We start from the raw sequence: 72,089 nt of genomic DNA, 5'->3' as shown, positions 1-72,089 counted from the left end.
CTAACTGTCCCAAAATTATAAATTTGTGTTAAAATAATATAAACTGTTAGAATACTCCAAAAGCTATCTAACAGCTCAAAGATTCTACAACAACTAATCAGATAAATGAATACCACTAAATTAGGCCAAAAAATACACAGTTAGAATACGCCAATTGGTATCTAACTGCTCCAAAATTTTATAATATCAAAACAAATGAAGAATCTGTTACTGCTCCAAAAAAAATACAACAAAGCAAAGTATAAAGCATTAGCCAGAAACAAAAAGTGAACACTGAAAACAAACAAACAAATAAATTGTAGCATAACAGAAAAAGGTTTTTTTTTAATCCAACATGGATTTTTTTTTTCTCCCACAGACCCAATGATTTTAGCAACAAATACAGAAACTGAGCAAATTGCACAGTACTCTGATTTGTACTCTACTAAATATGAGGGTTGAAAAAAAATAAAAGTATATTGCTTATACAATGTAATAAGTCATTACAAAATCCTAATACTAACATGCTATTTTCTTTTATCACAGAAATGAAGAAGAAAAACATGGACTCCCATTACTAGACCAAACAGTAAGTATACAATAATAAGGACAACCATAGCAGCATATCACATCCATAGTATCTAATACCTTTGTTCCTTATACATTTGTTTTTCACCCAAAGTTATAAGCAAATATGAATGTGATATGCTGCGGTGGTTGTTGCCAGGGCATAGAGTCTTGGGTGCATGGCCAAATGGCCATGCACCCAAGATCTATGCTCTGGCAACAACCACCGCAGCATATCACATCCATAGAGTCAAACATTTCAACTATGATCTATGGGAAACTTTTAATATCCGCGAACAATATGAGTGTTCTTAGAACACTTTGAACTTGCCAGCGAACAATACGGACACCGTTTTCAGGACACCCCCTACGAACATTTCAGAACAACGCGATAGTTCTTAGAACACTTTCAACTTAACAACGAACAATACGGACAGCATCCTAAGGACACCCCCTACGAACATTCCAGGACACCAGGAGTGTTCTCAAAAACATCTTCAGAACACCCCCATTTTGTTTATTTGCGAACATTTCAGGGCACCGCGGGTGTTCTTAGAACACATTCAACTTGACAGAGAACAATACGGACAGCGTCCTCAGGACACCCCCTACGAACACTCACCGGACACAGCGAGTGTTCTTAGAAGCGTCTTCAGAATACCACCATCTTGTTTATTTGCGAACATTTCAGGACACCGCAAGTGTTCTTAGGACACATTCAACTTGACAGAGAACAATACGGACAGCGTCCTCAGGACACCCCCTACGAACATTCCAGGACACCGGGAGTGTTCTTAGAAGCGTCTTCAGAACACACCCATTTTGTTTATTTGCGAACATTTCAGGATACCGCGAGTGTTCTTAGGACACATTCAACTTGACAGAGAACAATACGGACAGCGTCCTCAGGACACTCCCTACGAACATTCCAGGACACCGGGAGTGTTCTTAGAAGCGTCTTCAGAACACCACCATCTTGTTTATTTGCGAACATTTCAGGACACCGCGAGTGTTCTTAGGACACATTCAACTTGACAGAGAACAATACGGACAGCGTCCTCAGGACACTCCCTACGAACATTCCAGGACACCGGGAGTGTTCTTAGAAGAGTCTTCAGAACACCCACCTTTTTTTTATTTGCGAACATTTCAGGACACCGCAGGTGTTCTTAGAACACATTCAACTTGACAGAGAACAATACGGACAGCGTCCTCAGGACACCCCCTATGAACATTTCAGGACACCAGGAGTGTTCTCAAAAACGTCTTCAGAACACCCCCATTTTGTTTATTTGCGAACATTTCAGGACACCGCGGGTGTTCTTAGAACACATTCAACTTGACAGAGAACAATACGGACAGCGTTCTCAGGACACCCCCTACGAACACTCCCCGGACACCGCGAGTGTTCTTAGAACAGTTTCACTTTGCTTGCGGACAAAACGGACACATATTGAGTCCTTAGAAGACCCCCAGTCAGTTTATTTAGAACATTTCAGAACACCCGTGATGTCCGCAAACAAATCGAACACAAAAAGAACGTCTAACACATAAAAAACACAACTTTCATCCTATCTCATACACTCCCACCCTCCCCAAACACTCCTACACACCAACACACTCTACAAAATACACATTTTGAACAAAGTTTCACTGCGCTGTCCGCGGACGTGCGCGAATCCAAGATGGCGGGCGCTACCGAAAAATCTGATGCGCTTCACGCTCCACGCCGTCCAATCAGCGAACACGTTGCATGTCCGCGAACATCACGCAAGACGATTGGCCAATCAGGACACTGTCCGCGGAGCGAACAGGGAAGTGTGTCCGCGAACCGAACACAGATATCACTAATTTTTGTTTACCTACTTTTTGGTCATTTAAAAAAAAAACTACTGGACGGATTTTCACCAAATTTGCAAAAGCACGCTTTCGGGACCAAGCCGCTGCTCCTGGTCCAAATTTGGTGGAAATCTGTCCAGTGGTTTGGGCTGTAGGCACGAGCAAAAATTTTTTACCATTCAGTCTATGGGGAAAAAAACAGTTTTGGGACCCCCCCTATAACTTTGCCCTCCTGGACGAATCCTCACCAAACTTTGCAAAAAAATTGAGAGTGACCCAAATAATTTTTTTTCAAAGTTTGGTGAGGATCCGTCCAGGGAGAGCGAAGTTATAAGCCACCCAAAAAGTGCTCTTCCTATGGAAACAGCAACTTAACCATAACTACATGTCCACTACCGTGGCCATGTTATATATATATATAATATATATATATATATATATTTAGCAAAAGGGAAAGTAAATCTTTCTCTCCCAAAGAGGATAGCACTCCAAGAGCAGTAAAAACGCCAGTAAAGTACGTCTTTCAATATCGATACCAAAAACAAATATAACGTGAAATCCTTAAAATGTCCAGTTTATTTAGGCATCAGCCAACATATAAAAACACGGTACAACGTGTTTCGCAGCTTCCTTGCTGCTTGATCACATACAAAATAGTACATTTGCAGTTTGTGCATATGTACAGACTTTGACCAGTCTCTACGGATCTTTGCATTGGTTGTCCTTTTTTGCTTTCTTTCACCCCAAGGCACAATGCATTGGTTTACATCTTGTAAAACACAGTGGCCATTTTGTAAGTGGCATTTCTCACAATTATTCAATATTTTTTTCTTATTTTAAGCACACAATGTCACCATATTAACGCCACTCAGAATAAAAGGACCTCCTTGATATTGCTTTGCACTGGATAACATTAAACACATTACAATTTAACCCTTGTGGGGATAAATTAGTTCCAGTCAGACAATCTTAAAACCGAAATTGGCTGCGATTGCATTTAGCGTTAGTCTTACCATATCATATGGTTTGGATTGCAATCATTCAATAAAAAATTGCCAAATACTGCGACTGTATTGGATGAATGGCATAATTTATTGCGGACTAGTCCATGCCCGCAATGGAGTGCGCTAAGTTCCTGGTTTTCACTATAACCAGACATACAGATACGACCAAGGAAATATATTTATAAACATTCTATAAAGTTTAAAATGCATCATTCTTTTTGTAAACAATTGACAAAGTGCAAAATGCATATTTGAAGCCTTCCAATAAAGTGCATATTTAAAACCTTTCAATAAAGTGCATAGTGCATCTCATTTAGTAAAACATCCTAAAGCGCATCTCGTTTCGTAAACAAATTCTAAAGTGCATAGTGCTAGAATGCTGCTTCCTTCTATAAAGAAATGGCCATATCCGCGTCTCATTATGTCCACATATTCATCCCTGAACTAATGCACTCAATACTCAGACATTTAATAACAGCCATCATCATCCTTTCTGTCAAAGAACATAATCTTCACCATTAGATCAACCACAAGACAATATCATGTAAGGGACAACCATGGAATAGAGACTGAGCATGGAATCATCACCTAAGTGGATATGAACATAACAATGTGCATACACAAATAACTAAACTTTAAAATCTTCATATGATAACATTGCACAACCTTGCAAAGGAGCGTGTCCCACCAATTAATTATAAAAGGTATTGTCTATAAAGGTATATAAGATAAACAATGTTCATAAAATACATGTGAATCAGTACCAAGTACAGCAGGTGACCAGAGAACAAAAGAAAACGAAAGGCAATCATCATTCTTTAAACCCAATTCCTTACATCCCAAAGTATGTGTACAGTTCCTCATTGGGGTTATGTCCTTTTAGTTTCTTGGATTCAAAATCTAAAATGAATTTTGTCTCCTTTTGGCGCAGTTCCAATTCTCTGTTGCTCGCACAAGGATTGGCTTTAACATGATGTAGTCCACAACATCTCAAACTATGCAGTTTGCCCTGGTGTACATCCTTAAAACGAACTGCCATCGGGTAGGAGGGATCAAAGTTTTTAATGTCTCTCATGTTCTGTAAGATTCTTAGTTTGAGTTTACCAATGGTTCTACCAATGTACCAGAGGTTACAGGAATGTAAGAGTCCATAAACAACAAACTTCGTATTGCACGTAATGTGAAGTTCAACCAAATGTCCTGTTATTGAATGTACATAGTTCTATTTATGGCGAATTTACATGCTTTACAATTAGTGCATTTAAAAAAGCCACTGATGTTTGTGTAGATATATATACATATATATATATCTCAACAAAGAAGAAACACTTCTGTCTCCACGCAGGGGATTATTTTGACACGCAGTCAGTGAAAAGAAAGGAAACACAGTACAATGCGTTTTGTGGCTCACCCGATACTTGTTCACATACACTCAACTTCATACATAGTGATACTTTATAGAACTTTTACACAGTCTCTATGGTTCTTTCTCTCTGTTGTCCTTTTGCTATGTTTGTTATCCAATATCTACCACATGCACAGTTTATTATCAAATGCGGCAGCCAGTAGTTTCCAATATAAAAGATAGTACGTATTCAAATGAAGTGAACGGTACATCTCCAGATGTTACCTTTCAGATGGGTTCAAATATGATGACCAAAGAATATTTTTGTTGCGTACAGATTAAAAAGCATATAATGCTTTGGATAATGCGTTAACATCAAAATGCATAATGCCTTGTTAGATGTTTTTACCTATCTAGGTAAAAACCAGCCTCACAGATAAACCACTATTGCAACAATTTCTCTCATGTTTGAATCGTTTGTAAAAATAATTCTACAAAAAACTACATTATAATATGCATTATAAATCTCTGTGGCAGTTTTACAATAAGGTTAAGGCAACTTAATTATGCTAAAATGCATGGTGCTCGATATCTAGCTAGTTTTCTATGCCAAATAGTTGCAATACAAAATACTTAAATATTCATGCAACGGCATTACCGAATTGTGGTGTCATGCAATACATAACACTTATTTGGTAACCCTATTTCACTAAAGTCCATATATATATGTTAGTGGCTGTGTAGTTATGGTTAAGTTGCTGTTTCCATAGGAAGAGCACTTTTTGGGTGGCCAATAACTTCGCTCCCCCTGGACGATTCCTCAGCAAACTTTGCAAAAATGCATATGGGCCACTCTGAATTGTTTTGCAAAGTTTGGTGATGTTTGGTCCAGGGGGGCAAAAGTTATAGGGGGGGTCCCAAAATTTCTTTTTTCCCACAGACTGAATGGGGGAAAAACTTTGCGCATGCCTACAGCCCAAATCGCTGGACGGATTGTCATATAATTTGCGGCAGGGACAGGGCCGTGGTCCCAAAAGCATGCTTTTGTAAATTTGGTGCCAATCCGTCCAGTAGTTTCCTTTAAAACAAACAAAAAATAAGAAGATATGTATGTCCGCTCCGCGGTCACAGTTCCCGGTTCGCTCCGCGGACAAAATACCGATTGGCCAGGGGGATGGCGTCATGACCGTGATGTGCGTTAGAATATGTGGATGTGCCCGACATCTTGGATCCAAAGACAGCCCAGTCGCCACCAGAGGCGAAATGCTGTTTTGGAAGCTGTTTTGCTCTCCTACAGTGCGTGGGGAGGATCACAGAGTAAGAGATGGCTTAAATACTGTATTTGTTTGGGCGGCAGGTGGTAATCTGGTATTCGCCATGCGAAATGGTGTTTGGGAAAGTTTTCTGAACACCTACAGTGCTTGGAGAGGTTCAGAGCGTAAGAGATGACTGAAATCCTGTATTTGTTTGGGCGGCAACTGTTAATGATGTATTCTCCATTGCCGCCTTGTTCAGGATATTTGTACATGCAGAAAATGAGGGGTGCGATAAGGGTAGTATTTTGGTCCGTGCTGTGTAGAGGCACCTTGAAAATGTTCGAAGGACACGCGTTGTGTTACTGACCATTCAAATTGAGTACATGACGTTATTAGATGACATTTTCCTATGGGTCTGTTATTGATTAGTATGCCATCATGGCTATGACATGCTGCGGTGGTTGTGGCCGGGGCCTACAGTCTTGGATACATGGCCGCAGGCTACAAATACAACTACAAATACAACCATGGATACACCTGTAGTATTGACTAACGATTACATGGTTGTGGGGAGTGTGTACAGCACCCAAGAACAAAGTTATAAACTCTGGAGGTGTAAGCCAGTGCACACCCACACATTGCAATATCTCTGGACATACATCTAGGAGTGCAGTCTGTGGCTAGAGCAAGTGAAGCTAACTAGACCTATCAATACACCCGTACTACTGCACATCACTGAGGTGCTTGTGGGCAGGATGTACAGTTTTGATTGCATGGCTGCAGGCTGTAGCCCATACAACATACTCCTAAAACCTTAGGCCCTGCCCACATCCACCGCATCATATTAGAGCAATGCATACACCTGTAGTATATGTTAGCATGTCAGATGGTTCTGGGGAGGGTGTACTGTCTTGGGTGCATGGCCTGTAGTATTGACTAACGATTACATTGTTCTAGGGAGTGTGTACAGCACCCACGAACAAAGTTATAAGCACTGGAGGTGTAAGCAAGTGCACACCCACACATTGCAATAGGCCCTGCCCACATCCACCGCATCATATTAGTGCAATGCATACACCTGTAGTATATGTTAGCATGTCAGATGGTTCTGGGGAGGGTGTATTGCCTTGGGTGCATGGCTTGCAGTATTGACTAAGGTGGTCAGTCAAAATCTCGAAAAAATAATCTTGAATAACAATAAGGTCGGAAAAAAAGACCGAAAAAAAAGTCAATTTTTTTTTAATTATATATTTATTTTGGGGTCCGGGATTAAAAAAAATGGTAAAAAAAAGGGGGGTTGGGGGGAACCCCTCCATTTCGAATAAAAAACGTCATAAAAAAAATAAACCTTTTTTTCGGCCTTTTTTTTCGAGATTTATTTTTTCGAGATTTGTAAATTCGGTATTATGACCATAAACCATTGACTAACGATTACATGGTTGTGGGGAGTGTGTACAGCACCCAAGAACAAAGTTATAAGCGCTGGAGGTGTAAGCCAGTGCACACCCACACATTGCAATATCTATGGACATACAGCTAGGAGTGCAGTATCTGGCCAGAACAAGTGAAGCAAACTACACCTTTCAATACACCGTACTACTGCCCATCACTGAGGTGGTTGTGGGCAGGATGTACAATTTTGGTTGCATGGCTGCAGGCTGTAGCCCATACAACATACTCCTAAAACCTTAGGCCCTGCCCACATCCACCGCATCATATTAGAGCAATGCATACACCTGTATTATATGTTAGCATGTCAGATGGTTCTGGGGAGGGTGTACTGTCTTGGTTGCATGGCCAAAGGCCATGCACCCAGAAACGACCTTCTAAACAGTGGAGTAATAAGCCAAAGTACACGTATACATACAAATGTATGCGGACATATATCCAAATCTGTAGGTCCAGCCAGCAAGCACTACAGCATATTAGACAGGCACATTAGTGGCTATGTTGTTATGGTGGAGTTGCTGCTTCCATAGGAAGAACACTTTTTGACTGCCTTATACCTGTGATATACTTGGATGAATCGTCACCAAAGTTTGCAAAAAAAAATGTATCGCTCACTGTGACTTTATTTGGAAAGTTTGATGATGTTTGGTGCATGGGGTGCAAGTTATAAGGGGCAGGTGTTCTCAAAATGTCTCTTTTCCCCTTAGATTGAATGGGGGAAAAAGTACATGCACATGAACATGTGGCTCATTCCCGATAGGTTGTACAGCAGCGTAAAGTGAGTGAGCTATTTTCGGTGCCCCCCCTATGTTTTATTCATGTTTTAGTGTACGCGGATATCGATAGTTACACATCGAAACCAACACTGCATTGGACTTGACACACTCATGTAACAGTATTTCGGAAGTTGACTTTTGAGGGGGCCGGAAAGGGATGTGGGAGTACAAAAAGAAAAAGTGGAGCTTTTTTGTCACCAAAGTTATACGTTTAAATGGACGTTCCTGCTTACTGTTCCACGAGCAATTACTGCGTGTGGGTTCTAATGTTTACGTTTTATTCATGTTTTAGTGTACGCGGATATCGCCAGTAATACATTGAAAACAAGACTGCATTGGACTTCACACACTCATGTAACAGTATTTCAGAAGGTGACCTTTGAGGGGGCCGGAATGGGATGTGGAAGCGCAAAAAAGTGGAGCTTTTTTCTCACCAAAGTGATACGTTTAAAGGGAAGTTCCTGCTTACTGTTCCACGACCAATTACTGCATGTGGGTTAAAATGTTAAGCCCTGAGGACCAAAGGGCTGTGGACTATACTGTTTGCTGTGGCGAGTGTCTCTATCCAGGAGGAGTGAATTGGAGAGGAGTTCTGAGTACAGAGTACAGAGGTGCGTGTGCCTGTACATTTAACAACTGACCCAGGAGTCAGGTCACCTGACCTAGGTCACCTGGTAAAAAAGTCTGCCTCTAGTGCCCCTGCGGCGCTAAGCCCTGAAGACCAAAGGGCTGTGGACTATATTGTTTGCTAGTTGGCGAGTGGCGCGGGTGTGGGGTGCTGGCACACTGTAAATCCGGCTGATGGATCCAGTTATACTAGCCTCGAGGATTAGAGCCCAAGTCAAACGCTTGGCCACACATGAAGATCACCCCGTCAAACGTGCCCGCCAACAACAGGTGAGCCAATATTATTCATGCGGCACCATATTAGAAATATGTGCGGATGCGACAGCTGCGCTGGTTGTAGAAGTGTTTGAAGAGGTGTTTGAAGATTCCCAGGGCAAGTCACCAGTAGCTACTGATCATCTACATTCATCCCCTACCTCGTTTTATTATCTGCGCCCCCGCCCTTTAATCTAACTCAGCCCGCGGAGACCTTGATTCGAACTGTCAATAATACGAATGGCAACAAGACGATGGGTAACGTACCGGGTGCTGCGTCTGCTCATTCGGAGGCTGGTGTGGACGCAGCGGCGGTGCCGGGGACACTGCCTGGAGGCTGTGAGGTGAGCATGGATTGTGCGGATCTAGGGCTGGGGGGTGCCGCGGTGGACCGGCTGTCTGCTGCGGAGGTGCTGTGCACGGCCGTGACCGATGATGCAGGTGGGTGTGGCTGCACTGTGACCGAGCAGGTCGAGGCGGCCATGATTGATGACGGCACAGTCTTGGAGGCTCGGCAGCGCCAGCTGGACTCGGCAGAGGCACATCTAGCTAGCAGATTGATTGTCCACGCTGACGCAGTATATCCTCCAGTCGCAGTCTCCCCTGATCTACATAATGTTGGAGCGGGGAAAGCGGTGAATGCAAGTAAAGTAAGTGTGAATTCTGAGTTACATAATTATCCAAACTCGCACTTGCACTCACATGGAACGACACAAGCCGGTCAAGGCGAGGTTATTGTCTCAGCAACATCACAAACAGTCCGCCTTAGATCTGATGGCTCCTTATTTTCGATCACCAGTGCCCAATGTATTACTACAAAGTGAATGTGGTCAGGGTGCTGAAAGTGACTATGTACCACATACTGATAGAAGAAACTCTTTGGAGGTGGTTTCCTCAGTCTTACAAAATCTGATCGATCTAAATAAATCACGTGCATGCAAACTGACGGACGCGTCCACCCCAGATTTAAACTTGCCACAAAAATTCCCCCATAAAAGACAACGGGCCTCATTACGAATCAGGCGTTAAGGCGTGAACGGCGCCGTAAACGGCGCCGACCCTTAACGCCTGATTCCGAGGTCTCTTTGCGCCATGGTGAGTTTAACGCCTGCTTTTTGCAGGCGTTAAAATCCATGGCGCTAAGGGACCATGGTGCTAATTACGCCACCGTAATTTACGGTGGCATAATTAGCGCCTTCCCCACTCTCATTATGCCCTATGGGTCAAAAATGGGAATGGGGAAGGGTAAAATGGGAAATGGGGATTTACCGCCCCACTCACCTTGGAATGGGGCGGTAAATCCACCATCCACCATGGTGTAAACATAGTTTACACCATGGTGGTAAGGGTACGACCCAGGCGGTAACTTACCGCCTGGGTCGTAATGAGGCCCCATGCATAAACATGATGGATGTGAACAGAGATATATGGGGGTCTGGTAAGTATAAAAAATCGAAGCCTCGAATAATTGCATCCTCTGAAGAGTCAGTGCAGTCAACAGAGGGAAAGGTGGCCTGTCATCATAATGAAGGTCGTGAGTCTGAGAGGCAACATCAAATACATCAACCACACTTAAGTCAAAATTCAAATAGTGATAACCCTTCAGATGATCCTATTTTGAGAGATTCATCGTTTGTTGAGCGTCCCTTCCCAAAAATTAGGAGAGAACGGGCTCGGTTCTCACGATCTGCACGTGACGCACGGCAGATTTCTGGTGGAGGAAGCTCAGCCCCGTGTCTACATGTAGCATCTAATGACTTCCTAATGGCCCTGACATCCTCGATGGCAATCTCCCTTACACCCTTCACTAAATTGTACGAAACACTAAACGAAAATATGAAGGATGTCACGACTCTACTGGCACTCATGAATTCAAAACTCGTCCATTTAGAGGCAATGCACGGAGTCCAGAGGACGAAACAACAGGAGATAAACCAAAACTTATTGGCAGGAATCGAATCAGCTAATGAGGCCAAATGGAATGATATGATCGATAAAAGATTGTTTGCGGAGGTTGCAAAAGAAGCGGTGTCTCTCTTCTGCAAATCAAATTTAGACCAAAAAGGAGAGGAGCTGGGCAGAGCCAGTAATATGGCTCACATGGTTACGAATGAGCAGGCAACCCTCTGGCCGCTACCACCTACTACTGCAAAGACTGTAGAGTACATCGGTCATCAAACGCTGTCACCTCAAAGTGAAGATCAGGCTCCTCAAAGCAACATGAAACCGACAAGTCAACTAATGGAAACCAATGGCCTGACGAAGGTGATGCATAATGGTGCCTCTACTCAGGTGGCACCAGAGGTAGAAAATACGATGAGCATCGGAGAAGAACATGATAAAGGCGAAGGCCAGCCTAATTTACTGGAAACCTTGTTTCATTCTGCGTTCATGCAAACCAAAAATGCATCAAACCCCGCCTTGCATAATTATCAAAAGGCATCTGGCTCATTGCTTGCACAACAGGCAGTGGTTGAAGTTCCATGTCCGAAAATAGTGTCTGTTGATGCTACAAAGCCTGCAGGCCTATTCCCCATTTTTGGAGGTCTAGAGGTTGAAAACCAACATAAATTCACTGGTGAAGTAAGAAAAAAAATCCCCCACAAGTCAAAAAGCAAAATAACATGCCTGCTCGCAAAAAGTCTCAACAAAAGGGAGCCCGCAACATCAATATGTTTCAACTGGTCGACAAAGCAATCACCTCCAGTCTAAAATTAGCAGGTACAATCAAGGTGAACAAACAAGTTGAGGTTGAATCATCAGGAAATATCGTGCTAGCACCCGAGGCACTACTTGATGAAGCCGAGTTGGATGTTCAGGAGTTAATGGAATTATCAGTTTACGGGGATCCTGTTCAAGAGGTAGAAGTCCCTGCGAAAATAGTAGTAGGCTTTTCAAATTCTTACCACCAGTTGCCGGAAAAGCAACAAGTTTTGCTCAATAACACAACATCGGAGTCCCGAGACAGGTTATGTGTGATAGTTCCACTCGAAGAAGAAGAGGCCTTAAAGGGAGACCAAGGGCTAAGGATTCCGGAGTTTGTTACTTTACAAGAAAAACGAGAATGGCTGATGACAAGCTTGCCAACAAAGGTCCAAGATGGTGGTGGTTTAGGTCAGCCTCTCTTGAAAGGTGCAAACTTCGAAAGAGGAAAAGAAGAGCCAGCCGCGGCTCTGGCGGTCGACGACTTATCCACGTAACGGAAAATCGAGTACCAACAGTCAGAGGCGAAGGTGAATAATCATAAAGTCAGGAACGGGCATGAAACAGTCCGACCTGTAGGGTCAAGCCCACTAATTAAACTGATGTTGGAGAGGATGGAATGTGGTGACAAATTAATTCTGAATCAAACAAATGTGCTAAGACTGCTTCATCATGTACCTCGGTTACGATCCCTATGTTCCAAAGAGCTGAATATTGTCGAATTCCCGGATGAGCTATGCACAGACAAGGTGATCCTGCATATAAATTCCAATATAATTGCAAATGTAATTTTGGAATTAGATGAAGAACTGTTGTCACTGGGTTTCGACACTTATAAAATAATCGAACCAGTAATGTGCAAAAAAGTAGAGTTGAAGGACGGATCAGCCCAAGCAGAGGCTATACAAAAAGGTAATTCAAGAGCCAACGAAAGCTTAAACAGAACTGAACCCAGAGATCAAACCCAGCAGGCACAACTTGACCAGAACGGGCTAGCCCCTAAAGTGTAACCGCAGTAGATAAAGTGGAGACTGCGAGAACAAGTCCAACGGCCAAAATTAAAATCACCATAAATAATGGCGGTTCAACCAACAGGATTACACCATTAACAGCAAACAAACCACTGGATAAAGAAATTACGCAAGACTGGAAGTGGTTGGCCTCGGCTTTAAAACGGAATATCCAGAGCTAATGCCCATAGGCCAGCGTTGTGCAGCTATGTTCCTTTGCCTCATGGAACACGCGCAGCTTTATACATCTGTTAAAAAACGATTTTGAGTGTGCATTGAATCCAGCCATCAAGGTAGAAAAGGGACGTCCGATAGCAGGGCTATTAACAATGAGTAAACGATCTTCAGGTTAACGGTTGCTAAATGCAACTAACGTTAGGCCCTACATTCAAGTCTGTGAGATAGGCAAAACCAACACGACACGACAAGTGTGGGAGGTGATACATATAATCAATTTATACTGGAATCATGAACGGACTGGAACTTACTCGTTCATCGACCAGGTTATATCCATAATCAACAATCTTTTGGAGGCTAGCAAAGGGGGCAGCTTGTTAGTCTGTGGTGATCTAAACGTTGACTTCTCCAAGCCACAGAATCCCATCAAGGGTCATCTCGCCAAAACCTGGTTAGAAGAATTGAACGCTAGAGGTTTATCAATGCTAAATGGCTGCACACAAGGAGACATCCCGGATAAGCCTACGTGGCGGCGCGAAACTCAATCCTCTACTATTGATTATATTTTTGCCTCGGATATCATGCAGGCGCGGATAAAATCATTTAAAATTTGCGCAATGAGCAACAGTGACCACGAAATGTTGGAGCTAAAATTTCAAGACTTAAAAGAGGTTCAAAGCCAAAAATGGAGAACAAAAGTTCTGGTGGAATCAAACCGCCTTCGGGTGAGGCTGGATGAAGGTGATGTGGCCAATATATGTGCGCAATTCAGATCTATTCCGGAGAAGATCGAATATGCGTCTATTTTGAAAAACTGGTCATTCCAGAAGAAACATTGCTTTGACTTGATGGTGATGAAGCACAAAAGACTGATGAGGGCTGAAATACGGAAAAACAAGCAAGGGCCAGCACATGAAATAATAGCAAAAAACGGGTAACTAAACAATCCTATAAAAACTGGATAAAAAGCCATACATTTTTACTACTTCAGAAAGATGCTGAGGCAATGTTGAAGATTCGAATCAATAAGAACAGTGGAGAGTTCTGGCTAACTATTAATCAGATGGAAACATCGCAAGTGGCCTTGCAAGCGTGCCTGATATCTGAAGCTGAGTGGGTCCAACACTTTTCTGTCTTATACCACAAAAGTAATTTTGCTCCTAACATTCCACCACATAACTCAGTATCATGGGATTTACACTTTACAAGTGATGATATCCGAGAGGTAATCATGAGAGCCAAAAACTCTATGCCGCCAGGCCCTGATGGCCTGTCGAATTTCATGGTCAAACAGTGCCCTGACCTCTGGACCGAGTTTTGTTTTGATCTATTTGTAAGAATTAATATACAAAAACAAGTGCCAACTTCATAGAAAACCGGGATAATAGTCCCCATGTTTAAAAAAGGAAATAGATTGTCACCGAACAACTATCGACCAGTGGCTCTGCTGGATGTCTTGGGCAAGATCTATGCCTTGTTGCTGAAAACCAAATTGATCAACTGGGCTAAAACAGCAAAGAGAGTGGGCGAATGACAAGCGGGATTCGTAAAATTGGTCGGGTGTTCACTGAACCTGCTTGTCCTAAACCTACTGAAAATGGAAGCCCTGCGAACAAACACGAAAGTGTACCTAGCTTTTGTTGATTTCTCAAGCGCCTTCGACATGATTGATCGTGAAGTACTTTGGCAAAAAATGGAAGAGTGGGGTTGTCCAGTAGGACTATTAGCGGCGATTAAAGAGCTTCATACAGATACCTCTATTGCAATTCAGCTAGGCCAATCAGGCTCCTTGTCGGCACAGATTAAGACACACAAGGGGGTTAAACAGGGCTGTCCGCTGGCAGCGGCAATTTTTAGTCTCTTTATCTCTGACATTGACGAGGCCATCCACTCTGTGAGAGCGTTTCCACCTAAGCTCAATTTATCGCGGATAAGTTGGCTGTTGTACGCCGACGATTTAGTAATCTTGGACTTAACCCCGATTGGCTTACAACGGAAACTAGATGCAGTACAAAGTTATGTAAGCTCAAACAACCTTAAGATTAACACAGCTAAATTTACCAATTGGAATCTGGACCGCTTGTATAAGGTACGAACTTGCCTTAATCTCGCTGCATGCTCGGGTTATCTGGAACCAACTAGATTTGTATCGGAAATCCAGAGCAGAGGAAGGAATTTTGCAATTCAAGATCCTACACCATGCATCAGCAAGAGGGTGTGGCATCTTATCGCAGTGGGTGAAACGTTGTGAAGATCTTTTGATAACATACAACATCAGTTTGGAAACTCTCCACTCAAATCCAACGGCAGCAAAAGTGAAGCTCTGGCGTGCCGATTGGATATCCACATGTAGTGAGCGATATTCTGCTAGTGCTATGAAAGACACTCCAGTCGAAGCAAGAGTCTTTAACATGCCTCAAAAGTACCTGAATCGCTTTCCAAACTCGAAAGCAAGAAGACTTTTTATGTTATTCCGGTTAAATGCCATCAAAACTAAGGAGAGGACTAGCCATTGGCCATGCAATATAGGTGGAAATGCCAACTGTCGCCTCTGTGATAAAGACCCGGAATCACTTAAGCATCTTGTGCTTTTTTGTTCTGCATTAAAGGACATAAGATCAACTCATATGAGCCAGTGGATCAATGACCATCAGTCCATATGCGCGGAAGAATGGTGGCAGATAATGTGGAATGGTCTGGATATGAAACTAATAATGCCCCTGACTTCTTTTTTGGCAGTAATTGAAGAGAGACTAAACGCCTTGGATCGGTCGTCAGCTAAAGAGGTTGCGTAAATCTATGGTCGACTTAGTGACTTTAAGTTTTAACTGTTATAATATGACATTGGACAAGAGAAGGGAGGAGGAACATTTGGGGATCATTATTTCATTGTTAAATGTTTGTTTTGTTTGTTTGTTGTAATATTTGAATCTAAACCAATAAAATTACACAAAAAAATGCTTTTGGAATAAAATTGCCGTCAGACTGGCGTCCTCACTTTTGTAAACTACGGCACCCATCTGCAGTGTTTGCTGGAACCATCCCTTCGGGATGTGTATGGGAGTCGCGGTTCTCATAATTGGATTGCAATATGTAGCTTCGAAGAAAAAATGTATTTGGCTTCTGAGTGAAGGCCACATGAGTTGCTTTTTTGGTTGACCGCTCAATACGCCCGCGCATCTGAGTGAATGTATAAGGGGCAATTATTTTTTGACCTTGAGTGAAAAGGGAAACTTACTGGCTGTTCACGGAATGAAAGGGTCGAAAAAAATAGCAATTGATAACGTTATGTTTTAAAAAGTTTGTAAGGGACATGGAATATCAGTATACGAAGAAGCTTCCATGTGAACACATTGGTGTACCTTGCTCAAACAGAATGGAGGCAGTAAATATTGTGTAAGTTGAATTTTGCCCACTCTGCAGAGAACCGCGCTTTATTGTTCTCTTACCGCACATCTAATTGTGCCAATATAATTGTCATATTATCTTTCAGCGCTATTACATTATTGCAGTAATATTTGAGAGTGCCCAGGTTGTACATTTGCAGTGTATGACTGCACTCATTCTTTTTTAGCATTACTATTTCTTATTTGAAACCTTAACTATCTCCACATAGCTTTTTGTAAACCCTTGCACGTTTTTTTAGTCTTCTTTGAAATCACGTGACATAATTTTTCTTTTCAGTCTCCCTTCCTTTTTCATTTAATAACTGAATTATCCTCTTCCTGTGTAGTTGGCATTTTTTTTCTCTTACGGCGAATGTAAAATCTCGGCGTTTGTAGCTTGGCACTATAGGTACAAATGGACATTAGTAACATTTTATTAAAATGTCATATTTGAACACGTACCTTTGTGCAGTACTTTGCACATTTTATGTGTCTTTTTTGAAATTTTTTGGTACAGGTTGGTTATTGACACATATTTTCTGTAACCTTTCCCGCCTAGTTATATCTTGCCGTATTGTGCATGTCATGGGTTTCACTTTCCGAGTGACGGCTTCTTCGGACGGCAAATGCAGCTGCTGGTGAGCGGTTGCCTATCCATAACAATTATGTGGAATGAGACTTTAAGTCCGTTTTGTCCGTACGTTGAACTCGCTATGCGGAGCAATGTGACTTCATTTACGCTGCTGTAGGCTGGAGATCTTGACGACTTTTGGGAAAAATTTTGTCTGCCAAAAAAACAACAGGTTCGTGATCTTCGACATTTGCAATGCCACCCTTAGAAGTATTGTTATGATTGTACTAAAAATGCCCTTACTCCGATGGTCTCTGCCACTTTGTTGTTAAATAAACCTACTTTGCAAATCGTAAAATGTTCACGTTTCTTTTACATTGAACTGCATCATTTCCAAATGTTAGTTATTAGGTTGTACGTCGCTGTATGTTTGTTTACAAGTGCAGCGTCATGTCACATACTTGTGCTTTTTGCAGCCTACCAAGGAAGGGGAAGAGGGGCTATGTATGGAATAACTGCCAGATTACAACAACTAATCGTCTTTTTCAGAGGCACATGTTACTGCTTTGCTAATTTAGAGTATTACTGGCAAAGATTATGGCGTCTATGTACTTTACTGAGAAATATGCAGTATTTGCAGTGTAGCAAATATTTTCTTTTTTCTTACACTGTGAAAGGTTGTTTACGGGTGGGTTTATTTTTTGGCACGGCAGGCAATAAGGGAATTTGCAAACGGCAATGAGCAAAAGGGCAATAAACAGTTATATGGGTTGGTAGATGTACGACGATACATTTTGTCCGTTTGTTATGTCCAAGGTAGCGCCACTGTTTCTTATGCTTTCTCATAATACCAGCGCTGCTGTTTCTTAGGGAGGAAGGATGCTTTTAGCTGATGTCTTTTTCAGATAAGTACGACTTTTGCTAACAATTTATAATGTGTAGTCCATTGGTAATCCTTGCATACCAATATATGTTGGCGTTGTGTACGGCAAATGCTGAGGGTAGACGTTCCGACATACATTTTACATTTATTTTATCTCACTGCCCACGAGGCATAGATGGTACAGTTAAGTGTGTACTAATTCTGGGACATGTCACGGTGCTGTACGCCAGCATACTTTCATGTGGCATTCTTCGCAAGGTGTATACTGTTTGCCAAACGACTCTTGGTAAGGGAGGTCATGGTTACGTTGCCCTACTGAAAATCTGTGACATGCAGTACAAAATGTCTTTCTTAGCAAGACCTCACACTTAAATTGTCCTACTAAAAACCTGTACAATTCACTAAAAAACAAATGTGTTAAGGGGACGTTATGGTTAAGTTGCGCTACTAAAAACCTGTGAAATTCACGAAAAGTTTTTTACAAACGTGACATAATACAAAAGTCTCATTATGGTTCAAAGTAAAACCGAAAAACCCTTGAAATTCGCCAGTTATGGTATGCTAAGCAATCATAACTCCCCGCAGCACTGTGCACTGCTAACAGTAACACCCAGGACATCAAAGATGACATCACAAATGTCATTGATGACATCGCTGATGACATCACATGTGTAGGCCCTTCGTGTTTCTTCAGTGCCATATGTAGGCAAGGTGGCTTTATTTACTGAAAGTCACAAACTTAGCTTTCAAAAGGTATTACATTAATAGATATTGATATTCTCACATGTTCTTACACTACTATTCTTAGAAATTATTTGCATCTTATAATGTACATATATGGGGAAAGAATCAGGCCTGCAACACAACAATCATTTCTGTGCGTCAATACTATCATGTACATTCTATACAGTTGCTAATGATACTGCCTCTTGTTTGGTTACTTTTCTCTCCAGATATAAGCCCCATATTTGTATGCATTGTAGTCTATTCACGGTTTGTGTGTATTACTAGAAATATATACTAACCAATGCATTATTAGCAACTTAGTACATGTTTCACAGACCAGAAAAGTTTCATACAGAAGCATTCACCATTTTATTATACAACTTTGGAAAGTACAAATATAGCACCTCTGTGGTGTATGCTGCAGCCAATACCTACATTTCTGTATGAGCAGATTCCTGTACTAGAAAGAACACTGCAATGGAATTTTCTGTACATGCCTACATCGCGTGATGAAGTATGAAGTTTATTACACATGTCCCGATAATCCCTGGTACTTCTTTGCCAAAATTACCTACACAACCCTTGTATGAAAAGTAAATGCAGATGTGATGTCATCAGTGATGTCATCAATGACATTTTGTCAAGAGGGGGCTAAATTAGAGGGGGGTCTCAACATTTTTAGACAGCTTATAACTTTTTTGCTGTTTGAAGATTGTGGACAAATGTTTTCAGAAATATTTAGACTCAACCTTGAATGTTTGTGTAAAGTCTGTTTGGATTTTTTCAAATGGGTGCTAAGTTATATGACTATTGTATGTACATATATTTTGACACTTTTGAAAAAATAAAACATGGGTGGATTTCCAACAAACCCGTGTAAGGAGCATTGGCAAGGACCTTAAAGCATGGTTTTGCAAATGTGCCTGTGTTTTATTATTTGACAAGTGTCATAATGTAGGTACAATAAATTGTGATATATCTTTGGTGACTGAGGTATAACCTGTGGCCATTGGCAGTGGCCTGATTGTGACTCATGGCATAAGGTCATGACCCAGACAATCTGGCTACTGGCATAACACAAAATGCTAATGGAAATGTTGGAAAATGTTATTGAGTCTATGTACTTTACTGAGAAATGTAAAGTAGATGGAGTCTATAAGATGTTTTTTTTTGTTTTATTTTTTAACTGTGAAAGGTGGTTCCTAAAGGAACCTTTCTTTTGTTATTTTTCTGAGGCATTGTTTTTTTTTGCAGAAGAGTTTAGAACGTAAGTTGGGGTGGGAAATGAGGGAAGAGGCACCAAGCACTAATATGAAGGGGGCGAGTGGACTGGTAGTGTTTCTCATGCTCCTTGATTACAGATTCAAAAGCACTTCCAAATTGCTTCCCCTTCGGAATAGTTTGTTGCAGTATATACAGAGGATTGTTGTCTTCTAAGATATCAGTGATGTCATCAATGACATTTGTGATCTCATCTTTGATGTCCTGGTTGTTAGTGTTAGCAGTGCACGGTGACACGAGTTATGGATGCTTATCTTACCATAACTGCCGAATTTCAGGGGTTTTTCGGTTTTACTTTGAACCATAATGTCCCTTTAACAATGTTTTTTTACTGAATTTCTTAGGTTTTTCGCAGTGCAACTTAACCATAACGTCCCTTTAACAAAGTTTTTTCACTGAATTTCATAGGTTTTTAGTAGCGCAACTTAACCATAACGTCCCTTTAATAAAGTTTTTTTACTGAATTTCATAGTTTTTTAGTAGCACAACTTAACAATAATAACTTTGACTTTATGTACATATAATATGGAACATACCGAACCCTTTCTACTGAATTTGACGGTCCGCAGACATGTTTGGACAACAATACCACCACCTAAAAACTCTGGGGGGCTATGTGTAATAGTTATATCATAACATAGGAACATTTAACAAATTCACAAAACAGCATACATACAAAGTATATGTAGTAATACTTAAAAAATGTAACCCATATATGTAACACTCTAACCATTCACTTAAACACAATATGTTTTAAAATGGAATATACCAAAAGAAGATAAAGTGGCTTCCACCATAATTACTTCACAGACGCTCCACAACCAACAGCAAGACCAGACGTATAGACTACTGATTACATATCTCACCAGACATAGTAAGTGCACTTCTTTTTACTCATATATTTATAAACTTTCTATTTTAGAAAAAAATTACATATTACTTTTTTGTTTTCTCACAGAAATGTGTAGTACTCTCGACTGGCTACAGGAGCATTTCCCACGAGAGAAAATGTTAGAAGATAGTCCACCTAATGGTACACACTTTACTATATAAACCAATTAATAAATATTATTTTGTATACATTTAACATATACATTTTTTTTATTACAGACCATACAAAAATTCCAAGCATCTCCCAACAACAATCAGAGGATATCACTCTACAACAGATTAATCAAAAAATGGACGACCTTATGCAAAATTTTATGGATTTGAAAAACTTTGTGGAAAATCATGTGAAACCACCAACAGCACACCATTGTCCAACCTGCACTTGTCCCCCCTCACCCTATCCCACTCAGTTAACCCCAATCCCTGTCTATGGACCAAAGTGTTTCGATGAGCTTTCCTTCCCTTCTTCACCTGATCCCAGTTATCTAGAAATCCCTAATTCTCCTGTTTTTGTTTCCGTTTCTGCCCCACCTTCCCAGTCATAATTGTATATATATCTATGAAATTAAGTTACTTTTCTTATATTCTGTTGTAATTACTTTCATTTCTTTGTGATGAAACCAATTTAGGTGTCCACGGACAGCTCGGTTGTTCGGAAATGTTTGTAAAGAAATGAAAATATAACTGTCCTGAGGACACTACATCTGCCCGTAATGTTCTCATGCAAGTTGAAAATGTTCTAAGAACATTGTAGTGTCCTGAAATGTTCGTAAATAAATGAAAATGGAGGTGTCCTTAAGAACACTATGCCTGTTCGTAGTGTTCGCTAGCAAGCAGAAACTGTTCTAAGAACACTCGTGGTGTCCTGAATTGTTCGTAAATAAAGGAAAATGGAGGTGTGCTTGAAACGCTATGTCTGTCCGTATTGCTAAGAACAAACGGCTGTCCGTAACTGTTCGTTTTACATGTGATGCACTTTTAATTAGTTCAGGAACCGAACACTGTCCGTAGAACATCAACACGCATGCGCAAAACAATGTCCGTACATTGGGTGTCCTGCCGACGGCCGCTACCTTAGCGAACATGCTCACAAAGCAATCATGTGACCGCGCCCACGCTCATCTCGTGCTCTAAATGCGGACACTGTTCGTGTCACCGAACTGTTTAAAAGTATATTTCCAAGTAATCCACAATATTTCTCATTAAAAAATCACCATACCACAAATCCTGCATACTAATCCTAACTTTCCACATAGTTTTTGTGACTTTTTGAAACTTTTTTGATGTTCGATCTGTCTTGCGGATGGCACGCATGTCCGCAACCCGCGCACAAGCACCCCTATATAAGACCACGCCCTAGAGCGCATTCTCATTGCGTTTCTGACTATTCCACAGAGCACACTGCATTTTGTTGCATACTTTGCAGATTTTGAGATTTCCATCTCCAAGCCTATGACATCCATGGCTCGACTATTACCACATGGTGCTGCATCTGCCTCAGCACCACCCCCACCCCCTACACCACCACCATTTCCCCAAGGGCCTCAAGAGGGGAACAGGAGTAAGGATACAGAGGAGGAAGAAGAGGATGATGAGAATGAGGTAGAGGAAATCCCTACTAGCCGCCCGCGGCGTGATTCTTGGGTGTGGCGGTTGTTTACCGTTCATGGGAATGGTCCTAAGGCTCGTGCGAACCGTGTCACCTGAAACAAGTGCAAAATGGTACTCAGTCGTGGGAGGCATGGTTCGTATAGCTTTGGGACTACAACCATGAAGCGACACCTGAACTAATTCCACACTGGGGCCATTCGCTAGGTTGTACCTTGCGAAGAGTGTAGTAGGTTGATTGCCTCTACTTCATCCTCCGTTTCTGATCCTGTCACCACAAGGAACCCCTCTGTGGGACAGCGTCTTCCTCAAGCTGCCTCACAGGCAATACAGAATTCTGATGACCCTTACCTTTCGAGGGTCACAGTTGTATGTATGTACTGTGACACAGTGCTCTGTAGCGGGGAGCAACTTCGGAGTGCTTTTGAGACTATCGTCTCAGAGCACGAGAAGACCTGCTCACTACCCAAATAAAACCCACTCTACATCTTCCTCTCTCAGCTCGCCCTTTCGTATCCCTGTGGTTGGTGTCCCCCCCTTTACCCTCCTTTCCCCTCCTCTCCTAGTGTGTCGTGTGTAAAAAACCAAAAAAACACAAAATAACAAAAATCCAAAAAAAAATAAGGCTCTTTTCAGAGCCGCCTTTCACAGTTAAAAAATAGAAGTAACGATAAAGAATGCAGGGCCCTTTCTATTTCTTGAAATTCCGCGGACAGTTCGCAAAAATAAACAAAATTGGGGTGCTGCCCTATTGTAACCATTGCCTTTTTCTCTGGGAGGAAGTGCTGGCTCTGAAAAGAGCCTTTGGGAGGTGTTTGTATGTCAAAAATTATAAATACTTAACACCTACTTCAAAATAGACGCTGCATTTCTAAAAAAGGTTGCAATGCATTTTGTACATTTCTCAGAAAAATCTGATTGCCAGCATAAGTAAGATGGACTCCATCTCTGTGAAAAATGTATGTACTACGAAACATAATATTTTCATTGTGAAAAGGGAACATACCAAAATCTCTTAGGAAAGCACAAACAGCCTTATTGACATTACGCCTTGCTTTCTCCATTTGTGGACCACATGAGAAAGAACGAAGCCACATTTGTCTCTACGCAATCCGTGAAAAAATTACTTTGGAGTTTGGAAACATATCCATGATCTTCTGAAGTCCTTCTTTCATTGCAAATTGCAAAGAAATCCCAGACACATGCACTAAACTGTTCCCTCCACAATGAATTACAATTATGTCTGGATGTTCCTCTATCTTCAAAGTTGCACAGAGAAGTAGCAAGTCCAGCCACTTCATTCCACGCACTGCATGCCAGTGCACTTCCACATGTGGGAATCCAAGATCTATAGATACTCCACAGCTTTCTGCATGCACCTTCAACCAATGTATCCACGAGTCTCCCAAAATCCACACAATCTGTTTTTTGAAACACTCAGCCATAGCTATCTGTTCTTCTCTGAGCAAAAAGAATATCTGAGAAAACCTCTCCTAGCACCACACACTCACTAAACTTTACTGACCAATCCCTTGCTACATTCAATCTCATTTGCATGCCTCCCCACCCCAAATTCCCCGGATGTAATATGCGGTGTCCTGGAACTACCGCCATGTCCGCGAACGTATTGTAACATGGACAGCCCTTCTACCATTTCCACTTCAGTCTCTGTGCCATTCCCTCATTGGATGTAGCTAAGAAATCAAATGACCATCCACCAATCAAATCCATGACCTCTACATGTAACTGCATCATCATATATCAGCACTGCAAATGTACGGTGAATCTCTCGGACTCCAAGTCTCATACCATTGGCAAGCACGATCTACGAGAAATAGTAGACAAATCTCCAAGATTTCTACTTGCAGCTTCGTCCATATCCATATGCATGAACACAAACTACAGGTATGCATATTTTCTATACAGTAAATGAACACCTTTTCCAACCGACTTTTACCTTGTATAATCTGTAAAATGAATCTACAATCATTTTTTCATTATCCTAAAATGAACTGTGACTTACAAACATTTATACCGTTTAATTTCTTCGTACACACACACACATGCGCAAATAATGCAAAACTAATCCTTTTCAAATAAAATATATAGACTACATATAATCAAACAAAATTACATGCACACTCTATGATCAAATCTCAAAGAATAAAATTTGTACAAACACATATTTGGTTTTACTTTTTTTAGGTTATATAATTACTTACATTTATATAGGACAAGCAGGCTATGACATGGACTCACTATTACGTGGAAAAGCAGGCTATGACATGGACTCACTATTACGTGGAAAAGCTTAGTTGCAGAAATAGTGGTATACAGTGGTACATTATGAATTTAACAAGCCATAGTGAAGATATTTTCTTTCCTACAGTTAGTCATAAAATAGTTTTAATGGTTTTAAGGAAGGCGCTGAGCATTTCAATTTAAAAAATCTATGTCTAAACTAAAAAGAGTGCTATATACAAAATAAATTACTAATTTCTTTCTTTTACAATTGCAGTGAAGACCATTCTCCTGAAAAGAAGCAGCCAAATTGGAACTACAAAGAACAACTAAGAAGCAAACTGCTCATTTTAGAAAAAAAGTAAGTAGAATGATACCATAATATACACAAATTACCCAACTCAGCCGCTAGAATTTAGATGTTGTAGAAAAAAAACCTGTTTCAATTGTATAGCTTTAGATATACGATTTATACTTCTCCACACCACTATCTTACTTTTTTCTGTCATCTGAACCCCAGTTTAGTAACACATTAATTCAAGAATAGCCATCCCTACTAGTTGTACTTCCCAATGCACAATCACGCACCATTACATACATCTTTATCACCTTACTCAAACACTCATGCACACACCACACATGCATTGCAGAACACCACAACCCATACCTTCTGTATTTTTGTCAACAGACCCTAAAGAATGCCTACCAAAAAGCAACTCCGTAGAAAGGGACGCAGAAGTAGAGCAAATGAAAAGAAAAATCTCCAACATAAACATCCAGCTATAGCAGAATTTGTAAAAAAAAGTTGAAACACAACAGCTAATACAGTCATTTAGTGAAACAGAAGTTCTAGTACAAAAACTTTCCCTCATCTATCAAAAAGTAAAACAACCCAAAAAACAATTAACAGAAAATCAAATATCACTACAAATAAAACTTCTTCTATAAATCTTGATATAGTACAAAGTAAGCATGCCAAGAAAAGTATTTTAGCCAAAATGTTCTGTCACAAAGTCCTTCAAAATCTTATGAAAACAGGAGAGAAACCAGGTTCAAGACTTCAAACCTATCGTAGGAAAGTAATCTTAGAAGCGTTGATAGACAGTGCACTTCTTTTCAAAACAAAGTTATTTATTTTAGTGTTAAACAGAATGAAACCACTAACAAAACTAATAACTAAATTACAAAAAAGACTTCTCAATAAACAAAATGTCAACAGAAATAACTTCTTAAATATCTGTGGAGGTGAATGGAGTCACACTACAACCACAGAACCATACTTTAATGAAGAAACCTACAAACAAAAGCAAACAAATACAATTGCCATACATAGCCGTGGTCGAGGTTATGAAAAAGTTAATAATACCATAATGGAACAAGAAGAACTCCTTACAAAAATATGCCCTGAAAACGTAGATTTACCCCTCCATTCAACTGAATCAGAACATCTAGTGTACAAATGGCCATGCACGTCAATGTGTAACATTCCCAAAAAAATGTTCAAGTCTTTACGCAAATTCCTCAATCAATGTGTGAAAAGCAAAGACAAAATCAAAATTAAACTACTGCAAAATATGAATGCTTGTCTAATACGCAAGTACACAGGACTACAAGGACATTCCTTGGCCTGCATTACAGGACCTACTTGCAAAACACCCTTCCATGATATCAAAAGGATATCAACACATCATGCAAGTATAAGAAATCTAGTTTATAAACTGTACTATGCTAAAAGTCCTGCTTTAGTACTAGCCAATTTAAATAACATTCTTCTACATGGTACAGCAAAAGATCTCCTAGAAGAAATCGACTATATCCAGACAAAATATTTTGGAAGTGAAACCCACTTACAAGATGAATTAGCTTTCAACCAACTTCATAACAATTATGCACATGGCAACCTTTCACTACAGGCATACAAAAAATAAATACTAAAATTTGAAAGTACTGCAGCTGAAGAACCAAACCACATGTGTGTATGTTGCCGCAGAACTTTATATAAAAGTAGCACAAAACCTATAGACCTATCATACAAAATAGAAGACAATGAAGATTCTAAATGGTTTGAATTAGCTCTCTACCTTATAGCAGAAAACAAATATGAAATAACTGACCCCATAATACTTTGCAGCTACTGCACTACAAAACTTGACAACAAACAAACTCCTTCACGTGCTATCACAAATAACTTGGAATTGTATCCACTACCAAAACCCCTTCAACAACTTAATTTATATGAGAGCATCATAATTCAAACAGTGCACCCATTTCAAGCAATAATACGCCTTCAACCAGAAACTGCAAAATTACCTCCCTCTGAATTAGTGAAAGGTATTCGTGGAAAAGTAGTGTATTTACCATTAGATCTAAAAGAAAATGTGCACACTCTCGGAGTGCAACATCCAATGCAGCAATCTTTAATTATCTTGGTAAATGGAGTACCTACAAAAGACAAAATAATTTGGCAACAACTGGTAGATTTACATAAATTTAGAGAACCCCTACAATATCTTAAAGAGAACAATGAATATTACAAAGAAGTTAATATTGAAGAAAACTTGAAATAATTGAACTGACACAAGAAGCTGGTAAATTTGAGCTCCTAGATCCTGCTACAATATCAAACACTTTAGACCATTATACAATTCATCCATTGCACTCTAATGACACCATAGAAGATGCACTGGAAACGTACCAAATGCGTCAAACAAAAGGATCACCAATCAGCATATGGGAAAAAAGTATAGAAGCACGTGCTTTTCCTCTACTCTTTCCTACTGGCAAAGGAGGAAGATACGATGATAGACCTATTCAAATATCAGCATCAGAATATCGCTCATTACGAATTTATTCTGAAGATCCCAGATTTCAACAAAATGTGGAATACATATTCCACCTACTCTTTGAAAGTGAACTAGCAACTTTATGTTACGGACTTGCACACATATTAAAATCAGGATCACACTTTCAAAATATGACAGCTACACAATTATTACAAAAAGTTCAACAAAAAGATGAGGTTTTACAAGCAAATCTTACAAATCTATTAGCAAATATGCGTGGTACTAAAGAGTACTGGTTTCAACGTCATGGAGATGTACGCTGTATGATCAGAAACCTTGGCCCACCCACTTGGTTTGTTACATTAAGTTGTGCAGAATATGCATGGGAAGATTTATATGCTTTCCTACGCATATCAAACGAAAACAAAACAAACATAGATATACTAAGACCTGGAGAACTTTGTTCACAGGATCCTGTTAATGTTTCACAATATTTTCACCATTGCTTCAGTGCTATGCTACATTTTATTTGTAACAAAACTGTTCCTCCCCTTGGAACACTTCTTTTGGAGAAAAGAATACCAAGCCAGAGGAGCACCACATATCCACATGCTTTTATGGATTAAAGATGCTCCTAAATTTGGTCAAGACAGTGATGCCACTGTTTTACAGTTTATTGAAAAATATGTCACTTGTGAAATTCCATCAGAATCCACAAATAGTGATCTTCATGCAAAAATGTTACAATTCCAAAGACACAAATGTGGCAAATATTGTCGTCGCAAATACAAAAGCAAAGAGAAATACTACACCAAATGCCGATTTGGTTTCCCTAGACCAGTCACAAATACAGGTCAAATGAACAACCTCATGTCTTCAGTTAGACATAGTGTTAAAGGTAAGTCACCTAAAAATACATATTGCATAAAAAGAAAAGAAGAAGAAAAATATATCAATGATTACAATGCAATCATTGCCTACTTATGGAATGCAAACATAGAAGTGCAGTAAATTGCAGACAATTCTACTGCAGTTGCACGATATGTCACAGCATACTTAACCAAATCAGAAAAGACAGAGCTCCAAGACCTGTGGAATGACCTGTCATCAGATAAAACAGTGTCTCAGAAATTATACAGCTTGGGCATAAAAATGCTGTCCCATAGAGAATGTGGATCCTATGAAGCAGATGATCGATTAACTAGTACTGCATTGTATGGTAAATCTGCAAATATAGTATGGCTAAGTCTTGGTCCAGCTAAATCTAGAAAAAGAGTTCTAAAATCATACGAAGATATAGAAACAATAGCCAAACATGATCCCAACAGCCAAGACATTTTAAAAAAACAATTTATTGGACACATACTACCCAAACAGGAGTACCACTTTGGAAACCATGAGTCTATACCACATAGCCCAAAACTACACATACAAAAATAATATAAAACCTGATGAACAAAAGCGTAAATACAAAGTGACAAACTGTGAAGGCAGCTTAGTAAAACTTACCAAACCAAATTTAATTAATCATATCAAATTGTCATTAAATACTCCTCAACATAAAGAAGTATATTACATGTCCCTGCTACAACTCTTGGAGAAAAGAAGAAGAAATACTAGATAACTATGACTCATATGAAGACGCTTTCAAAGCAAATGAAAGCAGTATAACTGATGTAAACTTTGCACAGTACAAAACAATGTTGCACAATGAACAGCAACACGAAGAAGAACTCCAGGCCCAATTAGATAAGGACACTCCTGACAGTAGTCAACCATCTGTCACAGGAAGCCAAGAACCACTGGGAGACCCACTAATAACAAATGAGGCAGAATTAGCTATGATAGAAGTACAAAACACCATGTGTCAGTATGAAGATAAAGAAGACTTAACTATACTAGAATCAAAGCTAAACAATGAGCAACGTAGCATTTTTCAAGAAGTAACAAAAGAAATTGCACATGGTGTACAACATGAAAACAAAGAATGCACCTGTCAAAATTACAAACCTATACTATTGTATGTCGGTGGTGAAGCTTGTTCTGGCAAAACATTCCTAATCAAAATCATCAGTAAGTTCCTTCAACAATTCACAAACAACAAACTGTCAGCTATTGTCACTGCCCCCACAGGTTTAGCTGCCTACAACATAGGTGGTGTCACTTTACACCGATTACTACTCCTGCCAGTAGAACACCAAAACAAATTAGATTATTACAAACTTTCTGCAGAATCTGCAATGGAACTACGCAGAGTATTAAAACAAAAGAAAATGCTACTAATAGATGAAGTGAGCATGGTGTTCAACCTAATGTTGGCTTTGATTCACCTCAGATTACAGGAAGTACTCAAAACAAACTATGAAGAGCTTTTTGCAGGAAAACACATTATTGTTTTCGGAGATCTTCTTCAATTGACACCTGTAAAAGGTGAGCCTATTTTTAAAACATTAGGACACAAACTCTGACGTAAAACTGTTGGCAGCATTGGAAATGTCAACCTTTGGCAACATTTCCAATACAGTGAATTAACAAAACATGCGCCAATCTGCAGATCTCACTTATGCCAACATCTTAAAAAGTATCAGAGTTGGTATATTTTCTAGAGAAGCAGAAGCAATATTGAAAACCCGGCACATTCATGCACTTTATGGTGATAATACATGTGCTACAGATGTTATGGAACAATTAGCCCACAACAATGTCAATTGTATGGCCTTAATGCCAACTCTTGCAAGCTGTTCCAAATTCAATGAAATCATGTTAAGTAAAGAAATGCAACCAATAATGGAAATTAGCGCCACAGACAAACTAGATGTACATGGAATGACACTACCCATGTGTGACCAAGCCACAGCAAGACTAAATAGTTTAGAAAAATCAATCTCAAACACAGCAGGCTTGGAAAACATATTAAAATTATCCTTAAACTGCAGAGTAATGCTGAAACGTAACCTTGACGTAGACCAAGGACTAGTTAATGGAGCACTGGGTACAGTTGTTGGCTTTCAAACATACCCATGTGACAACAAAATTCAGTTTGTCAATATTCTCTTTGACAAACTTTCAGAAGTTAAAAGAATAGGACGCTCAACAGCTCGATTCCTTCTCTTCAAAGACATGTATGTACGCAGAGAACAATTTTCTCTAACTCTTGCATACGCAGTCACCATTCATAAATCACAAGGTCTTACCTTAGACAAAGCAATGATAGACATCGGTAACACAGTTTTTAAAGAAGGCATGAGCTACGTAGCACTATCACGCTTACGTACACTTGACGGTCTATTTCTAATCAACTTTGATGCAAGTAAAATAAACGCTGATATTCCTTGCCTTTTAGAATACTATAGACTTCGTTCACTATACACCCCCCATCTACAAACATATCCTGTTCCACAAAAAGGAAAATGTTTTAAAAGAAAACTAAATCAAACAGAAATGCAACAGGATGTCACTGCAAATCCTCCAAAAAGAGTAAAAGAAACTAAAACTTCATCAAGTACCTCAATCAAAAAAGAATCAATTAGGGAAAGTAAACCAGGTACTTCTTCAAAGAAGGAAGACAAACTCCAAAAAAAGCAGTCAGATACAGAACTACATGGTCCATTTAAACTCTCAAATATAGTTGGTGTAAGTTGCTACGCAAATGTAGCAATGAATATTCTATTTCAATTACCACCAATTGTTGAGAACATTTACTTACACAGTGCAGACCCATTGGGCCTCTTTCCGAGTTGGGTGGTAAGGGAAAAATGATGCCGGTAAAGGAATACCGGCATCGTTTCCCGTTACGGCCCATTCTGACCCACCAAACCGTTATTTACGGCGTCGTAAATTACGATGCCGTAAATAGCGGTTTAGTGGCGTGCGCCCGACATGCCATGCCGTAATTAGCGGCATGGCGTAAACCGGAGCTGATCCCAAGTAAAGCGGACATGGAAAAAACGGCCTCCTCAAGACCGCAAAGTACCTTACCGCCATGGAGTAAATACCGACATCGCTGAGAAGGTGTTAAGGACCCTGAGCAGTGTTTCCAAGAGGAACAGGTGCACTCAATCAGCACAGGTGGAGGCAATGGAGTCTGGCACAGCACAAAAGGAGCACACCCACACACCACACCCCCTCCCACACCAAGATGATACCAATTGTAGCAGCATTCCTGGAGCTGGAGGCCCTGCTTGCAAGGCAGCAACTACAACAACAGCAACTACAACAACCACAACCCCCACCACAGAGGATACACAGAAGGAGAAGGAGGGTGAGACAGGCCCAGCATGCCCTACAGGTGCAGCCACAATTACCACGCCGGCAGCCCCCAATCCCCCGCATCAGAGCCACCCCCTTCAACCTCACACCAGAGCAGATCCACACCCTGTACCGGCTTGACTGGGACACCATTACCAGCATAGTGGACATGATACATGATGATACAGTGAGCCGCATAGAAATCCGCACTGCCATCCCCCCTCTACTGAAGGTAGTGTCTGTGCTCCACTTCCTCGCCACAGGCAGCTACCAGCATACAGTGGGGCACATGCATGGCATTTCACAGCCCATATTTTCACGGATACTCAAACAAGTGCTGGATGCCCTCCTCACCCACACAAGGGAATACATATCCCTACCCCGTACTCCCCAGGAGATATATGACACCAAAGCTGCCTTCCATACACTGGCAGGCATGCCAAATTGCATAGGTGCCATCGACTGCACCCACGTGGAATTAGTGGTCCCGCATGCCATGGAGGTGCTGTATCGCAACCGCAAGCAATACCACTCCATCAACGTCCAGATGGTGTATAATGCCAGTAAAGCCATCACACATTGCAATGCCCGATACCCCGGATCAACTCATGACTCCTTGGTCCTGCGGAACTCAACACTACCACGCTACATGGAGCGACATGCCGGACGACGTGCCTGGCTGCTTGGTGAGTAACCTGAATGGGCCATGGCAGTGCTTTGGGGCTGTGAGTAGGTCGCCTGCATACCCCACCTGGGTGGGAAAGGGGGGGATGCATACCCCACCTGGGTGGGATGCATACCCCACCTGGGTGGGAAAGGGGGGGTGCATACCCCACCTGGGTGGGAAAGGGGGGGATGCATACCCCACCTGGGTGGGAAAGGAGGGGGGATGCGCACTCATCCCACTAATCATCTGCGGCCATGTAAGACTAGTACAATTCTCCACCATGAATGCACACACAATTACCTCCTTTCCACTTCCATGCAGGTGATGCTGGCTACCCTCTAAAGCCGTGGCTCATGACCCCGGTCCGCAACCCACAGAACAGGCACGAGGAGGACTACAATAGATCCCATACCCGTACATGGGTGGTGATAGAGCAGACCTTCGGCCTGTTGAAGGCACGATTCTTTTGCCTCAGCCGGTCTGGTGGGGCACTCATCTACAGCCACGAGAAGGTGTCCAAGATCACCATGGCATGTGTAATGCTACACAACATGTGCATCCCTCGGAACGTGCCACTGCCCCCTGACGTGGAACTGCTACCACCAGATAATGATGAGGGGGAGGAGGAAGGAATGGCAGGACAGCAGCACGGTGCTGATGCACAGGAGGGACGTTCAGTGCGTCAATCATTGATTGGACAATATTTCTGACTCACAAGTCAGCTGAGGGTGTGAAGGTGAGAGGACATTGGGCACTGGGTGTGGGGATACATGTACACCATGCAATGTGCAACATCAAAAGACACAAGCAAAATGAGCAATGTCCACTCTGTTTTTTGGGAATGAACAACCAGTGTATTCATCATTTATGTAGGAACGTGTACAACAAAACCACCACCCTCAACCCCCTCCCCCCCCAACTCCCACACACACCCTCACCCCCCTCCCACCTCCCCCCAACTCCCACACACACCCTCACCCCCCTCCGCCTCCCCCCACAACACCCCCACAATAGTCCCATCAGTGCAACATAGGCCACTTGTGTGTGGCAGTATGGTCATTGTGTGCTTCCAGAGCCAGGGGTATCCATGTTCTGCCGGCGGAGTGTGCGCATTGACCGGCGGACAGGGCTGGTCTGCGTGGAGGAACACTGTGAGGGTGGGCACTCCCACTGGGGCTGTGGTCTGGGGGGTGCTGCCTCCAGGGCATCAGCGATCCGCCCCAGCACCTCACAGAGCCGGTTTGTGTTGGCAGTGATGACTTCGCCCAGGGCCTGCAGGTCATTGTGCCACTCCGACCTGGATTCACGGTTGTCCCGGATGAAGTCCTCAATCAGGCCCGTGAGGCGCTGGGAGTGCAATCCATCCATGGCCGGTGTGGCAGCCGTGGTGTTGAGCCTGCAGCCCTTTCGTGGCTTTCTGCCGGGGAGGTGGATCCAGGACTGGCAGGTGGTGCTCCTTGGCCTGTGAGGCCTGGGGTGTCACTCTCCCCGGAGTCGCTGTGTGCAACTTGACTGTAGGATGGGGTGTCTGGGCTGTGCACGATGTCATGGGGCTCCTCCACGTCGGATACGGGAACTGATGTCGGGCTATCTGGCTCCTCAGGGAGGCCCATGGCAGCATTCTCCCCTGCCACACTGGACTCCTCTGAGTGCACCGTGGGGCATGTCTCCGTCGGCAGTGCAGGCATGGGTAGGGGTGTGGGTGTGGGTTGTGCAGCCTCCATGGGGGTTGCTGGTGCAGGTGGTGTTGCCTGTGCCTTCTTCCTTCCTGCAGGTTTACGCTGTCCCCTGGCTGTGCCCCTGGAGGTACAGGGCTGTGTGCCTTCCTGGCCCTCACTTTCATGGCCGCTGCCTGTGGGGGGGAAGAGAGAGATGGCATGAGCTATGATTTGGGGGTCAGCATTTCTTCAAGCATATGGTACAACAATGGGATTGCAGCGTTTTGTTGACATTTGGGTTGGGAGTGGGACAGTGATCTGGCCTTGGACGGTAAATGCATGCAGGTGTCTGGGTCACTCATGTTGGTGGAGTACTGTGCTGACTCACATTGACTGCCTCTTTGTGTGCTCTGGCCAATATGGGTTGGAGCCTTGCACCTGGCATCAGCCTGGGTCTTACTTGTGACGGCATGATTTGATGGGGGGGGGTTCGCATACATGATGTGACTGCTTGCCCAGCCCTTGGCGGTGCCTTACATTGGGAATGCATTTACTATCTTCACTCATGACACTCACCTCCATCTGCGGATGACGGGGCACCGCACTCCATCTCGCCGACCCCCTCTATGGCTTCAGTGCCCATCATGTCCGCGCACGTTTGCTCCCAGGGCATCATCTTGATTGGAGAAGCTGGGCCTCCTCCTGTATCCAGGGCCTGTGTTCGGTTGGCCGATAGGATGGCCCGCACCCTGAGACGGAGGTCATCCCACCGTTTCCTGCAGTCCCTCGTCGTACGGGGGGTGTTCCCTACGGCGCTCACCCTCTGTGCCACCAAGTCCCAGATCTCCTTCTTCCTGGCAATGGTCGGCCTACGCATGTCGCTGCTGAATACTGTCTCAGCATTTGCGTGCAGGGTGTCGACCAGGACCTGGAGCTCGTCCTGCGTGAAACGCTCCTTCCTGATATGGGCGGCACCTTTCTTCAGTGCTTTTGGCATGATACTGGTCACTGATGGCTTTTGTGAGGGTCGGAATATACCTCCGGGTACTGTATTAAGAGGATGGCAGTATATTGTGTTTTTAAAGATGGCCGCCGCGTTCCTTCCCGTTCCTGTGCAATGACGTAATTTCCGTATCCGTTAATTAGCGGTGACCGTAATTTACGGATACCGTAAATTACGGTCACTGCTAATAACGGACAGCGGAGCTTCGATGGCGGTGTTGTAATGACCATCTCGCTTCATGCCGCCGGGTTTTACGGGCCCTTTAGCGGTATGCCGCTAGGGGATTTACCGGCATGGCGGAAAGCTTGTGCCCGCGAAGTCGGAATGGCCTGTAAATTGCAGCGTCGTACCAGACCGGACTCAGTCTTTCCGCCATGCCGGTAAAAGCCCATACTTACCGCAAACCTCGGAATGAGGCCCATTGTGTTTGCAAATGTTAGTACTTCACAGAAATGCAGCAAACAATCCTGACAACACGTATAGTGTTTTTAGAATAAGACAACAATTGGACTACTGTGCTGGAATGGTGAAATTCACTATAAACTCACAGGAAGATCCACAAGAACTTCTAATGTACTTACTACAAGTACTGGAAAACAAAAACATACCTAAAAATGAAATCTTCCAGATTTCATACATGTGGAAACATACATGCACTCTCTGCAACAATGTGACACAAGAACAAATCCCCAATGAGCGCTTTGTGTATATATCAATACCTAATTGTGAATCTGTTACATTTCAGCAACTTGTACAAAATGCAAATCACAGTAGATTATGTTCCACCTGCAATTCAGATAATCGCTCCACGTTAGTAATACAAACACATTGGGGGTCATTACGACCCAGGCGCTAATTGCGCCAACTTTACCACCATGGTGTAAACTATGTTTACACCATGGTGGATGGCGGATTTACCGCCCCATTCCAAGGTGAGTGGGGCGGTAAATCCCCATTTCCCATTTTCCCTTCCCATTTCCCATTTTTGCCCCATAGGGCATAATGGGAGTGGGGAAGGCGCTAATTACGCCACCGTAAATTACGGTGGCGTAATTAGCATCATGGAAGGTTAGCGCCATGGATTTTAACGGCTGCTAAGAGCAGCTGTTAAAATCAGAATAGGCATTAAGGGTTAACGACGGCGTTAACCCTTAACGCCTGGGTCGTAATGAGGCCCATAGTAAATACGTAATACTAATGTTTCTACGTTACAATGCAGATGGTACCAAAAACAACTGCAAGCTGACTGGATTCACACATGGTCAAATATCACTTGGTAGGAAAACCTTCACAACAATAGGTATCATCTACCAGGCAGGAGCCACAACCAACTCAGGACACTACACTGCATATATAAAAAAGAAATGTGGATGGTTTGAATGTAATGATAGTACCATTACTCTAAAGCAGAGATTACCAGCAAATCTTACAAACGCTTATTTAATGTTCTTAAAACCAAAATTTGATAACTAAACTGTACTTAAACCTTAAGTACACTTGTAGTAAAAAAATATAAACTGTCACAATATTCCAAAAGCTATCTAACTGCCCAAAGATGCTACAACAACTAAACAGATAAATTAGGACTACTCAAATAAATAAAAAAAAAGACAGTTCGAATACTGCCAATTGGTATCTAACTGTCCCAAAATTTAGAAATATTCAAACAGTTAAATCAATACCACGAAATTATATAAAAAAATAAACAGAATACGCCTACTGGTATCTAACTGCTCCAAAACTGTACAATATCCAAACAAATACCTAATATCTTACTGCTCCCAAAAACTGGAACAATCCAATGTATAAAGCATTAGCCAGAAACAACAAGTAAACACTGAAAACAAACAAAACAAATAAACTGTAGCATAACAGAAAAAGGTTTTTTTTTAATCCAACATGGATTTTTTTTCTCCCACAGACCCAATGATTTTAGCAACAAACACAGAAACTGAGCAAATTGCACAGTACTCTCATTTGTCATCGACTAAATATGAGGGTAAAAAAAAAATGTTGATTGTACAATGTAATAACTCTTTATAAAATACTAATACTAACGTGCTATTTTCTTTTATCACAGAAATGAACAAGAAAAACATGGACTCCCGTTACTAAACCAAATAGTAAGTATAACATCATAAATACAACCATCTCAGCATATCACACCCGTACTGGCTTATAACATTGTTCCTTATAAATTTGTTTTTGACCCAAAGTTATAAGCCACTCTGAGTGTGATATGCTGCAGTGCTTCTACCCAGGGCATACACTCTTGGGTGCATGACATATGACTGTGATATGCTGCAGAGCTTCTGGCCAGGGCATAGACTCTTGGGTGCATGGCATATGACTATGTCACACCCATAGATTCAAGCATTGCAACCATTTTAATGTCCGCGGACACAAGGAAGGTCCTAGAACACATTCTACTTGCCAGAGGTCAATACGGACAGCGTCCTCAAGACACCCCCATTTAACTTTGTGTACAAACATTTCAGGACACCGCGAGTGTTCTTGGAACACTTTCAGCTTGCCAATGAACAATACTCACAACGTCTCCAGGACACCCCCTGCTAACATTCCAAGACTCCACAAGTGTTCTTAGAACACTTTCAACTTCACACCGAATCCATTCTGTTTATTTACAAACATTCCAGAACACAACAAAAGCGTCTAGCACATTAAAAAAAATACAACATTGAACTTATCTCATACTCCCCCACCCTCCCCAAACACTCTTACACACCAACACACGCCACTAAATAAAAATGTTTATTCAAGTTTCACCGCGCTGTCCGCGGTTGTCGGCGAATGCAAGATGGCGGGCCCGAGTCTATACCACATAGCCCAAAACTACACATAGAAAAATAATATAAAACCTGATGAACAAAACCATAAATACAAAGTGACAAACTGTGAAGGCAGCTTAGTAAAACTCACCAAACCAAATTTAATTAATCATATCATTAAAGACTCCTCAACATAAAGAAGTATATTACATGTCCCTGCTGCAACTCTTTAAACCATGGAGAAAAGAAGAAGAAATACTAGATAACTATGACTCATATGAAGACGCTTTCAAAGCAAATGAAAGCAGTATAACTGATGTAAACTTTGCAGAGTCCAAAACAATGTTGCACAATGAACAGCAACACGAAGAACTCCAGGCCCAACTAGATAAGGACACTCCTGACAGTAGTCAACCATCTGTCACAGGAAGCCAAGAACCACTGGGAGACCCACTAATAACAAATGAGGCAGAATTAGCTATGATAGAAGTACAAAACACCATGTGTCACTATGAAGATAAAGAAGACTTAACTGTACTAGAATCAAAGCTAAACAATGAGCAACGTAGCATTTTTCAAGAAGTAACAAAAGAAATTGCACATGGTGTACAACATGAAAACAAAGAATGCACCTGTCAAAATTACAAACCTCTACTATTGTATGTCAGTGGTGAAGCTGGTTCTGGCAAAACATTCCTAATCAAAATCATCAGTAAGTTCCTTCAACAATTCACAAACAACAAACTGTCAGCTATTGTCACTGCCCCCACAGGTTTAGCTGCCTACAACATAGGTGGTGTCACTTTACACCGATTACTACTCCTGCCAGTAGAACACCAAAACAAATTAGATTATTACAAACTTTCTGCAGAATCTGCAATGGAACTACGCAGAGTATTAAAACAAAAGAAAATGCTACTAATAGATGAAGTGAGCATGGTGTCCAACCTAATGTTGGCTTTGATTCACCTCAGATTACAGGAAGTACTCAAAACAAACTATGAAGAGCTCTTTGCAGGAAAACACATTATTGTTTTCGGAGATCTTCTTCAATTGACACCTGTAAAAGGTGAGCCTATTTTCAAAACATTAGGACACAAACTCTGACGTAAAACTGTTGGCAGCATTGGAAATGTCAACCTTTGGCAACATTTCCAATACAGAGAATTAACACAAAACATGCGCCAATCTGCAGATCTCCTCCAAAATATGGCTTCATAGTGGTGCCATTTTAATCGTTTGTTGGTTGATTATTATTTCTCCAGCGTAGGTTAGAATGGGGACCACCTTTTGTCTATATAGTAAGATTGTTGATTTTATTGTGTAGATCCCAAATTTGCAATGGAAGAAACGACCTTGGCGGGCAAGGGATCTTGCTTTCCTCTCAATGTGATCTTTCCATTCTTGTTCAACTGGTGATGGGTTAATCATGGCACCTAGATATTTGAATGCTTTTATCTCTTCAATCTCTTTATCTTCTAGCTGTAATTTCGCATTTTGTCGCCTGGTACTATTCAGATTTGTTAGTCTCATTAACTTTTTGATTATGTTAATTTGTAGCTCATTCTCTTTCATAAAGAAGCCGACTTTGTCCAGTGTTTTCTGTAGATCTGATTGTGTTTTGTCCATGACAATGATGTCATCTGCATACATTAAGGTTTGTATTGGTTCGTTGTTTATCTTCGGTGGATTTGAGAGTGGATCGTGAATAGTTTGTACAAAACCAAAAGTATACAAGTTATATAGACAAGCAGCCAGGGGGCACCCTTGCTTCAGTCCATTCCAGGTAGTAATTGGTTTTGTTACTGCATCGTCTTTTGTTAGACTGACTTTGATCGATGTATTAGAGTAAAGTTGTTTGACTGGATTGAGAATGGATGGGGGCAACCCCATGATGTTAATTTCATGCATAGTTTTTCTCTATTCACGGAATCGAATGCTGTTTTTAGGTCTATAAAGACAGCATATACTTGTTGTTTCTTTATCGTTGCTTCGTACTTGATCATGTTCAGAAGCAGCAGATTGACGTTTGTACCGATTTTGTTAGCAAATCCAGTTTGTCTCTTTTCTTGCATACCATTTTCCACTGCCCATGTATAGAGTTTTTTCATTAAGAAACCCACGAACAACTTTCCCAAGGGGTCCAGGAGGGCTATGGGTCTGTAGTTCTCCGGCATTTTCCTGTTGCCAGCTTTATAGATTGGAATCAATATTGCTAGGGTCCAGGTGCGTGGGATTTGTTTAGTTTTCGCTATAAGATTAAGAAGATTTGAAAAAAAGGTGGCCCATTCTTCGGGGGCGGATTTTAGCTTGGCATTGGAGAGGCCATCTGGCCAGGTGCTCGAGATGGATTCAAAGACATAATAGTTTTTATGTTATCGTCTCTTTCCCATTTTAAGTCCCAAGGAAGATGGTTATTCGCGTTTCCTGTTGATAGATTGTCTGCTTTCCTTTTAAAGAGGTTGGTAAAGTGTTGAGTCCATTCTCAGGATTCTACCTCTTGGATCATGGTTGATGCATTGGATTTTTTGTTTAAAAGCGACCACAGCTGTCTGGTGTTCTTCTGTTTTAAAGCCGCTAGAATCGCTTCAGCATCTGCTTGCTGCATTAGAGATTTATGTGATTTTATGAAGTTGGAGTATTTCTGTTTTTCCTTTTTTATTTCCGTAGCAGAGGTTGTTGTATTCAGTTTTTTAAGTTGTCAAAGTTTTTTGTATAGATTCTTTTTCATCGACTTGATGTCGTAATTAAACTAATGTTTGTGATTTTTTTGGAGGTTACCATGACTTTTTTTGGGCTGCTGGTATTTATGCAAAATCCACTCAAAGTTGAGTTTTGAAGGTCTGACAAGTTTGAGGCCTCAAAATTTGTAAGTAGGTCAGCTATTTGGTGTTGGTTTCGTCTGAGCTTATTTAGATCATTGTTTAGTTCAAACTCTGGGAGAATTAATCGTGAAATTTGTGTTTGAGCACTATTCCATGTTATTAGAATTTGGTGGTGATCACTATTTGATTGCGAATAATTTGCAGTTGCCGTTAGGGATTTTAGGATCCTTTCTGAGATGAAAATGTAGTCTAGAATTGAGTTGGATTTTTCTTGTGACCATGTTGGAGGTGGTCTGTCTTGCTCATTTCGTGGTTGCTCAGTCAATGTTAAATTTCGAATGAGAATTTCTTTAGACCATTTTTTTGCTATTTGAGATAAGTTAGAGGAGTTTAGTCTCGTACCTTCTGGGCTGTATAGATGGATATTCACATCACCGGCAATTATGAAATCTGTTGAATTACGTGTGCTGGAAATTGTGTTGAATTCATCAAAGATTGAATCCAAGAATATATTCTCGTTCATTGATGCTGGATTCCAGTAAATATTGAAGATTGTTAAATAGCTGGGCTCCTTTTTGTGGTTTGCATACAGATGATGATGTATTGAGCCCAGGGGTGAAGATTTTTCTTTGCTATGATTGACCGAGTTGGGTTTATTTTGGTCAATATCAGCATGCCCGATGAAGGTCTGCCTTGGTGTGAAGTAATCGCTGGATTTGTGAAGGTTGAGAATCCTTCACAGATTACTTCTTCGGAAATCCAAGTTTCCTGAAGGCAAATTATGGCCATTTCTTTTTGATTTAAGGATCCTTCGTCAAAGAGGTGTTTGAGCCTCTAGTATACCAGGAGCATAATGTTGTCTCTTCTGATTGTGTTTCCTTGCATTTTGGTTGTTATAAGTAGGTCTTAATTCGTGAGTGTTGAAGATCGCCTCGCTGTGTTAGTTTTCGTTTCTCCTGAGAAGTGTAGTTCATGTCGCACTGTAGATCTTCCGTCTTGCGAATCAGGAGGTGGTTTGGTTGGGTGTTTTTATTTGAGTTTGCTTTGTTCTGCAGGTCGTTGTATGATGCTAGACGCATAGTATTCTGTGGACTGTCAAATTTCTTCTGCTGATTTTGGTCGAAATGCTCATGAGTGGTGGTTATTTTTAATTTTTTTGATGCCATAGCTTTAGTTACAAGGTCTTCTATTCTAAATCTAAATTTCATTAGATGATTATTTGTTGACAAGACATGTATCATCATTTTTTGATTGTAGAAGTCGATGTGAACTATGTCCATCTGGTTTTTATTGGGGATATGTAGGACATCAACATCTCTCGAGCTGATTTGGGCCAATTGTGGAATAACTGTGAATAGACATAGAATGTTTGATCTGTTCATAATTAATGATTCGGCAGGATTTAAGCTAGTTGCAGACAGAGATAATCGGAAAATGTTAGTTACTTTCCACGGGTCCACAAAGGTTGGTTGAATGAGTGGGGTCTCGCCTTGCCCCTTAGTCGTTTCCACGCTCTTATAGGTTTCTACTGCAGTTCAGTTTTCCTCATTTGATATTGTAGAGTATATAAAAGAGATATTAGTGGATGTATTGATTGAGATCGAATTAGCAGTGGAAGTCTCAAAACATTCATCGAGGACTATCAGTTGCTCATCTTGAGAGTCAAGTAGTGTGTCATTCAATTCAATTGGGATAATCGGTCCTATGGGTTTGTCAGGGCGGTTTTTCGTCGATTGGGTTGCTGCATGTTGGTCGATCACAGCTAATAGTGCGTTGAGTGGTTCATCCACTCATTGCATAGCTGTTTCTAGCCCTTGTTCCGGACCAATCGATGCTTCTTTAGGTTCTGACCTTAATGCCACGAAGACTTTCTTCGGGACAGGTCGAGCTTGAGCTTGCTTGCTCTCAAAGTTTTTTTGGGTTGTTATTATAGGTCGAGTTTGTTGTTTTTCAACCACCTGTAGTTTTCTTAGAAAGTCTCAGGAGCCTGTCTGATGTTTTTTTGATTTTTTTTCTTTGCCAACGGTTGATTTCCCAGGTGTCCTCATTTGGTTAGGTCAAAGATATCAAAAGGGGTACATAGGGAAGGTTCAGCATTTGCAAGGCTTGGAGGTACCTTTAAGGCGTCTACTTGAGTTTCGTATTGGGTAGTTTGATTTGTTTTAGATGTGACATCGGATGCGTTTTTTTCACTTTGAAGTTGCGGCGTAAGGTGGTCTAGTTTGGTGCCTGTTTCAAGAGTTTTTTGGATTTGTCATCCATCAGTGTCTTTGTGATTGTTGTCAGTGTATCTGTTAAGTTTTGTTTGTCAACCCGATCAATTCTTGCAATTTCTGCCAAATGACTTTGCCAAATCCTAGTTGCTTCTACCTCATAGTTGAGGCGTTCTCGTATCGTACCTATAAAGCCTTCAATATTGATTTGTTTTGTCAGCACAGCCAATAGGGTTGCTTGGTCTTTTGTGGAGTCTACCATTGCTTCTTGGATCTTAAAGAAGGGTACCATAGCTAATGAGAGGACAGCACTAACATGTTCTGGAGGTCCAGCATCGTGGTTGGAATTATTTTTGGGATCTCAGTGGGGATGCTCGTTGTTACGTCCTTTGTGGGCTGAAAAGAAGGTACTGACACAGGTAGGTTATTGTCAACTGGTGGGGATTTTGATAGGGGGGCATGAATGGGAGAGGTTATAATGGGCATAGGTTTTTCTTTATTGACAATTGAAGTGGATGTGTTATTTGTTGGCATAGGTTTGTTATTCTTTGGATCTCCGAAAATGTATTTTCTTCGTTCCTGAGAGTCCATAATTGCATCTTATTTTGTGATGTAAAGGGATAGGCGGGCCACCCGATTTTCCAGTTGTTTATTTGTGTTTCGTTCTGGGGAATCTAGGAGGTAATATGATGTTTGCCATTGTTGTTTTGCTGTTCGCGCTCTTTGTTGTAAGGATGGGGTACAGAGGAGATCTGTATGTGGCTTTGAATGGTTATTTACGGATTGTACAGGTGAGAAAACCTGTGAGTGAGACTCACTTTTTTTCCTTTTCTAACTTCAGTGATGGTTTCAAGGTAGGTTGTTCGTGGTTTCCTGTCGGGTTAGTTGTGGGTGCCGTGAGTGATTTGTCTTCATTCTTTGGCTCAGCACTGGGGGGGTTGGACAGTCTTGGTTGTTGTTTTAATAGGAGTGCTAGATGGATCTTGCCGGGGACTTACAGCTGAATCTGTAGAAATGGGGGTTTTTGGCGCATTCGCAAGTGCCTATTGTAAACTAGTGCAGGGTTTAATAGAGTCCATTGTCAAGGGATGTGACAATTGACTCTATGCTCTACAGCTGATTGCTAAGTCAAACAGTGGGACTTACTGTGTAACCACTCGTAAACAGCAGCAAACTGTGTCTTTACAGCGCCCTGGACTCCACGACGGGGCTTAACGCCGCAAGGGCAGTCGGGTCCTGATTTTATTCTGACTTCCTGTGGCCGTTGCTTGTTGTGGTCACATGACTCGCGACTCGAGTCTGTTGTCAACCACGTTCGCTTCAACTGCTACGCGCCTGTTTAGTCTAACGTGAGTTGGAGCGTAGTTGGAAGGCAGAGAGGCAAGCAAGAAGTTCAGGGGAACACAGGAGCTCAGCAGCAGCAGCAAACAGTGTCTTTACAGCGCCCTTGACTCCACGACGGGCTGTTTTTTTTTCAACATTTTTTTTTCTTTTCAAAAAGCCTTTCATTCGTCGATAAATGAGTACCAACACAGGTTAGGAGATATTGTATGCATATTTGTTCTATGAAAAAGAGCTTAAGCGTAAGTGCTATACAATAACATATTATCATTTGGCCTTGGACGTCTGCTTAGATTCACAGTAATTTAGTGTATTTAGGAACAATGCTATTTAATAACACTTCCTGTTTTGTCAAGGGGTGAAAGGTTGTGTTTCATCGCTTCACTTTGGGGTGGGGTCAAATGACATCACTTCTGGTGATGTCATCAGAGGTCAAGGGTCGTGAGGCAAGGGGTGGGCCACTTTTTTGAGGCGAGGGGTGGGCCACTTTTTTTTGGGTGACCGGGCCTGTTTCTTGTCCCAGTTCGATCCTGGGTATATGCCCATGCTGAAGTACACACCAGCACTAATTGCGCACTGACATCCACTCTCTACAGGAAATTCTCGGCCTCGTTGAAATTCGCACCACTGGTATCTCGTATAATACAAACAAAGAAATGTTTGGGAAAAACAGTGGTAGTTTCTGAAGATATGAAGCATGCAATTGCCATCTACTTGGAATCAATCCTATAGAGATGTCATTTTTCATTCTTTAAAGGCACATCCTTTTTTCCTAGGTGACTCTCTTATGTATCCACGAGTGGATACATGCGTGTCATTGTGTTTGAAAAGACTCTTAAAAACCTGTCACACTCAATTTTTAGAGGCTACTCATTGTGTGAGCCCAATGAACTGGCTCTGATAAGTCAACAAAGAGGAGATAGTTTGCTTTACAACCCAAGGTATTACACTGATCTATCAAAGGCTTCTGTGACATCATTTTCAATCCTCATTGTGTCACCAAGCAGGAATGACATTGGGTTAATAGCCATCTCAATGTTATCAGATGTGTGAGACTGGGTTGTGAGACTTGTTTATTTGGATTGAAACAAGTGTAGATGGATCTCTTAAATTAGAGCTGGGCTATGCGGGCTGTGTGTTAACTGGATGATTGTTTAGCCGTGCAGTGTCATTTCTTTCAACCCACGCAACTCACTTATCGCATTTTAGTACAATGGAAGTATTTTGGATATCTTCAATATAATGCTATGATGTTATGATGTAAATTAATTTAGTATAAATCATTTTACAAAGAGTGAAAATATTCTTTTAATAACAAAGAAAAACAAAATAAACATCATCTGAAATTTTAAAAAGGAAATTATATTTGCATGGGAGTGCATCCTATCATTTTGCAAGATGTCCTACACTGGCAGCCTTATTTTTTTTAAATGTTACATTTCATGCTGATGACCACCAAGGTTAGCACTTGCATGCTGTGGGGTTCCCATGATGTCATTTTAAATGTGCACAAGGCGAACTCGCTTTTACTCTTCATGTTTCCTGTCTGTCTCGTGGAAATGGCAATGTCGCCTGCAAACATGCTGTGCTGCAGCATTTGCGATGGATTTCTAAGGGATCTGCCTAGTCATGACCAGGCGCAAAATTAAGGTGGATGCCATAGGAATCCATTCATTGTACACCTGCACAAAAATGCATGCAGGCCTGCAATGACACGCACTAACCAGTCGGAGGAGGTGAGCTTGGCCGAGATCTGATGTGCTCTCTGTCTCCTCAGTCCTGCAAAATGAGGAGGAATGTTCATTGGCGACACAAAGCATTATTCCTTTGCTTTGCGCCTTCATGTAATGCTTCGAATCACTTAAAATGAAGCCGAGAACATCACCAAAGCGGTGGCAGGCTTCAGAGGTCCATCAATTAGTTATTGTATAAGCGTAGATTCATGAATTGTACACAGAAAGTTCTTAATAGTTTTTTATTTTGATTCCTAATCTAAATCTAGTTGCACTGTGAATGGCTGTCTGACATTCGATGTATTTTTTCTTTTGTTTTAGCTTTGTATAATTTGCATAATTGTTGCCTTTCAGTTTTTTCAAGTGGCACAAGACACTGCAGGCATACAGAAGCATACCGATCTGCAGCCAATAGCAGAATTCAGCAAGTATGTGCAGTCTTCACAAGCACGCAGATCTCCCTAGCCTTAAGTATTGGCAGGGTCCAACAGTGTACTACAGGTATCAAGAGTGTACTCAGATGCCTTCCTTATTTACACATATTCATACAAAGTGATAGAAAGAAGGACACCAGGCACACACTCTCCACTCATTTCCTTACAGACTGAAGCATCTAGTCAGGAGACCTATTTAACAATATGTTTTGCCACATGTAGTGTAAAACTTGTCACCTTGGAGGGCCTTGTTTCAAGTACATATTTGCTAAATGTACACAGAGCGATGAGGTAGCACATGAAGAACAGCAAACATAAACAGGGGATGGCTAAAGCACAAGATTGATAGGAGGTTCCCTAATGCAAGGCTTTCTGAGTCCATTGTCATGTATGGGTTTAAACGTCTTACACAAGTGGCAACATTTCCAGCTGGGTCCTAAAAGGCAAGTGGTATATCTGAGATCTGAAGGACAGATTGAGAAAAAGAATCTGGATACCAGGAGGGAACATCTACCATCAATAATCTATGTGAATATCAGTTGAATAACTGTCATTGTTTGACACAACCTTATGTTTCGGTTGAAGGAGCAACGGGATAATTTAGTCTGTGAACTTGTTAAAGGAGGTCTCATTTATTGTGCATTATATTATGGGATACATTACGAGTTTGCTGGTAATTCAGCTGCAAATCCACCAAATTATCTCCACATTCGATTACTGTTAAAGCCACTTGATCCCGTAGAGTTACCATAGGACTATAAGTGGCCGTAGGGCAGTGTAATTCCATATTTTTGGACTGCACAGGGATTTTTCACAGATTTACCAACAGCAGAAGTACTGTGCAGTACATCCACTGAATTTTTGGAGGCAACGAGGAGAATTTACCTCCAGCAACAAGCTGAAGGTGAATATGACATTTTTCCTCCTAGAATGGTCAGATTTTACACAGTAATTCCACCAGAGGTAAATCAACCAACACCTATAATTTGGTGCTGCGGGTGAAATGTCATTAATTCCATTGCAGCCATAAAACGTGGCAGTGACGACATTTTTCCCACACCACCAGACTTGTAATGAGCCCACGTCTTTGATATTGCATTCTGCTTGAAGCCACCAGAGAGATCTATGCATAGGGTTTGTGCATACTTCTTTCTGTATATTGAAAGACATTAAGGAAGAAGGGTTTCTTACTCTAAAATAGTGATGTGGGATCTTTTGGCGATTTCTTATGTTTAAAAAGCCTGAATTTCTGAGTAATTCAGTTTCTTTTTTAAGCACGCTTTTAAATTAGTTTGCCATTTTTAGTATTTTTAGATCAATGTAAGTATATTTCAGTATGTATGTTATTGTAACTGTTTTAAGCTAGCACGAATAATTGTTTTATATCAATTGTTTGTAGCGTGATTTTGAATCCTTCATTGGCTTTAAAATATTCTGAATGTCATAGGGTGACTCACAAATATTGCTAAATCAAGCCCTGTAATTCTGTATTCCCCAGTCAGATTATAAAGACAATCAATACATGTTGAGCTAAGGCAAGACTTCCGTATGACGCCTTTGCCCATGCAATTTCTGACTAATCAAACACTCTTTTTTAAAGTGATTAATTCATGAGAATGGAAGGCCCTTTTAGAGCAAAAGTGGTCGTAATGAATTAATTAATTCAAAAGAGGGCAAACCTATTCTATTGAATACTTAAACGGGTGAATGTTAACATCCCACTGTAAAACATGAATCGCACAACCAATGAAGCCAGTCTAACAGTTCCCAAACACAGTAATCACATCCAGAAATCCAGGATTTAAAACAAACCGCTCTATAACAATTTTTTTTTAAATGTATTAATCATTATATTATAATCATATTTCTCTTTCTGATCTGCATCCTCTGCTATACAATTATGTATAAATGGAGCATTGCCATCTTGTATTATATGTAAGTACGCTGCATGGTGTATTTTGTTCTCTGTATTTCTTAATCTTGCCTTGTTGGTGCTGTCTACTCTTCACGTTTGATTGCCCAGGCATTGTAAAGGCCACTATTACATTGTACTAACGGAGGAATTCAGATTGTGGATTAGCCAGCCAACCTTACAAATATTATTGAAGTTTGTCTTGCTAGCCAAAACAATACATGTTGCAGCTTTCAAAGGTCTTCAAATTATTTTATTATTGTTACACTACTTAAACAAATCCAGTTTTGACTAAAACCAAGATCAAGTTGACATATGATTAGCATTTTAAGACATAACAGAAAAATGTCATTGTGAAGTATAATTGTGTGTTCGAAATATATCCCAATAAGGCCTTTCAACCATGACCCTTATTTGTTGCTTGTATTTCTTGAATGAGCTAATGGAACTCCTGTTATGGTTATTCGTAACAACGATTAGGTCAGGACAAAGTTCAGAGAACCTAAAGTAATGCTTCTATTTGAAAAGATCATGTATAATACCCTAGTGGGAAAGGTCACTGTATTAGTGATAGATGACTGTTGAACACACCCCTATCCTTCACAATGCAAAACACTGTGTAAGGGCAATGTAGATGCGAAGCTATTGGGATTATTTGACTAAGGTGTTCACAGCAAGCAGAATTTGTAACTCAGATTCCTGATTTGTATTTGCTGCTGAATGCCATCTGTGCAGTTATTGACACACATGACCTTGAAGGCAATTCATTCAGGTATACCACAGAGGCAGTTATCCTCTGTAGCCAATTCATTGTAATTGAAGGCAGGACAGCTGAACCCCCTTCTGAAGTCTGCATTGAGTCTCTTTACTGCATGATGTACAACCAGGGATTTCAGCTTTGAACCATTGCAATGAGATGGGAATGAACTCCAACTGCTGAGCTCTTACGTCACTCGATAGTGGGTTCTGGTCTCTGCAGGACCCTACATCATCTGGGCTGTGGGAAGAATGGGTCCATGGGACTCTTAAGGTCCTTTTCTTACTGTGGGGCTCTTGTTTCTGCTACTAGGTTTTGTACCTAGCACTGTTCTGTTGGATGTGGCTAGTGGTTTGCTGTCTTTTGTTTCTTTTCCTGTTTTGTGTCCTGGGCTTTTCACATTCCAGCATTGTCGCCCTTAAGGTGTTGCCGTTGACTTGGAAGAATCCCATTGGTAATAGATATGTTAGAATTAATATTCTTATTATTTCATATTGTGATTGATCACTACTCTTTGATGGATACTGGCAATGCACATACACTAAACCCCTGTTGACTATAAGCATGTTAATGCATATAGTGGGAGGTTCATGTTCATATTTAGGACTGACCTTGTACTCAAGAGAATAACCAGATGTCCTTTGTCTCCATCCTTTAGAAGCACTAAGCTTTGTAGCACACCAGGCTTACCTTTTCATAAATAATATAAATTGCCCAATAAATGACTTTACACTAATGTCCTATTCATAAAGCATCCAGTATGATTGTTATTAGTGTTCTACTTTAAGGCACAGTGACCTAGAGGATTATGAGGTTCATAGTAGCTGAAAGATCAAACGGTGCCAAACTTGTTAAATGTCCCTAAAATATTGATGAAACTTGCATTGCCTTTCTACGCACAATATGACTGCAATAAGTGAATGCTTGACTCAGTCCAAGTTACAAGGCTTCACACAAACAGCACAGTTCATGCGGTAAGAGTTATATGACTCTGGGGTTATTTTGATTACTGCACGGATGGTAATTTACTGCTGGAGACCATGTCTCATCCAGTAAATTAGGATCGTATGATGCGTTTAGTTCTTTGACACAAAGGAGGAGAACAGAGCAATCCCCACTCCAGGTTTCTGCATTATACAGAACCACATGCATATCTACCCACAATGAATTATTATGCGGGTAGAGATGCTTCCTTACCCCTGGAACACTGTTTTTGCATCAGTGAAAAGCAGCCGAATTTCATAGGGAATTATGTCAAAGCTGTCTGGCATCCAGTGAGCTGGCCGTTGGCATGTACAACTAACTAGTTTTATGAATAGGTGCATATAGGACATGGAAACTCAGGTATGCCTAAATGTCTGTGTACTATGTTCTCCCATTCACAAAAAGAATCATAAGTGCTTGGAGAAGAGAGTGCTTTCACTTCTGTCTACATGTAACGCAGTCCTCTCCATCAAAATATTGTCTCAAGGCATATGACCCCCATATAATTTAAATCATTCTAATGTTGGTGAAAGCAAATAGTTTAGAATTCCTGAGGCCATAGCCTTCTTGGATTAGGGTGTATTTCCTTACAGCCAAGTCTCAAATATACGTGACATTGGTCTCAGTAGCCACAGGACGTACCCCAACCTGATTTTGGGCTTTGCATTTCTTTTTTTGAGTGGTCTTGAGTAGCGCTACATGCTAACGTCTGGCTGCTTCAGAGCCCTACGATGAATGTGAGAGTGAAGAAGGTGATGGGGATGAGAGCTCTGAAAGTGTAAGATGTGCAGGCAATGAGGAACATACGGTCTTTTCCTCGCCTTGAGATTTAAAAGTAATGGGTTTCAGAGGGGGAGATGCTTTCTAGTACAGACATATAGCACCATAAAGTGCTTCTGTTGAGTGACATGAAGCCTGTAAGCTGTTGGAGATCAAAATTAGGTGTCTGCTTGGCTGGAAGAGTGGCAGTGCTTTAGTAAAGTAGAAGGGAATATGATAATAGTTAGGTTTATGAGATAGCCATAGGAATGTAAAGTACATTTGCTATGTCTTTTGTATCCAGTTAATGAACTTCGAAACCTGGTGATGTGGCCTCCTCCTTTTAGGGCAGAAAGGTGACCTGCTACTTAGTTTTGGGCTATCTGCAGTTTCTAGAGATACCAATATGTATGGAATTGTAGTACTTTGGCTATGGGGTAACTACTGCAGTTACCAGCACAAAGCTTTGAGACTCGGTCACAGTTTTCTGATACGGGTAAACACTGCTTTTGTAACTGCATTCATTTGGGTGCTAACAACAAGTTGGTTTTAAGATCGCAACCAGATTGTTTTTATTTTAGCAACAGGGGAAGAGGGAGGCACTAGGAGCATTTGGTCGAATGAAAGGTAGAGCAGTTAGATCAAAAGGACCCAACAATAGGATCACTGCTTTGAATATATGTAGGCAGACATGGTTACCAGGCCAGTGAATGCTTGGCAGGAATCCCCAAACACTATGGTGATGACTTGAATCTTGTTGTTAGTATTTTATATGTAGCTGGGTGTCACCAGCAACATGCAGTATCTGATGTTGTAGTAACAGATGATCTATATAGGACCAGTGGCGATTGAGCTGACCCCTGAGGAGCACTGCAACTGTTCCTGGATATTGCAATAATATATGATCCATGTTTTTCTTGATGGGCACATTCTGTGAGGAAGGAAGTGAATCACTGGAAGCCACTCCATTTATATTTTGGAAAGCCTGGTAAAATATCACTACTCATATTTTCCATAACATTGCCAATAGACATAATAGCATCAGGTGTGGGAGTTTGGAGGAGGTCTTCTGTGGCATCCCAGAATAAATATTGGTAGTTTTGATTAGTAGTCCATGGCATTTGAGGTGGGGATATGTGGATGCTAACAGCTTTTCCAGAGCTCTGGCTAAACATGTGAGTCCAGATATGGGTCTCTACTTTATCAGGACTCCATAATCAACCACGGGTTTCTAAAATAGTAGGTTAATGATGGCATGTTTGAGCTAAAGGCTGACATCACCAATCCTTAAGTATGCATTTGTGAGGCCTGGCATTTGATAGACATTGTGGATGAAATCAGACTGTGCATTACTTTATGTAAGGTCAGCCCAAAACAGAGTCTGTGCTGGGTAGAGAAGAACATAGTCTGAGGCACCTCAGCTAGCCCATGGAATATGCAGAAGAATTTTGCAGAGATGGGAATTAGTTGATCCTACTTTTCAGGTAAGCTGTTTCAGTGTATATGATTGCTACTTTATAACCTGCACATATTATGAGTAGGAGTTTTCAGTTTTTGTCAGTGTTAAAAACTTATTTAGAGCTGCTTAGGTGGATTGTGGTATTTTGTGTATAATGGGGCAATGGCATTCAAAGCATATGTGACTTCGAAGTCCAGCAACGTTATCTTCTTTTAGGGAGAGCAAGGTTAAGGCATTTTATTGAACACGTTATGCAGGTGTCTAACCCAAATAGGTGGAACTGATGGCCTTTGGGATGCTCTTCTGTGTTCCTATTCAACGAATGAACAGAGCAGAACGGTGGTGGTGCATCGATTAATCCATGTTTATGTTCTGGGTGAAACATATGTCTGTAATATGTCTAGACTCTGGTTCCAAAGGCAATCTAAATATGCTTTGAATGCCAAACTAATGATTCTGTGATAAGAGCGGGTGTTAAAGCACATATTATCTGTTTATAGAAGTGAACATAATAAGGTCCTTAATCAGTTACATGTCATGTGTGGAAGGGATGCAGAGTAACTATTACACAAAATAATCAGACCGACAGGAAGTTTGCAAAAGTGTCATCTGATTGTTTTAATATAAATTGTCTATAACAGGGAGTTACAACAGACATCAACAGACATTTGCTTGAGCTCACAACGCAAATCACATAAAAATACACTTAAGTACTGAAAATCCCTCATAAGTGATATCATACTACGTGGCAAAAAAGAGAAGCCTACGGGGTGTTGTGGTTGGGTACATTGAAGTATACTGTTTATATAGGAATGGGTTGTGATTGGGTCTCTACAGTCAGATGGATAACTTATGCCCACCCCTAGTGCAAGCCATCTTCACCACTTATTAAGTACACAGAATACTATTGGCTCTTAAACCATAAAGCCCTTTGTTATATGGCCCTATATAACTGGTCGACACGCTCGTGCCACTCTGGAACATTTGGCTCCTTAGCAGCATGTAAGCACATCCCCAGGTGCCGGTAGGTGGACATAATTTTTGCTTCCCACCCAATTAGCCCCTGATCTCTCATCGTCCATGCCTTAGCCCCTGATCTCTCATCGTCCATGCCTTCTGCCATGCACACTGTCTTTGAACTTGGCCTTGCAGTAGATTCTCTTCTCTTGGGAATAAAAGGGAGTACATGCACATGCTTATCACAGTTCTGGTCTGCATGTCCAACTCCTATTTACATCCTTGGATCATATGACAAGAGACCGTATGTTGGCCTGTTTTGCAGTATTTAATTGTCTTTAATTAAAAAACTTGGCACTCATGCTGTTCCTTCTTTGCACCTTAACACAAGATGATTCAAAATCTCACGGTTTCTTTCTTTATGGATAGATAACACGTTCTTGGCTGCTTCAGCTTTGATACCAGCCCAACAGCTTCACCCTTCATGACCGCAATATCCAGCTAATTCTTTGCTGCGACACACAGAGCTCTCAATCCTTCTTTTTCCATGGATTTGAACGTACTAAAATGTGTGGCACCGTTGTCCAGACACTATAATGGCGGCTTTGCCTGCTGTGTATTCACTACGTATAGATAGCTTCTAAGATTACTCATTCTACTTGCATTGCTGCCTCTGTACAGTTATTAAATGGCTTGCAGTTTCTGCAGTATTCTTTACACATGCAATCTTAATTTCTGCATAAGGATGTTCACTCGATTCCTTATTTTGTCATCAGTTTCTATAAGGTCCATGCATCCTCTTCTTCAGTCACTCATCTCAGTGTGTCACGCTCATCTTGGGTGACGTTATCAGCTTCCCTTTCTTTTGTCTTCATATTCCTTCGGGGATCTCTTCCAAGAGATTATCATCTCTGCGGGGATACATCAGGTATGAGTTTCTTAATGGGTATCTTTTCTCGAACACTCCACGAGGTATGGTCACAACTACTGGTGTCCAACATGGTGCAGTTTCAGTCTTCCAACATACAGGCAGTAAGAACGGTGGGGCTTCCTTCAGAAGCATTTGGCTGCACCTCGACAAAAGTGCAAGGGTTTTTGAGGAAAAATCAAATATCTCCTTCATCCAAACCCAAGCTATCATTCTAAACCTCTACAATTTCTAATTTATATTTAGTAACTCAGAATTTGGTCTGCAGCCATTTTTTGCAGCATGTGAATGCCATAATGAAACATATCAGTTCTCAAAGTGTTTGCACCACAATAAAAGCAAATATATATGGCAAAGTATAACCACTAAGACACGTTTTCATTTATTTTCAATTCATGTCAACTAGAAAGACAAATGCACTTCAGGATTCTGTTTGTCCTGGATTTTCATTTATCAGTAAGACCCACGGATCTAAAAAGAATATATCACAGTTCGGGTTTTATTAGGCATCAACATTCACACTTCACATCTTTTGAGTTTTCTGCCTAGAGTAAACGGGTTTGTGAAATTCTGTTTTACATAAGAATGTCATTTTGAAAACAGCACGCTTGAACTGCCGGCTGCTCAAACGTGCATGTTTTATTGTACGCATTTCAAGGCATCTTTTACAGAGCCAACATGAATGATATGAATTGTTACTTTAAAACGAGCATGTACATGAAATGCTTTATATTTCTTTACTCACTAAAAAGTACCTTTAGGGCTGAGTAAATTATTTCTCCACATGCCTTCATTTTTGTGTGAAGCTGATGCTGTGCCTAGAAATGTTGAAAAGATGCAAATTCTATCTTTGTACCAAGCAACGCAACAATACTTGTGGTTTGGATCTGCTAAATCTGTCAGACATTAACTTACCATTGTATTACACGGCACTTATTGTCTTCCTTCTCAGGTACGATATATATATCTATTTGTTGTCCAATAGGAACTGTGAGTCGTGTTGTTAACACATCTTGTATATATTCCAAATTAGTGGGGGAGGATCCATCGCCCATGCCAGATTCCAGTATCCTTTAGGATTTGGGAGAATAATTTCTGATTTGCTCCAGTTGTTGAGAAAGGGCTGGAACAACTCCAAGGCAATACCTAAAGGCCCAATAGACACGGGCTTTGAGAAGGTTCCAGATTATTAATGCTATAGTTCTGTCCTCTCTAATAGGAATCCTGTTATAGAGTCTGCTCCTCTTATGGATTTGAATTCTGACAGATGGATCTGGGATAGTTTGGCCTATTTCAGATACCTCTGGAATTACTGGATTAACTCATTTTCGAGGTGCTTGCTGATCTGGTAGATTTGTTATAGTTAGCCATTTGCAATGACCTTTGGCTCATTTGTGTGTTTAGGAGTTGGGCACATTTTGCTAGTTTCATGGGTTTCGTGTAGTCAGTCAAGTTGAAGAAGTGCTCAGGAGCCGAAGGTTTTATAAAGAATCCCACTGCAGAAGGTGAAAGAAGCACATGGTTTAACTTGCAATGTGGGCAATTCAAGTTATTGATATGTTTGTGTTGGATATTGATATGAATTGTTTGCATTGTTGTTGCGTGGCACGCAGATTTATTTATGTCCAAAGACGCCCGGGTTTTCCACTTTACAGGAGGTTTTTAACATGGTATTTGATTGGTTACTTGCATCTATTTTTGAGAAGTTTAAAATGCACTCTTTGATCTTTTGTCTGTGTAACTAATTGAACTGCCATATGTTTCTCTTCAAGAAGTTTATTGGAGACACCCCATTGCCAGGAGACATATAGCCAGCGTTTAGGTTACTTTCACAGCAATCGTTCCTGCTTTGAATGCATCCTTTCTCTCACTAGAACAGGGACGTTCTAAGAAACCTGGCCAGTACTAATTTGATAGAGACAAAGAAGAGTAAGAGGATAACACAACGAGTACTCTTGTGACCAATGGAATCTTGGAATTGGCAGGTCGTTTTCTCCACCTCCTGCTTCTTCTCAGCCAAGGGGCTCTGCAGCATCTTCTCAACTCCATGGCACACGCATGAGAATACGCATATGGTCTGAATTGACCACTTTGTTGCATGGCAACCTCTTCACGTTATCAAGAGTTGTAGTGCTTCTTTCCTCCCTGTTCACCTCACCAAGTGTGTGGGAGCAAAACGTTGACAGTACCTCAGGCACATGCCAGGCTCTTTCACCTGCACCACGTCTTCAGGTTTGACTCACAGTTCCTTCACATGTCTTCATGAGTTATGGTACAATTTGTATTCTAGTTTTTTTTTCTTAATTTTGTCCAGAACCTCTTCCATTTCAACTCTTTTCTCTAACCTCTTTTTCCAACCAAGGAGGATTAAATCTGCCTGAAGGATTCCAACCTCACATCATCAAAAAGGGATACACTCTTTTGATTCTGGGAGGTTTGAGTCCAGACATGCGCATCATCTTCCTGATCACTTTCTTTTAGACCCATGAGCTTGTCAATGCAGCTGTTTTACTTCTCTTAAGAAAATGGATCATGTATTCTTCAAAACCATTAGCTGTAAAATAAAACGAAGAGTTGCAGTCGTGCTGACAAATGGAACTGAATTCCATTGTCTATTGTCAGGTGCTCCCCCGCGATCAAACATGAAAGTTGGAAACTTGCTGATGTTATGGGTATAAAACTCCCTTCATGAATACACTCCACTCAACCCACTTTGAAAGATTTGTGCTATTTTAGCATCTTGAATCCCCCAAAATATCCATAGCTACTTTGGACGGAACTTTGTCAACTGGGCAAGCAAACTCTGACCTGGCCTTTAATGCTGGAGGACATTCCTGGCCAACAGAAATGTTGACATACCTGCCTCTTTGTCATGCTGCATCAAGTGAACTTTGTGGGCAGTTTCATGAATTTTCTCCTTAGGATGATGGGAGAGGTACGTCTATTGACCCGCATTATGCCCCAACTTCCATCGGAAAGCTCATGAGCCACCTCTTTGCACTCAGTGTGTCATGCTAGTACATCTATTGTCCACCCCTGCAAATTCATTGAGGAGCTTATTCATCTCACCAGTGGTGCTTCAAACAGTATAATTTGCAGTTTATAGTCACTGCCATCTAATTTTCTTCTGGAGTAGTCTCTTGCACTTCATAAAGCTTGTGATCATCTTCCTTGGTTAGCCTAGAAATATAGTGTGAGATTATCTTCCTATACTCAAGAATATAAACCATCTTGGCATCGGACACCAGGATGTTTCCTGCACATTATCATAAACATGGGGAGGCTTTGGCTATGGTCTCAGTGCTGAACATGTCTACAAGTGGTGTGTGCTCAATATTTTTCCATCACCGGCAATCCCCACATGAGTGACTTGAAGTGTTTTAGGCCCATGTTTTAAAACCTTTGGGGACATTCTGTCCATGTTGCATCTGTGCGTGGACTCCACCCAATAATTTCTCACTAACATGCACAGTGATATAGGTGTGTGCCTGTGAGTTGAAGGTACTCAGCCTGGGTGCTATTTATATTCTCTGTGAGCCCCAAAAACTCCAACCACCATTTGCTCACCAAGGCAAACTTCATGGTTTTCCTCAGCAGTTATTTCATGTGAGACTTCTTTATGGCAATGCCTTTCAAGAATTTAGAGTACGACACTGCTTTCCCAAATAGGTGGCGGAATCTTCTGTAAGATCTCCTCTCTGTTTTTTTTACACTTACACAAATAGTGTGCCCTAAATATGCACATTTTCCAACATAAAGGCAGCATTTTTCATACTTCAAGGTGAGAATTCAGCTCTAATAATGTTCACATCTCCGCATTCTCTGGTGTCATGTTTTTTTATTGTCTCCTTCATATCATCAGTATGGAAGAAATAAACACTGACAATGCCTCAAAAAGCTCTTGCATTAGCGACTGGGATCCAGCGGCGGGCAATGAAGACAGAACAGTATTCTGTGATAGAGAAGTGCTCTGGATGGGTGGGGTAGTTTGACAAACAATTAAAGGCTATAGGAGTTCTTGCACAGATTTATCGGGTGGTAGTCTGAAGACAGTCTGACTTTGGAGAAAATAATATGGGTATCATGGTAGCCAGCATCTCATTTGCTTTGGGAAGGGGGTGCCTATCTACCCATGTACATGAGATCAAACCCTTAAAGGCTTATATTTATTTTAGATTCCTTCTCAAGTTCACCTGTAGTACACATTGGGACTGGCATGACACTGTGCATAATTGCCATAGCATCCCTTGTTACGCGCTCTTGTGCTTGAATTCTTATACTTGTCCATAGATGCTGTTAAACAACCTGGGTATTCCTCTTTTAGGTCCTTCGGTTCAGCTGGGGCTTCAGGGAATACTGTGGGAATGAGCCAAGCTTCTCCATGGTGTAGCGTTCTCTGTAATGTAGCTTGTTCATCCCACCCAAACACGGGAGCATCTTCCATTGGCACAATTTACATGTCAAGGTCCTTGAACATCAGAATGAACAGTTTATTAACAATGATGTGTATGGGTCCCTTGCCATATCCACTGGGCTCGATATTTGTCTCCCGTAGGTATGATGTTTTGCCAGACACATTCTTTTCTAAAAGTTCTGAATCTTCCAAGGTAGAGAATGTGACCCTGAGTAGAGCAGCATTTCCACTGGTGTGCAACCAATCCCCACATGGTCCCATGGCCCCTTCATTTTGGTTCCTATAAATCGCTATTTATCCTATTTTATTCTCACACTGCCCTAATTCTGGTTCACAGAATCATACATAAGGGCACTCCTTGAAGCCCTTATTTATGAGACATTCACCTTTCAGTGTGGGGCAATCATGTGAATCATGTGCATGGCATTCCCATTCACAGCACCCACATCTTCTTTTCCCTTTCATTCATGTGTTGCAGCTTGAGGCTTACTAGGTTTAGCCTTGATGCACTGTTCTTGACAAACTGCAGGTGACTATTAGTGTATTTGGGTACTCCCACCTAGTGGATGGTACATTAAACACGTTTGCCAGGGTAAGAGCAATGATGATTTCCACATTCTGGCAGAAATCCAGGAGAAGGTGGATTTCCCAAACCCTGTAGGATTGGTCATTGGTCCCTGTTGGAGTCCCCCAAAGATCAGTCCTTGGAACTCTGCTCTTCACCCTCTATACCTATGCCTAGGAAGCCTTACCTCAACTTTTGGCTTTCACTATCACCTTTTTTGCTAAAGACACTTAAATGTTTTTCCCCTGTCCCTCCCCCTAGCCATCTTGGAATAGATTCCGAACTGTTTCACTGCAATTCATCACTGGATGCATCTCTGCTTCCTCATACTGGACTCTTCAAACATGGAACTCATCTTTCTCATGGATTCCAATGCCATCCCTCCCCTCCCCTCTCCACTCCTATCTCTTTCCTGACTGACCTTCCTGCTCCCTCACCCAATGCTCACAATCTTGGTGTCCTCTTTGATAGAGACCTACTACCTCCTCAGCATTCAGAAAATGTATCCTTTTCTTCATTTTTTTGCATATGGTTTATAAAACCTTTACAAAAGAACTCAAGAAAACATGTGTACACTTCATCACAACATATAACTCATCAGAATAAAATCAACATTAATCATACGATAATCACATACATTTTTTAAAACATTTTGAACCTTTAAAAAAAAATTGAAACTGAACTGGATGACGAAGACACACATGCATGTTTAAAAGAACAGAACTAAAAAAACGGGAAAATCTATAAATCTTCACATTTGTTATTTCACAATCAATTTAGAGGCCAAGAACAATGTTAGTCTTTTAATTTTAATTGAATAGATTTAAGAAAAGCCACCATGGCTATAGTGTCAGAAGTATTTTCACCATATAGAAATCTGTGCCATATGTATTCCTCACTACACTAGTGACGAGATAAGAACAATTTGCCCAGAAAGCTCATCCTCACATCACTAATTGCTGTCAAATGGTTTCTTTTATGTCTTTATTCTTACAAAATCTACATCTAGAATCTGCAACTGTAATCAATGCTCTCCCAGGAGGATTTTGTTAGTTGGCAAAATATTCCAGCGGAATTTGAGGAATATTTCTCTATGCAATTTATCAGGAAATCGGACCAAATAGGACAGTAATGTGCCCTGTTTCTTGTGTTCATGGCTGAGACAACTCATTGATGGATACATGTGGAGTTTCTCTGTTGTATTAATCTAGTCATGATCATATAAACAGTTTTTTTTAATTTTATCGGATTATCTATCAATACCTCAGTATTCAAGTTCAACTTTTGTAAAATGGTTTTGCTCGACATTCAGATCTGGCAGAAATAATTTGTGGTTTTCCCACAAGGATTGTGGTTCATGCACACATTCATATCTTCATACAGAGAGCCATTGACAGGTAGAAGTAATTTCTTATATAAAGATACTAACTTCTACTCTGCATGTGCTCTAATTGAGATAAGACCTAGCTCAAATTATATTGGAATGAGTGCAACAGCATTGAGAACTCCCAAAACTCTCCTCCAAATTTTACCCTCTGCCAAATCCAACCATTTAGGAACTACATGAAAGTATAGTTCTTGGCCACAGGTACATTTTGGAATTACTTTTTACTTTGTAAAATTTCAATGCAGGAATGATGGGTCTGAATTTTTGGTTTATCATAAGTAGTTGAATCAGAAGAGCAGATTTTTTGTGGAGAGTTTGTCTTATGTTGCAATAGCTTGGTGAATCCAATATGGAGAAGCCTAAATATGTCATGCTAGATGCTGAACTAATTACTGTGGTCTCCTAGGACCACGTCTGGGTCCTACTTTTCTTACTTCTTGAAAGGGCAAGAATTTTTGTTTTCTTTGGATTAATCATAAGGCCATTATCAGTCGCAAAACATGAAAACGGAGCAAGTAGCCTTTTTAAACCCACACAGGATTTATCAAATAGTAAGAAGACGTCTGCGTAAGCTAGCCAAGACACGTTCAAGGCACCTACCTTTGAGGACACCAGTACGTCCGGGCTCAAATAATCATTTATGTCTGAAACGTAAAGGTTAAATAAACAAGCGTCAAGGATATAACCTTGTCTCAGACCAGACAGAGTGGGAATATGCCGGGACATCACCCCATCTCTATTCAGCTTAACCTGAATACTAGAATGCTCATGAAGCACTATTATTAGTTTTAGCAGGCCATGTGGAATACCTCAACCAGCTAATTTTCCCCATAATCTAGACGGGTCAACACAGTCAAACGCAGATGAGAGATCAACAGATGCAACATACATACAGTCATAAGATGTTGGACTCACAAGCAGAAAAGTGAAAGTAAGATGGGGGGAGCACAAGTCAAACATACATAATATCTCAACCAAATCCCCAGTAGCAGAACATTTTGTCTCTGAAAGACACACAATTGCCCAAATCCAATTTGTGATTTTGGAATCAGTGAGACTACCAAGGAGGGGAGGGAATTTGGCTAAATTACTACAGCAGAGAGAAATATACTTGGACTCAATGTACCCCCGCGGGATGAACAATGATTGGGATTTTGGTATTTGAATTGTTATCTATGATGATTTGAATTTGCACCCATGTGTAACAACGCTAATTCTGAAAGGTTCCCAATGAAAAAAGATATGTTTTGGCATCTTTTCTGCTCGCTACTCTGGCTCTATATATTGAAGTTTGAATAATGAGTGGAGTCTTGCTTACTATTGTGAGAAGATGTGTTAATATATGTAGAACCAATAGACCATAGCGGTCCGAGCCTGCAATTAAGGTTGATACACAATTATGCTGAGGTTACCTCTATATGTATAAGAGATTTGTTGTTAACTGTAGATATGTCTGGAGCCCGCAATATTAGACCTGACTCTTTAGGAGACAAACTATATGTCACTCACATTCAGGCAGTTATGCTAAAAACCCTTTCAAAATGGCGCCCAAGTCAGATGCAACTGAAATAGATGAAGGATACATAACTGTAAGTGTCGATCGGTTGCTTAGTAACATACCGACAGTACAGAGAACGCTGCAGTGGAGTACGACAGAAATTCCTCTGCAAACCCGCTCTGAAGGTAAGGAGATCCTCACCATTCTAGCTCTACAGAATGTGAGACACTCTGTTCACTCCAGCATCCATTGATCACGTATTCTATTCACAGGGTTCACACTCTAACATTGTAGCCACATCGTAACATTCTCTAAAGACGTGGCACTGACAAGACGCCACATGTCTCTGTGATAACCTTAAAGCTAAAGAAGAGATCAACACAGGGTCCGCCCTCAGGGAGGCACTATTTCAGAATTCTAATATCAGCTACGCATATGGCCACACTGAATAGGCTAGCATTATACTTATACATCTATTGTTCATGATTCTTAGGAGAGCATTAGCCGGTTCAAATCCACGAGCGCTGGAGACAGCAAGCATTTTACCATCATGACCTAAACACAGCACACAGTGTGATCTGGGTAAGAGTTGCCTATGATTAACACTTGTCATGCAGTTACCTTTCAGAATTTATACGATGTACAGGGAGACCCAGTGCTTTTTTTAGCGCCTGGTCCCTCTGTACACCACCATAATATCGAGCATTACACTAAAGCAATATTTGCACATGTTTTACAGCGACCCTCACAAGTCTGTCCCATTGAGGCTTTCCTTATTGGATCAAGGACCAATCTAAAGGTTAGACGTTGAGAGCGCACGCTACTTCAGAGCATAACTTCTAGTCAGGTAGAATGAAGACTAATTTAGAATATATATTATATATTTTTGCAGGAAACAAGCCCAAAAAAAACGCGTAGTTAGAGATAGGATACACTATCCTCAAGCAGTCACATGTGAATAGTCAAGTCAAGTCAAGTTATTGGGACATTTATCAATGAAAAACTGTGAAAAACTATTGCATATGAAACAGATGTTTTTTTGTGATTTATACTTCTGTATTGAATAGAAATATTCTTGAAGAAAGTGTTTATACTTTTCTGAAAAATTTGTGTGTATGACTATTGGAAAATACACTGATGTAAAATAAGGAAATGATTGGTACTTTATTGCTTACTCACATGAACTTGAAAGATTGAATTCATTTGATATAAAAGGTTTGCAAAAACTATTCATTTTTTGTTTATTGCTGTGCCCCAGTTTGTTCCCCATTTTCCTATATGGTGAACCTTCTAGTTGCTTCCAGTTGCATCATCAGATGTATACCAGGCTGATTTTTGCATGGTTCTCAAAACAGGACCACTAAGGTTCGTAGAATAGGCCTTTGTGAAAACCCAGCTGGAATCTAGATAGTCTATTGCACATAGTAGCCCATAATTTGAAATGGTGAAGTAATATTGATGCAAATATCTTACTATCTACATATAACAATGATATGGGTCTGTAGTTTTTTGGATCGGATCTTACACCTTTCTTAAAGTTAGGGACAACATGTGCAGTCTGCGATGATTTAGGGAATGTTTTAGTAAAAATTAAACTTTCAAAAAGAATGGCCAAAACGTTTGCCCAATTAATTAGTTCTTTTTTTACAGTGTTGCTGATGAGACCATTTGGCCCTGCAGCTCTTGAGGATTTACATCGAATTATCAAGTCGAGCACCATCTTAACGTCAACCTGAATGTTTATTTCTCGAGACATATCATTGTCAAAACTGTTGATAATAGTTAGTGGCTTGGCTTTGCCAGAGTCATATAGGTCTGAAAAAACTTCACCCAAGTAGACTCAGCAACCGCATTTAGCGTGGAGGTAATTAAGGGTGCATTGGGCCCTTTAATTAAGGAACAGATCTTCCCCAAATCCTTACATTTGTAATGCGCTCTAAGGGCCCTCAGACATGAAGGCGCGGACAACATGAATAACATAAAATACATATGGTTAGCCAATCTGGGTAAGAAATTATGAACCATAACCACAACAAACCTAGCTAACTAAATGAGCACAAAGTCAATTGGCGAAATTAGGGTCAGTTTTTGTCCATAAACTTATGAGAACAACCGTGTTTTCAGATCTTTCTTAAAAACTTAAAAAGATTTTTGGCCGCATATTTATTCTGGCAACTTATTCCAGAGAGTTGGAGCTTTCAGATGGAATGCTCCCTTTTCTGCTTTTGAGGTTTTACATCTTGGTTGTATTAACACATTTTGTTTACCTGACTGCAGTGCTCTGATGTTAGTTTTATCCTTAATATAGAACTGCAGGTAGGAAGGCAATAGTCCATCTTTGCTCCAATGATAGCACGAGCGATTGTTTCAGCGCTTTCCTGGGAGATCATAGGTCTTAGATGTGATAACAGTTTGATGTAATGAACTGATCCTGACACTACTGTTGTTACATGCGCCCTCATATTCAAGGTCTGATCCAATGTTACCCCCAGTATTTTTGTTTTAGATAGCGGTGATATATTATCATCGCCTAGTTTAAAGGAGCTATATGATTGATTGAGTTTGCTCAGGGCTTGTGGGCTGCCTACAATCATTAATTCCGTCTTGCTCCTATTTAGAGCAAGAAAGTTGTCCAACATCCACTTTTCAATCAGTGCGAATTTTCTATTTACTTCCCTTTCGTCATTCTCATGATGCCCAGTTAGAGGGATGACTCATTGAGTGTCATCTGCATAGTTTGAAAACATGACCCCCTTCTCTTCTAACATAAAGAAGAAGGGGGCCATGAAGAGATTGTATAGGCAGGGCAAAGTGCTTGCGCCTTGGGGAACTCCATATAGAACTGATAATGGTGTCGCTTGTGCTCATTCAGAGGATACTCTGCTACTTCTGTGCTCCAGAAAAGATGTAAACCAGCTTGCCGCAGTGTCAGAAAGATAAGCCACCTCCCTCAGTCTGGGGATAAGGATGGAGCGTTCTATTAAATCGAAAGCTGCTGATTGATCTAAAGAGATAACCAGCGACAATCCACTCTTATCCATCTCAGCTAAAGGTTTTGTTTTCAATTCAAGAAGAGAGGTTTCTGTACCATATTTTTTCTGAAACCTGACAGGTGTGAATGAAGAATAGGATGTAAGTCCAGGTGCTCTGCTATCTGGCTGTAAGCCACCCTATCGAGGATTTTTAAGAGGAATGGCGTGTTGGAGATAGGCCGAAAACTAAATGGATTGTCCCTGGCTAAACCAGGTTTTTTAAGAATAGGTGTTACCATAGTTAATTTTAGCTCATGGGGTATGTTTCCCTCCTCAAGGGAGGTGTTTATAAATGTACACACCGCTTTAATGAGTTCTGGAGGACATGCTTTAATGATCATAGAAGCACACACATCTCCTCTACACTGGGAAGGCTTCATTTGCTCAATGATTTTCATTAATTCAGTCTCTGATATAAAGTGAAAATTAAACAGTGGGACAGTGGGATCCCGAGTATGTGATTTAGTTGTGTGCCTTGCTGGGAAGGTGGACTGAGGATATGATGTATGTGTGTTGTGTGTGTTTGGGATATGTTCACCTAAAATAATATTACAAACGAACAGCGCCAAAGAAAATAAAAATGGTGTGTGGTGGTTGTGGTATGTTCAGCTAAAATAATATTATAAACAAATAACACCAAAATAAAAACAATTTTGGTGTTTAATAACCTTACAGGTTTTGCAGGATAACATTTTGGATTACACCTATGGGTATTTATTTAGCCATGATATGTTTTATGTTTAACATGTTTATTTTAAGATTTGCAGGTTCCCACGATTTGACTGTTTTGTGGATCTTATATATATATATATATTTTGTGCTTTGATTTTGTCATTTTGTTCTATGGAAATGGGAGCAATGACTTGTAATGCAATATATTTATATATCTCCAAATGTCAAATATGTATTTTTAGGAATGCAATAATGATTACTCTGATAATTTATGTGATGGGCTTTTAATGTTATATTATATGAGTTGTGTCACTGCATGTTCTTACTTATGAAGTACGCCAGTGTCATGAAAGATTTTAGTGAGTCCAATATATTTATATTTTGGATGGATGTTTTCCCTTGTCTTTGAAGTCCTGAATGGATGTGATGCACGGGCGTGGGAGTATATAAGAGCATGTTATGAACGCAGTTTTCTGCGTACGAAAATTAATATTTAACACGGTTTGTTCTTGGCCATTTTTGCAAGTCGTTTGAATGCTTTCAGAAGTTGACTTTGTTAATTATTTTGAAAGATCATTTTGCACCTGGACTCAGATCTGATCAGTCTCTGTTGCTGTGTTATTCTATTCTCGCGCTGTTCTTTCCCAGTTAAGTTGTTTAATGTGATCTTTGTTTTGTGAGTTTTCTTTTCTGTCCTTTCCTACTTTTCAGTGTTTTCTATGGCAGGGTGAGTATGTGAATGAATACTGGATGGCGCAAATGACAGGTGTTTCTGAGATGAATGGTGGTGTGATGTGGTGTGATGTAGTTGGGCGTGATGTAGTTGTGATAGGATTCCCTATTTCATATCGGCTTCCCTAAAAGCTAACTGGGCATCAAAGACATGTATGTGTCTCTTAGTTATCTTCTGACGTTTCAACCCATGATTATTTGTAGCATTAATCAATAATTCTTCAATTGTAGAATCAAAGTGGCCCAGATTAAAGACTTCTGTTTTGCACTCCAAGATCGTATGATGCATCATGCAACTGAATTCGTTGGTTAATGTCTCTATGTTTGGCTAAGACCAATGGACAGCATTTCTACTATGGGTTACTTTCAAATTAGTGGGACCGACTACTTCATTCTCTCTGATTTTAAAAGGCAAGCTACATTTCGCCCTTAGAATGCAATCACGCCATGTCTTTTTTTTTAATTGTGAAATCAGAGCACAGCTCGTACATCAGTTGGTGAACGAAGATACAATCTAATGTGAATACCCTAACACCTCGAGATCAAGTGTATCTGTCACCCTCAGATCCTCCGATCTAACCATTAATTATTTGGAGATTCAGGGAGGCCTCCACTGCCAACAAGCTTGAGATGTTGGATCGGAGGTTGGATAATCAGGGTCAATCAGCCAAATGTTAGCTTCTAGATAATAATGATAATGAAGTGCTATTTATAATCCAAAGCGCTTTACAGAGCACATATTTACATACAATATCACCCAACCGAAATTGGTACTCTTTTATTGACCTTGGAATGATGAAAGGCTGAGTTGGCCTTGCCGGGATTTGAACCTGCGACCTGCAGGACACGCTCATATGGCAGAACTGAGCGATCAACCCACTGAGCTATCTTACCGGCTTTTTACCGGATCCATTGATACACAATTGGCATTCAATCACCAGCCAAAAAAACATATCTGGAGCCATCTCCAGATTTCCATTTGGAAACTAGCTCAACAATAATAAGTAAGAATTCCTCCAACTCACCCACCCCTTTGTGCCAGTATACATTAATCAACAGGGCATGAGAGTTGTCCATAGGTGTCAACATATCTACAGCTAGCAGTCCATAAGGGAAGTTCTCCAACTGGTGGCTACTTAAGCAAAGATCACTTCAGAGAGCAATAATAAGGCCACCAGAGGGTCTACCACCACAGCTTGGTTTTGCAAGTTGAGAGAAAACCTGGTAACCATCTAAGGTGGAATAGATGTGAACCAGGTTTCCTGCAGCATTAGACGATTACAACTTGTCAGGATATATATGGTTTCAGTGTTTGTCAAGAAATGTGTGTGGCCTCTAGAATTCCAGGAGAGTAACTTCAATTCTCCCTTGTTAAAACCACTGGTTAAAGGCCTGAATTCATCATTGTCTCGACTTGTAACCAAAAGAGTCAAGTCACTCTGATCTTTGCACTCTGAAATCTGGGGTTCTATCCTGCTGACTTACCCTATTCCCATTATATTGGGGGCCTTTTGGATAGGTGGATTGGGAGTTGTCCTTTAACCACGGCACCTGCAAAGTTTTCCTGGACTCTGCCTCTTGAGCGATCCAAAACCCATGTTGTTTAGGAGGACGTTTTCTGACTGGATCAGGTCGATCACCATTTTAGAGCAGAGATAGAGCAGTGCTTGGGTCGTGTTTTGTTTGTTTGGGAAAACTACTCTCCCGATGTCAGCTGACGAGAGAGCAGCTAGGATCGGAATTTCTGCTAAAATTACCAAGATATTAGTAGGGTTCAAACATATAGGAAAACTGTCTCCAAGTAGCATAGAAATCACTAATACATCCTTGTCATCATGAGAGAACATATTTCTGCTGTAATGGTCTTTCAGCATGGGTCTAAGCATGTTTGACATCGAAGAAGATGTATTGGATGCCCTGAAATCACAGGTACATACATCATATTTCCCTTGCTTAAAGGTGCTAGACAGATGGTCTCTCCCCTGCTTTAGTTTTTGGGTTGGTCATGTTAGAAAGTTCCTCTTCAAAAGGTGTAATTATTGTTATTAGTAGTATCAAAGGGGAATATACAAGGCTGCATTGGGGTCAGTGGAATTGGGCACGCTTCAGAGCACCACCATCTAGGTACATACAGCTTATCGAGCAGACCTCACAAATTTGTATTATGGATTCCTTCAACAGAGGTGGTGTCTGAGGTTGAAGGAAAGTTTGTATGTGTATTGTTGAATCTGGAATGCATAGGTACGTGACCAAGATTACTGGGGGCACAGGAAACATCCACCGGGGGTACAACAGCCTCACAATTTGAGGTCATATTTAGCGCACCACACCTCTTCCCAACATCACACAAACAGTGGCTCTAGGTGGCAATAGTTGGTAGCGGAGGTGCTTTCCCAAAGAACAAGGCAGGTTCCTCAGGAATGGCTATTGGGTTGGAGGGTTGGCACTGGCCGACTTTCGTTACGGTGGACTCTTCAATGGTTACTGCTCTAGCTATGGTTTGCATTCCTACATCCACTTTTGCAGATACCAAAGTATTGGAATCTACATGAGTGGGCACCGCTGGATGAACAGGGGCTTGACAGCTTTTAAAACAAGAGGAACAGTTGGAACTGGATGAGAGCAGACCACAGGTTACAGTAAGAAATATTCATTATATTCATTCTAGTCGACAGGTGGGAAGTGGTAGGAGTTAAATGTTCTATGGACAAAACAAGTTGAGGATCCATGCAACTTTCTTCTGGCACTGGGTTTAGCATGCTGTTGCGACCTTTGATCTGCTTCTGTGTTTTTTTTAATGGTTCATCTATGGTAAGATTTTGCAGCCATTTACGAGATGAGGTATTGTGTCTTTTTAGCAATTTCTGATTTATTGTTTTTTTACCACTACCACCCATGTGATCGGGGGCTTCAGCACCTTGCGAATGAACTATTGCTACTGTTTGCAGTGTGTGTTTTTTGTGTCAGACATTTTGCAAAGCCATCTCATTATCCTGAATCGGTATACCAATTGGGGGGCAAGAGTCGTATAAATAAACCACTTTAATCACTCAATCATCTATGGAGATAGGGTCATTGGCTACAGGCATCTGTTTGCTACTGCATGTTTTCCCCGCAAGTGGGACAATACATCGAGGAGCTGTGTCACGTACGCAAGCCTCTAGATCCTGGACCTTGATGTTTATGTAACTTAACAATGTGGTATGGACCTTCACATCTACCCAATTATTGTTGCATAATTTTACAAATTAGCTCCGAACCATATTGAGTACTGAGAGGCTGGGAGAAGACAATTTAATAAAGTCATCAGACTTCCTAAGAGTATGATAAATTGCGCCTTCACTTGATTGAGCAGAATAGTCAGGTGAGGAAATCGGCAGCTTCCCACGATTTTCTTGAGATATAAAGTCTGTAAATTCAGTGTTTGAGCCGACTCTGCCTGTCTGTTGAATTACGCTCTCTGAAGTCTCTCAAAATTTAGTGTGGATAAAAGAATCTGCATATTCAATTATACTTAAGTCAGTTAAAACATTCATCTGTGTTCAATCTAAAGTTGTGATCTTTCTGGTGGGCAGAATGGATTTAACTCTGTACTTGTTCCAGGTATTTTTGGAAAATAGTCCATGATGCATTGACCTGCTATCAGTGACATCAGAGGCTTTGTACCTACTTTCAAAACACCAGAATTTGTTTTTGCACTCCGCTTTCCTCTTCCCTTGAACTGTAACTTCAAACCATCATCGAAAGGTAAAGCTTCAAGTGGCACATTTGTATTTGTGTCTCCTAAATTATGCATGAGAGCTGCAACAATCTCCACCTCATTGCATCGCCCTTCAGCACCCTCTATGGCACCAGTTGGGGAGCGCCACCAACTTCATGATGGGGACTTGGGAGAGCATCCATAAATTCACATATGTCGGAAAGTATGAATGTGAATTTGGCTTCTAAGACTGGTACGTAGGGCCATGTGTCTTGATCGTTAGGTTCAAAGAGTTGAAAGAAGTACAACTCTGCAGTTAGCCAACTCAAAAGCAAAGTCACTGAGTTATGGTTGAATCAGGATATCCCTTTCTTACTCACTACTCTAAAAAAAAGACTAAGCTCCACACCTACTCCTTGCCCGTCCTCTCTACTCCTTCTTGCCTCAAGACAGAGCCCTCCACTTTTCTACCTACATTCTCTACAGCCTCCCAGATCCCCCCTAACTTCTACCTACTGACAACATGCGGTTTGGCTCTTCATATAATTATGATTATAATTGTTCTTTTATAACAAGCTTTATACCAGAGATTGGTTTCTAAGCGCAGGATCAGGATTCAAACCTGTTTTGCGCTGCGTTGTCTGGCTTCCAAGACAAACGCATTGCCCCTGAGCTATCCGCCCTTGCTCATATACATCTGCTCTCTTTTCAAGTTCCTTCTACTTGACTAAAAAGCTGTAATTGGCCTTGCACCTCAGTACCTGTCTGATTGTATCTCACTTTACTCACCATCTGTTTCAGTTCAATCCTACTCTGCACTCAACCACACCATCCCATACCCCACCCCTGTGCTTCCTCTCGCTTCTGTTCTTTCTCTCAACTCAGCCCGCTCCATTTGAACACACTACTCATAAGAATCAAAGCCGGCCCAACTGTGGATCTCTTTTAAAGCTCAGCTTAAACTTCACCTACTTGCTACCCCATCCTCCCTACCTGACCTGACCACTGTCACCAGTGGCGCTTAATAATGTAATTTTTCAAATGTAATTCGTAATCTTCTTTAGTTTGAAGCACTTACCCCCTTAGGGTAATGTTACATTTGATATCACTTGTTTTCTGAAATACATTTTGTTTCTGTTTGTTTTGTTCCTGGATTATGTCACAACGTTTTACATGCTCATAAACTGGCCTCACTGCTTGTTCTCATCTGTATGCTATTGAACAAGGTATCCTTTGTTGGAATGCCACTGTCATCTGTAAATATGTTATTGTAAGTCATATCTGATCCTGTTCTTCAAATAAACACACATACAAATACAAATGCGCTGGCACTGAATATGCTGAACTGGAGCTTGCCTGTATTTCTGGAGGACTCTGCTTTTTTGCAAAAACAAGTGGCCAAAGCACAGGATATGGGGTCATTGTAAGTGTTTAAAACTTAGAAACAGGCTCATAGTTAACGTGCATGGCCCCTTTTATGATCAACAGTGTCAGCTGGACTTGGTTGCTGCACAGCAGCCTCATCATCAATATGAACGTGTTAACTTAGAAGGTGGTGTGTAAAACTGAAAAAACTGCCTATTGACAGCACTTTTTTTAAACAAGAGACAGCCTTTATGACATGTACTGAGCAAGCCAGTCAGAATAAGGAAGTCACAAAGGCTCAGAAAGGTAAAATGCACCATATTATAACCGTAAGGCATTACGCACAGTTCGAAAAGCCAGAAGCGATGATGAAGTGAGAGAGGTGGATCCAGTGCTGAATACAGAAGATTTGGAAAATTATGACAACATTATCCCTGAAAGTTACAAGAAGACTTACAAGAAGACTATCAATCTGAAGTGCAGGGAACCCAAACACTGTCCAATTTTAAAAATAATAATAGAGGACAAGGAAGTATTAGACATCAAGATCAGGACACAATCAACACAAAATTAGTTATGGAGGCATTGTTATATGAACATTATTTAATATTGACAGTGTCCTAAAACTGATGCATGGAAATCTCAATACTGTGTTTGTCAACATCCAAGATATTGACATGTCTGAGATTTCTTGGCAAAC

This window comes from Ambystoma mexicanum, chromosome 6p (genome assembly GCF_040938575.1).
Source record: "Ambystoma mexicanum isolate Mex_15411 chromosome 6p, UKY_AmexF1_1, whole genome shotgun sequence".
Taxonomy (NCBI): Eukaryota; Metazoa; Chordata; class Amphibia; order Caudata; family Ambystomatidae; genus Ambystoma; species Ambystoma mexicanum.
The sequence above is the reverse complement of the archived record's forward strand: the minus strand, read 5'-3'. Positions refer to the sequence as shown.